We start from the raw sequence: 69,862 nt of genomic DNA on the forward strand, positions 1-69,862 counted from the left end.
CTTTATTTAGTGTGAAATAAAAGTTCATTCGTGTCCTTGCCAGCAACAACACCACTGTTATTCCCCACACTTACATGAATGTATTATTCCACTTCTTCACAATATTGCCAGTGTCTGATATGTCTACTTGTGTCTTTGAAAATGAATTATATGAGGTGAAGTCTTTTTGCAAGCTATTCATGGACAATGTTCATTAAGTCCTACCAATAAGCATTGGATGGATATGAAGTAGTATAGTGCACATGAAAGGCAGAAATAGTAGAGGGAGACTCCTAAACACGCATCATTTATCTTGTCTATGGAGAGTCAGATGATGGCAAGGATCTTCAAGTAGTAGGCATAAACCCCCTGAATATTGATATTCATTAGATTTTATTTGAAGGTTTGGTGATTGAGAAATGTATTGTTAAAACAAGAACATTTTCAAACACCTAGCACTTAGGAAACATAGATAAGGGGTGGCCAACCCTCCTGGAGAGCAAGCAGGATTTTCTTCCAGCCCTATTTTAAAGAGTTCACCAAAGTTATAAAATACAAAATGTTTGTGTCTTTACCTTGAAAGCAGTATATGGACAAGGAGACTGCAATCTATGATTTGGTTACCCACTGCCACCAACCATTTAATATGAGTATTTCCTGTGCGGAGCATTCCCACTGACCTTCCCACTGTTCCTCACATTTGCCTGTTTTCCCATCTAATTTCATTGCAGTCTGAATAAAGTCTCAAACCACCTAAATAAAATGTTTTTAAAAATATGAGCATACTTCAAATGTCATCCCCCAAAAGTAACAAAGTCGTAGAATTTCGTTTAGAGTGTTCGTTTAATGTTCAAAGCATTCGAAATACAGCTGACCTGTATTTCCCCCCCACCCTGGTCATGGGGCCTAAACCATGTAAAAATCCATAGAATTGCTGGAAATTAGCTTTAAAACAGATGCAGACCACCGTTTAGGCAAAATTTCACGCTAAGCTTTCTTCAAAAGTTGGCAACCCTGCAAATGCATGTTTATTTCAAGCACTATGTTTAGCCTCTTTATATGCACTGTTGCAGCCAACACATTTTACATTTTAACAGACAATCTTATCCAGAGCGATTAAATAAATAAATAAATGGTGTCATTTTTCATACTGGTCCATCGTAGGAATTGAACCCTCAACCCTGGCGTACTGTTACAACACTAAATGGACTGGAGAGAAAAAAGGAACTGCGATTCTGTGTAATCATTGCACTTCCTTCCTACCTCTATGGGGGAAATGTGTCAGTATAAGAAGAGTGATTTCACTTTTCTCTCGTCATATCACTGTAGCTTAGCGCCTCGACTCTATTTGGAACCATGGCATTTGTGAACACTCTCAAACAGTGGGATGAGGCAGTGGCCTGTTTCGAACGCGGGGATTCCGCAGCTGCCCTTGGAACATTTCTGGACATCCAGGAAAAGAACTCCAAAATCTTTTTCAACATTGGCTGCCTACATTTGATCAATAAGAACCTAGATGCAGCTGAAAAGGTATGTCAGTTTTAACCAAATTTCATCATTAATTAAAAGACAATTCTCTCTTTCCCTGTTTTTACCAAATCAATACATCTAAGGGTTAAAGTTACTATCACATTGTAATTCATTGTTATTTTACACTTCAAAAATGCAAGTCACAGAAAAAGGGGAAGTTTAGTTTGAGTACCCAATGCTTGTGGTACCATTTGATTGGAAGGAAGTCACTGAGTTTTTCTGAATATCACACAGGCTTTGGACAGATGTATCGGAAAGGATGAACACTTGGCTGTTGCATTCTTTCAAAGGGGGTTGACATTCTACAAAAAAGAAAGGCAAGACAAATCTATCATATTAGGGATGAGTGATTAGATGCATTATAATTGCTTAAAAATATAATCCCATTCTTTCGAATGGTTTGTTAAAGGGACATTTCACAATTGTTCATATCCATCATCAGGACCACCCCAACATCAGCATGTGAAAACAGTGAGTTTCTATGATTTTATAGAGGATAAGTGTTTCCGATGACTTCATCTGGAAACATTTGACATCATCTGGTGTGAAGTTAAATTGTGAAATGTCTCTTAAAATTGATAATCGTTTTGTACAATTAAACGTAGCATATTTATTCTACATTATTCAGCTGTATATGTGTTTTACCTATAGCCGGATAGTGAATTACTTGGATACCTCCTCACTTTGCCTGCAGGTTTGAGGAGTCTTTTGCTGATTTCCAACATGCCTTCAAGGAGTTGAGGGGGAACCAGCTGATCGACTACCAACCTCTTGGTCTGAGATACAAATTATATGCTTGTGAGGTGAGATATGATGAATGTCTTGCCTTTGTAACAATGATTGGATATCGAATATGTTACGTGTATTTTAGCAACCTATCAACAGCAACATATCCCCAAAAACATCACAGTATGTATACACAGCAAAAAAAGTGCATAGGTGGATGCTACAATGTAAAGCACTTTGAGACCTGGGCAGGAAGTGCTGTATAGCTGTAATTTTACATCAACAAATGTCTGAGTGGTATCACTCCCACAGGTACTGCACAACATGGCGCTGGCCCATGCTCAGCTGGGTCAGTGGGAGAAAGCCAAGGAGAACCTCCTGACTGCTCTGAATCTCAGGACTGAGGCCAAACTCAGCCACATCGACAGAGGTCTGGAGTGCATCCTGGTCAGTGGCCCTTCTCTCTCTCAAGCCTTTTTCACACTATCATGTCGACCTCAACCATACTGTGCTGGCTTAGTAATGTACTTTTTATTATTATTATTTTTTTGACATGGTTTGTTCCAGCAGCTATAGTGGATGAGTAACCAGGCCAGGCGGCTCATCTCAGTAGTGTGAGAAGTGTTTTAATGTGTATTTATTATGCATTTTCATGGCGTCTGACTGTTCAACAAAGTTGGAGATGTAAGTCCTCTGTTAATCCTTATAGAAGCAGAAGCTGTTTGAGCCAGTTAAGGTCCCGGCGAAAGTGCTGTTCAAGCCAAACAAGAACTATGTGGCTGAACTGGAGAAGAAGGACTACCTGGGCAAGGCTAAGGTATCCCTATCATCTCTCTCTAAACCAGCCAAAATGTTGCGACTTTTTAAATGTGTTTACAACATGCATGTCTAGTACCTACTTTGTTTGAGATGTGCAATTTAAATGAGTTGTGAATAGCCTTGGGTCTTTCTTTAGGATAGCTATTTGGCAAGTTATTAGTAAGTAGGCATGTCATAAAGTATTGTTTCATGTTGAACCAGTTTTATTCTCTATCCTCAGGTTGTTTCTTCCATCGTCTTCCAGGATGAGTTCTCTGGCTTTGCTCCGTTACAGCCACAGGTGAAGTGTCATATGATTTCATGTTTTAATAGTACCTTTAAAAACAGTCAACAATTAAAATAAGAAATTGATTGAGGAGGAATATTCAGTGTAATGTGATGTGCCATTTTTTTGACGGTAAGAGTAGGTTGAAGATATTCCTACCAGACCAAAAGCACCTGAAGTTCTGAGGTAAAGTTCATGTGATCTCAATGTTAATTGTAGGGGACACTGGGGGTGGTTTGACACTTAAAGTAACTGTCCAGTGTTTCCAGATTTCTATGAAATATGACCTATATTTAATTACAATATAAGTGAGAATTTTCCTTCCAATATCTGGTTTGGCCATACCCCAAAAACAGAATGGTTTGGGCTTATACTAGTCATTACAAATATTAATTCACACAAGTAGACCACTGATTGGCCAGCTTAGCCAGTGTGCCAACATGACATCATGTTCTATGAGGAAATAGCAAGCATTTTTAAAACTGTCTATTTGAGATACAAGTTTGAGGTGGGGTTTTTGTTCCTACAATTTATGCTTTGGCCACATACTAGCATAGAATGATTCAACAGCATTATTTGGGTATGAGTTAAAGTAGGATATCTCTGTCGCCCCCCACAGGGCTCTGGAGGGAGAGCCTCATACTGTCCTCTTTGAGTTTGTCCCTGAGACAAGTGATGAGTTAGCTGTGGTGCCTGGCAACATTGTCTTTGTGCTGAACAAAGGATCTGACAACTGGGCCTCTGTCATCTTCAATGAGCGAGTATGAGTACAAACATTACACTGAAAAATGCTTTATGCATGAAAAATGTGGATCTATTGTACTCATTATGCTCAAACATACTTGGTTGATTATGAGCATCTGTATTAAACAAATTATGTGTGTGCAGTGAATTAATTTAAACTTTACATTTTTAGAGGGGGCTTGTTCCTTATAATTTCCTGGAGCGTTTGGAAATAACCTTATCATCTAAGCAAGATCAGGTACATTTCTACTGTCAATATAGTGTTTATTCCTCATGACAAGATGGCATTGACTCTAACGTGTGTCAATGCTGAGCTATAACAAATTGGACATCTTTAAAGGTTGAATCCCCAAAATACTGGTAAATATAGTTTACCCCTCAATTGCTATGTTAATTTATTCCCCCTACATGGGTTGATTGCTTTCTTGTAGGATGGGACAGACAAGGATGACATCCCAGGGCCACCTAGACGAGAACCACCGAATAGACCTCAGAGAAATTCTGGTAAAGATATTTTATGTAAAAATGGAATGGAAGTTGTATAGTAAACATTTAAATTATTGGCAATGCAACATCACCTATTACAAATTACGTAACTTTTGGGGTATTATTGCAGCAGCTTCTGCTACTGAAAATCAGAGCATTGGGGACACAAAAACAGAGGTATGAGAATAATTGAAAATCAAGTTCAAGACATGTTTCACAGCATGCAATATCCAAAGCAATTGTTTATCAGTACTCTACGCTTATACATTTTAAATATCATTGTACGTTTATTTCATTCCCTAGTCTTGCCAGAGTGAAGAGTTTAGTGACCCTTCACTCTGTGTAGTGAAAGTGCACTTCACATACACCATAGCAATCTGCATGGTGCCTGGACTTCCCTACACAACAACTCTGGAGAAAATCGGTAACAAACTGGGCCTCCCTGCCACAGCAATCACCTTGAGGTATGGCACTGTTTAAACATTAGCGTCAATTTATTTCAACAATCATATCCATATCTCAAAACTAAGCTCAGCGTTTTTGTGTTTTTTCTCAAGCTATGCCCAAATAGATTCGGGTAAAAAAGTGATTGATGAGAACACAAGGATGGAAGATGTTTGGAGCTGTGTCCACAATGGTCGTTTAACACTGTGGTGTGATCTCAAAGAGGTAATATGGTCATGTACTGTATACAGTATTTGATGTCATAATAGTCTTTTGCTATGTGGATTTTTAATTTACAAATGTAATAGTCAACAAAACTTTGTTCTGACAGATGTCATCATGTGTGTACTAATGTCCCTTGTTTTATGTAATCTACACTACAGGGAGTGAGTGAGCAGCTACAAAGCCAGACTCACCTGATGGCGCTTCATTCCTATGAGTCTTCAACTCCAGAGGATCTTGAGTTCCATCAAGGAGATACCATCTTACTTCTCTCCAAAGGTGAGCGACCCGTTTCTCCCATGCGGGGCACCATTTCCACAATGCAGAAATTGGTTGTGTCAGTGTTTTATTCTGTTATATGATATCCTGGAAGAGATGGAAACCTGCTGTTGTCTTACAGAACACAGAATTAGGGTTACAGAAGCAATAGTACATTCCCATTTTCATTATTTTCTCATGTAGGCCCCCATTTCGACATTGGGAAAATAATTTGTGTCAAGAGAGTAACTGTATCTTCTCTAATAGCTGTAGAGGCGTACATTGACTTAATGGTTATTTGAACCCCCCCCCCCCCCCCCACACACACACACAAAACAACATTTTGGTATTTATTTAATTTGTTGTCTGTTGATATAGTCCCAAAATGTTTTGCATGTCAGCAGTCAAGTTTTGAAGATATAGTATTTTCAAGAAGCAAAGTGTCACTTGTCACATCACAATGATGCGTTTTTAATCCCTTGATGCAATTGGCATCATCATGATGATGTGGCAAGTTATATCTCGAAAACTTGACTGCTGACATGCAAAATATTGTTGGGACTGTAAAACAGTGAGAGAAAAAAATCATGAAACAGTTTTGGAGTGGATGTTTTTCCTTTCAAATAAAGAAGCAAAAGTCAATTCCCATTTTCATTACTTTCTTTTCAGTCAATGAAGACTGGTTTGAGGGACAGTGCAACGGAAAGATTGGCATATTTCCGGCATCCTTTGTGGAAGAAGTTCCTATGAAAGATTAATAATGTAAAAGGACTCCCAGGATAAGGAACAATGACTTCATAGAGATTGTGGGATTTGTTATTTCTACCTTGAGCATGAGGTCCGGGATTCTATCCGATCACGCTTTGGCGGCTATGCACCTTTTAAAGGCAATGTTCCCACATTCGTGGAAACTACATTTATGGTCCACACTGCATATGTTGGCTGACTCAGCTCAATATGGGATTGAATCCTGGCCTTTGTCTTCTAATCTGGAAACCACCAAACAAACATTAGCAAAGAAAAACAGTCAGATTTCAATATTTATGTTGAGGGGAAGGCATTTAGGTCCGAAACGTCATTACCTAAGCAAGGACTTTTCTTCATTGGGCTGATATTTATCAATTTATTTCATGTTATTGTTAAAGTGTGTTTTAAGTTTTAATAACCTTTTTGGCCAGCACAAATCAAGCATGCCCAGGTTTTCTACATATTTGAATAGAAATGCATTATTTTGTTTTACCTTCTTTTTACAGTTGAATTCACATACACTGAGTTTACATACACTTAGGTTGGAGTCATTAACTCGTTTTTCAACCACTCCACATATTTCTTGTTCACAAACTATAGTTTTAGCAATTGGGTTAGGACATCTACTTTGTGCATGACACAAGTAATTTTTTCCAACAATTGTTTACAGACAGATTATTTAACTTATAATTCACTGTATCACAATTCCAGTGGGTCAGAAGTGTACATACACTAAGTTGACTGTGCCTTTAAACAGCTTGGAAAATTCAAGAAAATGTCAAAGCTTTAAAAGCTTCTGATAGGCTAATTGACATCATTTGAGTCAATTGGAGGCGTACCTCTGGATGTATTTCAAGGCCTACCTTCAAACTCCATGCATCTTTCCTTGACATCATGGGAAAATCAAAAGAAATCAGCCAAGACCCCAGAAAAAAAATTGTAGACCTCCACAAGTCTGGTTCATCATTGGGAGAAATTTTCAAACACCTGAAGTTACGACGTTTAGCTGTACAAACAATAGTACGCAAGTATAAACACCATGGGATCACGCAGCCGTCATACCGCTCAGGAAGGAGATGCGTTCTGTCTCCTAGAGATGAACGTACTTTGGTTCGAAAAGTGCTAAATCAATTCCAGAACAACAGCAAAGGACCTTGTGAAGATGCTGGAGGAAACAGGTACAAAAGTATTTATATCCACAGTAAAACAAGTCCTATATCGACATAACCTGAAAGCCCGCCCAGCAAGGAAGAAGCCACTGCTCCAAAACCGCCATAAAAAAGCCAGACTATGGTTTGCAACTGCACATGGGGACAAAGATGGTACTTTTTGGAGAATTGTCCTCTGGTCTAATGAAACAAAAATAGAACTGTTTAGCCATAATGACCATCGTTATGTTTGGAGGAAAAAGGGGAAGGCTTGCAAGCCGAAGAACAACGTCCCAACCACGAAGCACGGGGGTGGCAGCATCATGTTGTGTGGGTGCTTTGCTGCAGGATGGCATCATGATTTTTACTAGGATTAAATGTCAGGAATTGTAAAAAACTGAGTTTAAATGTATTTGTCTAAGGTGTATTTAAACTTCTGACTTCAACTGTATGTGCTTGTATGTATCTGACACCACAAATGGTTCCCTCAGGAACAATCTGCTATACCTAAGTTATTTTTATGTAATTGTTAAACAAATTAAACATTGGGTATAGCATGGACACAGACTATTCTGAATTGCAGTTTCAGGACCTTTTGGTGTGTGTGTGTGTGTGTGTGTGTATATGAAAATAGCTTTCATAGCACATTTAATGTCTGCAAATATGACTGATCCAGCAGCCTATATTAAAGATTTTGAATGACAAAATCATACATAACTTTTTTCATATCTCAATTGTGATTTACAGTACATGGAGCAAACTGTTGGTGATTAAATAATAACAACAGCGATGAGTGCATTTAAGGAAAACTCCCCCCCAAAATAATGATTTGTTATCAGTTTCATGAATCCATTGTTGATATAGTCCCAAAATGTTTTGCCTGTCAGAAATCAAGTTTTCAAGATATTTAACTTTTAAAATACAGCCAGTATGAGACCTTAAACTTTTGGGTGGAATTTTCCTTTAAGTCCAAGTATATGGTCTCGCATTTTCAAAGTTTCATCTGTTACATTTGAACAGTTCTGGTTCTGTTCTTTTTGAAGACTCATATACAGTGCATTTGGAAAGTATTCAGACCTCTTTTGTAACATAACAAAACGTGGAAGAACTGTATAAACCTTTATATATGCACACTTCTTACAAAGAGATGTGGAAACACTTGAGTAAATGTGTGAGTTAAAGACATTTTCTGGTACTTCTGTTTACTTTTTAGCCAGTAATTCTGAAAGTAGCGCTCACGAGCTAAAAGTGTTCCCCAAAAATTGCATCCTACGTGCACCACGTCATTCTCGTTCACGTCTCTCTCGCACTCTGCTGTGTGTGCATGTTGCTAGCTGTCACTGAAATGGCGATGGGCTGTAAACAGTCGCTTTTAAAACTTGGTATTTCATGGCTAATTGAGGTAAGAGCATTATTCTGCTCATAGATTATGTATGAACTAAATCAAATCAAATGTATTTATATAGCCCTTCTCACATCAGCTGATATCTCAAAGTGCTGTACAGAAACCCAGCCTAAAACCCCAAACAGCAAGCAATGCAGGTGTAGAAGCACGGTGGCTAGGAAAAACTCCCTAGAAAGGCCGAAACCTAGAGGAACTAGGCTATGAGGGGTGGCCAGTTCTCTTCTGGCTGTGCCGGGTGGAGATTATAACAGAACATGGTCAAGATGTTCAAATGTTCAAAATAAATAACCATCATGGTCAAATAATAATAATCACAGTAGTTGTCGAGGGTGCAACAGGTCAGCACCTCAGGAGTAAATGTCAGTTGACTTTTCATAGCCAATCATTGAGTATCTCTACCGCTCCTGCTGTCTTTGGAGAGTTGAAAACAGCAGGTCTGGGACAGGTAGCACGTCCGGTGAACAGGTCAGGGTTCCATAGCTGCAGGCAGAACAGTTGAAACTGGAGCAGCCGCTACACATTGTCACATCCAGCCCAAAGCGGGAGGTTTAAAAAATACTTACTAGTCGCCAAAGCTCCGGATCATGTCTTTAGTTAAGCAATTAACATCCCATCATGCTTAGCCATGTATAAAAATGCCCAGTTCCCCATTAATTTGGCTACCATGGCTAGAAGAGTTTTCATTGACTTTGAAAGAGGGGTCCCAAAAGAGCATCAGTCACCAGATCTCAACCCAATTGAACATGCATGAGACAGCATTTTCCACCACCAAAACACCAAATTATGGAATTTCTCATGGAAGAATGGTGTCGCATCCATCCAATAGAGTTCCAGACAGTTGTAGAATCTATGCGGCTTATGTTGGTGTTTCCTTTATTTTGTCAGTTAGCTTAGTTATGCTATAATACTGGCCTTAAATGTCTCAGAAGATTGATTTCTTGAATTGGAATCTGTTGAGCTATGAGTCCAAGTCATCATGAAGTTTGTCATCGTTGCACCTTCGTGCCCAATAACGAACACACTCTTATCCTCAATGTTCTGTCCACATTTCAAAACAAACTGCCTACCAAACTGATAAACGGCTTGATCACCGTTTTTACACGGAGAACTGCTGTCATTGTGTTGTCTGTGTGACTGTAGCAAAGTTCTCCGTCCACATGAAGGGTTGAGGCGGCAATGTTCGGATACTCAGAGGAAAGATGTTCCAGAGGACAGACATTATCATGCTTTAAACCAGTATTAATTAAATACATTGCTAAAAGGTGTTGAAAATGGCCTATCTTGTTTTAATACATTTATAAAACTGTCACTAAAATAGTATTAATCGCTCACATTTCTTTTTGAAGTATATCAAACTGAAAGTTTCAGAGTCCTAAAAGAAGTTCAGACAATGGGACATAAGTCAGTGTGAAACATTACCAATAATGTGAGCATAGTTGACTTTGTACAGGATGATGTGACTCTGTCTGTCGGGGTACAGCTTTCTGGAGGAGGCACACGTCTCCTCTCAAACACGTACATCACAGGGAGTCTTCTGGACTGGCTGAGGCAAGCCCTCCCGTAGTGCATGATGCAGTCCGCTCCTACATGCTCCGCTGCAACTTCATCTACACAACAACTGGAAATATCTGGAGTATTGACAATAAGGTTATAGTGATAAATCTCTTCAGATTATTACAGGCCCAGTGCAGTCAACAACTAGATTTCTGTATTTTATATATATTTTCACACTGAGGTTGGAATAATTCTGCTAATAATAATTGTGAAAATTAATATAATGCCCTTTTTAGTGTAAGAGCTGTTTGACATTTCAGCCTGTTTTTTGTAGGATGGAGTTTTGTCCTGCCCGGTAACACAGTTAATAGTCCAATGACAAAGAGTCAAGACCACTCCTGGACAGTTGTAGCAAAATTCATGCTAAAAATGTTTTCTTTTGTTTGACAATTTAAAATGGTCAAAAAAATAGTCACAGTAGTGTACTGCATTGTTACTCAGAAATTATTTGATATCAAGATTTAAAAGGGCTTTGGACCTTTTTTTAAATGGTAAACTAATGCTTACAAATTCACTAGTCTCATTCAATAACAAATACGGAAATCATAATTGGCCTACACTCTCACAAACTGTTATTCAAGTGACAATTTGTGTAGCTAGCTTGTTAGCAACTGCTTTAAGGAATAACAATCCTTATACATTTTTGAACTGATGATCATTGATGAAGTGGGTGCACCTCAGCCACGCTCAAGGTACTAAACAATATAATAACCGCCATCGATAAAAGACAGTACTGTGCAGCCATCTTCATCGACTTGGCCAAGGTATTCGACTCTGTCAATCACCATATTCTTATCGGCAGACTCAGACTCAACAGCCTTGGTTTCTCAAATGACTGCCTCGCCTGGTTCACCAACTAATTCTCAGAGTTCAGTGTGTCAAATCGGAGGGCCTGTTGTCTGGACCTCTGGCAGTCTCTATGGGGGTACCACATCGTTCAATTCTCGGGCCGTTCAATTTCTCTGTATATATCAACGATGTCGCTCTTGCTGCGGGTGATTCCCTGATCCACCTCTACGCAGATGACACCATTCACCATTCGCAGATGACACTACATCTGGCCCTTCTTTGGGCACTGTGTTAACTAACCTCCAAATGAGCTTCAATACCATACACCACTCTTTCCGTGGCCTACAACTGCTCTTAAACGCTTGTAAAACTAAATGCATGCTTTTCAGCCATTCGCTGCTCGCACCGGCCCGCCCGACTAGCATCACTACTCTGGACGGTTCTGACTTAGAATATGTGGACAACTACAAATACCTAGGTGTCTGGCTAGGCTGTAAACTCTTCTTCTAGACTCATATTAAACATCTCCAATCCAAAATGAAATCTAGAATTGGCTTCCTATTTCGCAACAAAGCCTCCTTCACTCACGCCGCCAAACATATCTTCGTAAAACTGACAATCCTACCGATTGTCATTTACAAAATAGCTTCCAATACTCTGCATCCAGTTTGCTGCGTAGTCTATCACAGTGCCATCCATTCAGTAACCAAAGCCCCTTATACCACCCACCACTGCGACCTGTATACTCTAGTTGGCTGGCCCTCGCTACATATTCATCGCCAGACCCACTGGCACTAGGTCATCTATAAGTCTATGCTAGGTAAAGCTCCGCCTTATCTCAGCTCACTGGTCACGATAACACCCACCCATAGCACGCACTCCAGCAGGTATATCTCACTGGTCATCCCCAAAGCCAACGCCTACTTTTCCGCCTTTCCTTCCAGTTCTCTGCTGCCAATGACTGGAACGAATTGCAAAGATCGCTGGAGACTTAAATTTCCCTCACTAACTTTAAACATCAGCTATGTGAGCAGCTAACTGATCGCTGCAGCTGTAAATAGCCCACCCAATCTACCTACCTCATCCCCATGTTGTTTTTATTTAATTTTCTGCACACCAGTATTTCTACTTGCTCATCTATCACTCCAGTGTTTATTTGCTAAAATGTAATTACTTCGCTACTCTTGGCCTATTTATTACCTTACCACCTCACGCCATTTGCACACACTTTATATAGACTTTTCCCCCCCTATTGTGTTGACTGTACACTTGTTTATTCCATGTGTAACACTGTTGTTTATGTTGCACTGCTTTGCTTTATCTTGGCCAGGTCGCAGTTGTAAATAAGAACTTGTTCTCAACTAGCTTACCTGGTTAAATAAAGGTGAAATAAATGTTGTTTTTTAAGTGGCATGTCTCAATGATCTGATTGCTCACACTGGGAATCTAGAAGAGCTCTTTCTGTTGCTGCTGAATGCTTCAGTCATTGTAATATATATTAATAGAAAATAGTTGAAATAGTGTTTCATCCCAAGGACCCAGCACCACAATCAAATGTAGCAAGTTGATAATGAAGGCTCACTGTTCTATTCCTCGCCTATGATAAATACTGCTCCTACAGAACATGGAGTTTCTGCTGGGTATCTGCAATGTATCATGTCAATATAGACTACAGTACAGCTAGATATCTAGCTCGTAAATGACGACCCAACTTGATGTCAAATCAAATAATTTAGAGGTGACCCAGGCATAGATGGTATCGAAAGCAAGTTTCTCATCAAAACACGACCACCAGTATAAATAATTCAAACATGATAAATTGCATTATTTCTAACAGGGGAAGTTTACAAATGTAAACACGTGTACGACCACGGGAAATAACTTCTGGGTTGTTTCCTTCACAATAAAGGTATCCTATGCAAATGTTATTAGGGTCTAGTAAATATAAAAAACATTATGGTCAAATTATCCTATATTATAGCTTTGTTTAGTCATACATACAGTATGACTGTTTGTGTTTAGTAATTTGATAACCTGCAAAATCAGCAGTGTTTCCTACTTACAAAGCATGTAGAGGTCTGTCATTTTTTATCATAGGTACACTTCAACTGTGAGAGACGGAATCTAAAACAAAAATCCAGAAAATGACATTGTATGATTTTTAAGTAATTCATTTGCATTTTATTCCATGACATAAGTATTTGATCACCTACCAACCAGTAAGAATTCCGGCTCTCACAGACCTGTTAGTTTTTCTTTAAGAAGCCCTCCTGTTCTCCACTCTTTACCTGTATTAACTGCACCTGTTTGAACTCGTTACCTGTATAAAAGACACCTGTCCACACACTCAATCAAACAGACTCCAACCTCTCCACAATGGACAAGACCAGAGAGGGTGCAAGGACATCAGAGATAAAATTGTAGACCTGCACAAGGCTGGGCTACAGGACAATAGGCAAGCAGCTTGGTGAGAAGGCAACAACTGTTGGCGCAATTATTAGAAAATGGGAGAAGTTCAAGATGACGGTCAATCACCCTCAGTCTGGGGCTCCATGCAAGATCTCACCTTGTGGGGCATCAATGATCATGAGGAAGGTGAGGGATCAGCCCAGAACTACACGGCAGGACCTGGTTAATGACCTGAAAAGAGCTGGGACCACAGTCTCAAAGAAAACCATTAGTAACACACTATGCCGTCATGGATTAAAATCCTGCAGCGCACGCAAGTTCCCCCTGCTCAAGCCAGCGCATGTCCAGGCCCGTCTGAAGTTCCTCCAAACACTCGCCATGCAAAGGGGACAGGACGACTGCACCGTATTGAGGATGGATGGGGGCCATGTATCGCAAGATCTTGGCCAACAATCTCCTTCCCTCAGTAAGAGCATTGAAGATGGGTCGTGGCTGGGTCTTCCTGCATGACAACGACCCGAAACACACAGCCAGGGCAACTAAGGAGTGGCTCCGTAAGAAGCATCTCAAGGTCCTGGAGTGGCCTAGCCAGTCTCCAGACCTGAACCCAATAGAAAATCTTTGGAGAGAGCTGAAAGTCCGTATTGCCCAGCGACAGCCCTGAAGGATCTGGAGAAGGTCTGTATGGAGGAGTGGGCCAAAATCCCTGCTGCAATGTATGCAAACCTGGTCAAGAACTACAGGAAACGTATGATCTCTGTAATTGCAAACAAAGGTTTCTATACCAAATATTAAGTTCTGCTTTTCTGATGTATCAAATACTTATGTCATGCAATAAAATGCAAATTAATTACTTAAAAATCATGTGATTTTTCTGGATTTTTGTTTTAGATTCCGTCTCTCACAGTTGAAGTACCTATGATAAAAATTACAGACCTCTACATGCTTTGCACGTAGGAAACACTGCCGATTTTGCAAGTTATCAAATACTTGTTCTGCCCACTGTATGTGTTGCTTTCCTTTTATACAGTTTTACAATATCTACTATGGTCATAAAAAATTGTTCATTGGACTGATGGAATGTGTGTTCCAATGACTCACGAGTCCCTAGTGTCTACTACAGTTAAAATATACAGAGCTGCATCTTACTGGCTACATAACCGGAAATGCACTTTGGACAGCATGGCAATTACAGTATTTATCGCTGCATTTTTACAACATACTCCTCAAACACAACATACACAGGTTCCTTGCTTAACAGTGCATGTACAAACAAATACATATGTCAGGATTCTATCTTTACATGTCATTTATTGTGTAGGGTACACTATGAAAACACAACCAATTAAAAATCCTATAAAAAATGTTGGATAGTGGTTTACAAGTGCAGACTTTCGCATTTCATGGTTTGCTGGGTTCATCTTCTAAATCATAAGTCATTGGTCCTCAGAAATATCAATGTCAATCAACACCAAAGCATTTGATCTGTCTTCATGACATCAGTCAGTGGTTGTTTGTTCCTATAGCGATTGACTATTTATCAAACACAAAATGGTGGCAGTTCAAATGGGTTATTTTTGAGCTACAGTGGTCCAGATGACCAGCTCTTCCTGTACTCCCCGGAGTCACATCCAGATGCGATAGAATCCGAGAACCACAGTGAGACAAGTGAAGACTGAACCTGAAAGACATGAGGAGTCCGTCAGTCAGAACTTGTTTATGGACAAAAGTGACGTTTCGTTGACCAGAACCAGAGATACTAATTGTGTATCTATTTCATTCGATGAACATAATGTTATCCATCATTTATAGTATTTTTATTGAGCAAATAATCTTTACGTATTGGCCTCGAGGCATTCGTCAGAGATTTCCTCAGTCAGAAAAAGCTCTGACGAAGGCCTTGAGGCCAATGCAAAGCTTAATAAAGAGCAGTGATACTAGCAAGAGCAGTGTGCGGGTTTCCTCTTTTTTCTCATCTTATTCATCTTGCCATGCACCTGCAACAAAGATAGCTCAGATGTGCGAGTGCCTTTTAAATATTGAACAAATAAGACTAATGCATGGATACATGAATGACACTCTTCTTACCTGCAAGGTATTTGATAGTATCAAGTTTGTGAGCTTCCAACATGGTTTTCAATCCTGCCACTTCCGTGTCGATTTTCATATTGGACCGAGTCAAATGACAATTTTGCTCAGCATTCTACAGCAGACAGATTTGGCTATTATTCACAAACCACAGATAATATTCTCATCATAACAACTAAATAACAAATACAAGGTGAAAAGACATCATTGAGATGGGTGTTACACATGCAAGGTGAATGAAGTAACCCGGTAAGAGCTCTAAAGTAGAATGGTTTAATCATAATGTACAGTATACAGACCATTTCCATTATCTCGGTCCAACTTTCCATGAGTCTCTTCTCATGCTCTGATTTCTGAAAGTCAAATAGTCTATCAGAGTCGAAACTGTGCTGTCAAATTTGCATTAAATATTGATAAGAGCAAGATATACTGTACGTAATAAGAAAAGCATCACACCTTCATCCTATGAATACTACTGTAAAAAACATCACTGTAATACTAAGACATTTACCATTTCTTTCATGCTGCTTTTTTCCGAATTCATATCCAAGATATTGTCAAAGCGGACTTTATTCATCACATCCTGCGACAGAGAAAAAGGAGGCATTCCGTCATTCAAACACTCTCAATGGTTCTGAAGTGCTGTTAAAGGCTGCAATCCAAACTGATCATCGCTCTGTTTCACAAAGAGTCATACTTTGTAAAGTTTTCTATATCTATACACGGTGTACACGCAAAATCATCACAAACAGATGAAATGTTAGCAGCAACATGTGGGTGATCTGCAGACATTTTCACAGAAATTAAACCATAAGCTAAAAAATATATTATAATTTATTTGGTAAATAATTGCGGCATCACTGTGCCATCAGGGTTATAGTTTATTCGCCGTTAGTCAGCCCCTGCTCGTGATTTGTATTCGACACAGAAATTAAACCACCTTAAAACAACTTACAGCCAGTTGCACCTTCAGTTGCAGTAGCTCTACCTTGACTTTCTGTAAGAAAAGATGAATCAATTCATTGATCTACTTCAAATGCCTGACTTTAAGGAAATAACATGGCCCCCCAAACAATTCCATCCACTGTATCAGTCATGTGACCACAGAGGGAGCAATCCTATGTTTTCAGTTCAGATCAAGTGAAAGAAAAGATGCAAGGTGAAGAGACAACTTTAAACTATTGACATGCAACCAGTATGACCTGGGACACCACATGTGTGGACTCTCCATAGGATGTACTTGATGTCAGTGATTGGCCAGAGTCCACACACCGTCACTGTTCAAATGACAAGGAAGAACACTGACTCCCACTGGAAAATAAGTAACAAGGAATATATATAAGGTAATCCTAACCCTCATGTGTCACGTCACGGGACCCTCTTCCCACTGGGCACACACTGGTTGAATAAATGTTTCATCATCAATTTACTTAATTTATGTTGAACCAGCGTTGAATAGAAGTTGAAATGACATCTGTAAAGGAGTAGACATAAAAGGCTCCCTGATGTGATGATAGGATTAGAGCACAGGAGGTTGGTGGCACCTTAATTGGAGAGGACAGGCTCGTGGTAATGGCTGGAAGGGAGTCAGTGGAATGGTATCAAATACATGGTTCCAGGTATTTGATGCAATTCCATTTGCACCGTTCCGGCCATTATTACGAGCCCGTCCTCCCCTCAGCAGCCTCCTGTGGATTAGAGAACTCCTACAAATTAATACTCACCTCATTCTCTGCCAGCAAAGTAGAGAACTCACTCTTTTCAAGGATAATCATGTCCTTTTTCACCGATGCAATTTGGGAAAACACCCTCTGCAACATGATCTCCTGCAATTCATGGCCACAGCGAGTCAGTCTCATTATTTACTTACATGTATTATCAATATTTGACTAATATATATATATATATACACACACACACACGCAAAAGTATGTGGGACACCCCTTCAAATGAGTGGATTTGGCTATTTCAGCCACACCCGTTGCTGACAAGTGTATAAAATCGAGCACACACACACAGTCATGCAATTTCCATAGACAAACATTGGCAGTAGAATGGCCTTACTGAAGAGCTCACTGACTTTCAGCGTGGCACCGTCATAGGATGCGAACTTTCCAACAAGTCAGTTAATCAAATTTGCCCTGCTAGAGCTGCCTCGGTAAGTGCTGTTATTGTGAAGTGGAAACGTCTAGGAGCAACAACGGCTCAGCCGCAAAGTGGTAAGCCACACAAGCTCACAGAACGGAACCGGCGAGTGCTGAAGCGCATAACAGTCGTCTGTCCTTGGTTGCAACACTTACTACAGAGATCCAAACTGCCTCTGGAAACAACTGTTTGTCGGGAGTTGGGTTTCCATGGACAAGCAGCCACACACAAGCCTAAGATCAACATGCACAATGCCAAGCGTTGACTGGAGTGGTGTAAAGCGTTGCCGCCATTGGGACTGTGAAACAGTAGAAACACCTTCTCTGGAGTGATGAATCACGCTGCACCATCTGGCAGTCCCATGTAAGAATCTGGGTTTGGTGGATGCCAGGAGAACGCTACCTGCTCGAATGCAGAGTGCCAACTATAATGTTTGGTGGAGGTGGAATAATGGTCTGGGGCTGATTTTCATGGTATGGGCTAGGCCCCTTAGTTCCAGTGAAGTCAGATCTTAACACTACAGCATACAATGAGATTCTAGACAATTCTGTGCTTCCAACTTTGTAGCAACAGTTTGGGGAAGGCCTTTCCTGTTTCAGCATGACAATGCCCCTGTGCACAAAGCAAGATCCATACAGAAATGGTTTGTCGAGATTGGTGTGTAAGAACTTGACTGGCCTGCGCAGAGCCCTGACCTCCACCCCATCAAACACCTTTGGGATGAATTGGAACTCCGACTCCGAGCCAGGCCATATCACCCAACATCAGTGCCCGACCTCACTAATGCTCTTGTGGCTGAATGGAAGCAAGTCCCAGCAGCAATGTTCAACCATCTAGTGGAAAGCCTTCCCAAAAGAGTGGAGGCTGTTATAAATGAAATAAAATTGTATTTGTCACATGCGCTGAATACAACCTTACAGTTAAATGCTTACTCACAAGCCCTTACTCAACAATGCAGTTAAGAAAAATACCTAAAATAAATACATAAAGTAACAAATAATTAAAGAGCAGCAGTAAAATGTGGCGAAGCCACATAAAAGTAAAATAACAATAGCAATGCTATATATAGGGGGTACTGGTATAGAGTCAATGTGCGGGGGCACCAGTTGGTTAAGGTAATTGAGGCAATATATACACTACCGTTCAAAAGTTTGGGGTGACTAAGAAATGTCCTTGTTTTGTGTCCATTAAAATAACATGAAATTGATCAGAAATAGAGTGTAGACATTGTTATTGTTGTAAATGACTATTGTAGCTGGAAACGGCTGATTTTTAATGGAATATCTACAGTTGAAGTCGGAATTTTACATACACCTTAGCCAAATACTAGAATACTAGAATGCCAAAGATCTGCAAGGCTCTAATTGCTGCAAATGGAGGATTTATTGACGAAAGCAAAGTTTGAAGGACAATTATTATTTAAATTAAAAATCATTATCGATAACCTTGCCAACATCTTCACTATATTTTATATTCATTTTGCTACTCATTTCATGTATGTTTTCATGAAAAACAAGGACATTTCTAAGTGACCCCAAACTTTTGAACGGTAGTATAAATGTGGGTAGAGTTATTAAAGTGATGTATAGATAATAACAGAGTAGCAGCAGCATGAAGAGGGGGGGGGGGGGGGGGGCAATGCAAGCAGTCTGGGTAGCCATTTGATTAGATGTTCAGTAGTCTTATGGCTTGGGGGTAGAAGCTGTTTAGAAGCCTCTTAGACCTAGACTTGGCGCTCCAGTACCGCTTGCCATGCGGTAGCAGAGAAAACAATCTATGACTAAGGTGGCTGGAGTCTTAAACAGTTTTTGGGGCCTTCCTCTGACACCACCTGGTAAAGAGGTCCTGGATGGCAGGAAGCTTGGCCCCAGTGATGGACAGGGCCGTACGCACTACCCTCTGTAGTGCCTTGCAGTCGGAGGCCGAGCAGTTGCCATACCAGGCAGTGATGCAACCAGGATGCTCTCGATGGTGCAGCTGTAGAATCTTTTGAGGATCAAATTGGAGTGGGTCTAGGGTGTCAGGCAGGGTGGAGGTGATATGGTCCTTGACTAGTCTCTCAAAGCACTTCATGATGACGGAAGTGAGTGCTACGGGGCAGTCGTTTTTAGCTCAGTTACCTTAGCTTTCTTGGGAACAGGAACAATGGTGGCCCTCTTGAAGCATGTGGGAACAGCAGACTGGGATAAGGATTGATTGAATATGTCCGTAAACACACCAGCTAGCTGGTCTGCGCATGCTCTGAGGACACGGCTGGGGATGCCGTCTGGGCCTGCAACCTTGCGAGGGTTAACACGTTTAAATGTTTATTCACGTCGGCTGCAGTGAAGGAGAGTCCGCAGGTTTTGGTAGCGGGCCGTGTCAGTGGCACTGTATTGTCCTCAAAGCGAGCAAAGAAGTTATTTAGTCTGTCTGGGAGCAAGACATCCTGGTCATATCCCAATCCACGTGATCGAAGCAGTCTTGAAGCGTGGAATCAGATTGGTCGGACCAGCGTTGAACAGACCTGAGCGCGGGAGCTTCTTGTTTTAGTTTCTGTCTGTAGGCTGGAAGCACCAAAACGGAGTTGTGGTCAGCTTTTCCGAAAGGAGGGCGGGGGAGGGCCTTATTTTTTTTATCATACTTTTTTATCATACTGACTGATATATATATATATATTTTTTTTTTTAACCTTTATTTAACTAGGCAAGTCAGTTAAGAACAAATTCTTATTTTCAATGACGGCCTAGGAACAGTGGGTTAACTGCCTGTTCAGGGGCAGAACGACAGATTTGTACCTTGTCAGCTCGGGGGTTTGAACTTGCAACCTTCCGGTTACTAGTCCAACGCTCTAACCACTAGGCTACCCTGCCGCCCCATTATATGCGTCGCGGAAGTTAGAATAACAATGATCCAGGGTTTTACCAGCCCTGGTTGCGCAATCGATATTTGGCCGTAGTGGAGTTTGTAGTGTGACTGTTTGAGGTTGTGGACAGGTGTCTTTTATACTGATAACAAGTTCAAACAGGTGCCATTAATATAGGTAACGAGTGGAGGACAGAGGAGACTCTTAAAGAAGAAGTTACAGGTCTGTGAGAGACAGAAATCTTGCTTGTTTGTAGGTGACCAAATACTTATTTTCCACCATAATTTGCAAATAAATTCATTAAAAATCCTACAATGTGATTTTCTGGATTTTTTTTTTCATTTTGTCTGTCATAGTTGAAGTGTACCTATGATGAAAATTACAGGCCTCTCTCATCTTTTTAAGTGGTAGTACTTGCACAATTGGTGGCTGACTAAATACTTTTTTGCCCCACTGTATGCGGTTTCCAGTTTACATAGAGTCAAATAAAGTTTGTTCAGGGCCATCGATGTGTCTGCTTGGGGGGGGAATATACACGGCTGTGATTATATTCGAAGAGAATTCCCTTGGTAGATAATGCGGTCGACATTTGATTGTGAGGAATTCTAAGTCAGGTGAACAGAAGGACTTGAGTTCCTGTATGTTATTATGATCACACCACGTCTCGTTAATCATAAGGCATACCCCCCCGCCCCTCTTCTTACCAGAAAGATGCTTGTTTCTGTCGGTGCGATGCGTGAAGAAACCAGCTGTCTGCACCGACTCTGATAGCGTCTCTCGAGTAAGCCATGTTTCCGTGAAGCAAAGAACGTTACAGTCGCTTATGTCTCTCTGGAATGCTACCCTTGCTCGGATTTCATTTCTATCTCAAGGCCATCAGACTGTTAAACAGCCACCACTAACATTGAGTGGCTGCTGCCAACATACTGACTCAACTCCAGCCACTTTAATAATGGAAATTGATGTAAAAAAATGTATCACTAGCCACTTTAAACTATGCCACTTTTATCTTTACATACCCTACATTTCTCATATGTATATACTGTACTCGATACCATCTACTGCATCTTGCCTATGCCGTTCTGTACCATCACTCATTCATATTTCTTTATGTACATATTCTTTATACACACAAGTGTAAAGGGATAAGGTAGTAGTTGTGGAATTGTTAGGTTATTAGGTTGTTAGGTTATTACTGCATTGTCGGAACTAGAAGCACAAGCATTTCGCTACACTCGCATTAACATCTGCTAACCATGTGTATGTGACAAATAAAATTGTTTGATTTGGATCTGAGGACCCATGTCATATCTTTTCAGTCTCTTTTCAGTTTGAGGGGGAATAGGTTTATAGCAGCAAAGGGGGAACCAACTCCATATTAATGCCCATGACTTTGGAATGAGATGTTCAACGAGCAGGTGTCCCACATACCTTTGGTCATATACTGTATGTTGATATGAAAAAGTCCAGCCTCACCTGCTGCACTTTGGTTACCATGTCATTATAGATTAGATCCATGTTGGAGTGTGTTGTCCTGACCATCATCCTGACAATTACCTCAGCTTGCTGAGTGGTGAAGCCTGTTGATGAAAACAAAACACTAACTGGGTTCAAACCAACCACTGAATTAAATGTATGGGCGTTACTTCAAATTACACAAATAAAAAACATTTTCTAACCATTGTCTTCGAGGAGTCGAACCAATGCATGGGTATCAAAATACAGCCGTCGGTTTCCAGACTTTGTCATATCTGTTTTCAATTCATACTGAAGTATAGAGGTGCTCAGCTCTGATATCCACATAAAAGGAAAAGTTAGATGTAGCGTACAGATCATTACATGACAAATTATTTATTTATAACCACCATAGGATCCTGCATCAAATTAAGAAAATGTTATGCAAATGTACAGCACTCAGAGGGAGATATGAAGAGATACATTTCATGCATTTAATGTATTGTAGTGGCATATCTGTCCTGGTGTTGAATGCATTAACACTGGGCCTTTTTCTTTTTTAAATCTGCTCCGAAATATTCATCCAACCTCACGAGGTCACTCAAACCCCGGTTGCAATCGATTTCTACTAGTCACCACAGCCACAAAGTGCTATATTGTAAAAATTAAAACAAAAATATGCTTTTGGTCTTAATTTAAGGTTATGGTTAGATGTAGGGTTAAATATAGGGTTAGGTTTAAATCACACTTTAAGATAGGAAATTGCAGAAATGGGCGTGGTTTATGACGCTGTGGTAACTAGTGACGACCGTTGCAATCTGAACCCGAGCTGGCAAATTTATTTTTGATAGTGTCGTTTGTTGTCTTCTTTGCTCAGACAGTGTACATACATACCTCTGACAAATAAAAAGCTCCGTTTAAAAACCTTAGTTGCGCTCACTCCCGTAAATAGTCTCATTCTCCATGTTCGTTTGTCAAGGTTGCAAGAGCCCGAATCGGTGTTACATTGTTTACAGCGCGAATGGATGCTGCTCGTCAAAATTGTGTTCAGAGAGGAACTGTTAGGTTGGAGCGCAACTGTAGTGAAACTTGCTCTGTCCCCGCGTGTCCTCTTTTCTTGCTTACTATACCAATAGTCCGAGTTTAAAGTAGATTTATTCAATCGCGAGTGAAATGCAATTCTTTGTTTCAATGACATTGTCAAACCTTTAGTTCACTTTCACTGTACTTTCCTGATCTGGTTCCCATAAATACGTCACCACGTTGACCCTACGTTGACATAACTAGGAGGGTTTTGTTTTAAAGCAACAGTTTACTATATTTTCTTACTACGCTAATCTAGTCCTGATGCGCTTGTCAATCTTTACTCTATTTGTTCAAATTGATATAAAAAATATGCATTGTTTATTCTTGCATATGGATGTTACACATTCTTATTTTACTGTATCAAAAGCATCCTTTTGGGGTGCGGGACTGACAAGGATGAGCAGTGCCTTATGCATGATTTCTAAAGCACCTACAGGCCTAATATTGGGTTTATGAATGCTCTTTAAGCCTTAAAAGTGATGTTTATGTATACATGTATGGATTTACAAACCTTTTTTGGTGTGGGGGAGACAGTTGGAACATGGATTGTGTTAAAGTGAGAGGGTTTCAGCTTGGAACCTGAAACAAGCTGTATGTATATCTTCTCTGATTGCAACAACAAAAAAGTAGCCAGCCCAGTAAAACTTAGCCCCTTATTCTAATACATTGCCACACATAAGTTGTAGGTTGGTTGTTTGACCAACATGATGCTTAAGATTGGCACAGGTATGTAACAGAAACTACTATTAAATACCAGTAAACAATTCACTTCTCCAACTCCCTCCCTCTCTCTCTCCCTCCCTCCTTGAGATTATGCCATACATACACATTTCTCCAACCTTTTCCCCCACCTTCAGAGGCTGGGCTACCGTGTATCTCAAACACAAATTCTGAACTGTGACTTTAAATAAATGATCTAATTTGAATGTATGCTGTCATGTCTGTGATTTCTCCCTGAGCTCCATTAGCACACTTAGGCCAGTAGTAATGCCTGGAACATGATAGTTAATTAGTTGTCCTCGACACAATGTTCCGGTAATTTAGCATATTTGAGAGGACTATGTCAGCAATCATTGGTTCAGCAGCTATTCATCTCCCTCTCAGATGTGTGAAAATAATGTAGCTTAGTGGCCAGGCTACTTTATGTGAGTACCATCATTTATTTTTGGGGCATCAGGAGGTGCAATTTCTCCGCAATTTGCGATAACCAAAGGCTGAACATTTTTTAAATAACAACTACACGCTGAGGTCATTATTAGTTACTTAATGTAACTCTGATAAGAATCAGAATCTCCTAACTAACTTGAAGCCCGACACCAGGTTAGACAGATTGCAACAAATTATGACGCAGTTTCATTGATCCAAATCATGATACGGGTGGTTATTAATAAGGCCTTGGAGCTCAGCCTGGAAGATTATCATGTATTACAGCTATGGCTAATGATCTTATTGCTACAGATCTATTTTTGGATAAGCCTAAGGACCTTGTATAGGGGGCTAGTCTAGTCAGGTAGGTAGAGCGGGACTGGACATTTCACAGGCTGTGGATGGGAGAGTGGCAGGTGTGCAGCAAAGGTAAACCTACTACCGCACTGTGCATTTCTGGCACTCTGTAACTCTTCAATTACACACACACACGTTCTGCTTTAGGTGAATTCGTCAGAGGTGAAAATTGCATTCTCGTACTGTTTAAATGCAAAGACTGAACATGGTAAATTATTTACTGTAATGTTCCAAATAAACAATGAGCATATGCTAAACAAACAAATGTGTATTGTGTTAGTATTTTGTGTTTGTCTGTATCCATATAACAAGGTATTAATGCAATCCCTGTATCACATAACATCCTGAGGTCAATATAATGAGTTCCAAATACACTTTAGATTTTCCATCCTTAGGGTATAGGACAGGTATTCCCAAACTTACCCAGCAAAGCACCGAACAACAGACAGGGACGTTGGACCATCGAAGAGGTGCAAATATGATAAGAACTACATTGATTTGGGGTTCACTTATATTGGGAGTAGTGCCTTTCCTCAGCCACAATGTATTATATGTGCAAAAGTACTCACAACTCGATGAAACCTTCACTCTTGTGCAATTAAGATGACTTTTGAATATAAGATAATGTAATATAATTGCAACAGATACCATTAATAAGAATGCGCTAGAAGCATCTTATATGGTGAGCTACCGAGTGGCTAGGACAGGCAAGCCCCATACTATTGTGGGGGACTTCATTCTTCCTGCTGCCGCGGATATTGCTGGAACAATGCTGGGGGAAAAGGCCCCAAAAACTATACAGACAATGTCTTCATCAAACAACACTGTTTCACGACGCATCAGTGACATGGCAGGAGATGTTTAGAAACAATTACTTCTTCGCATACAAGCCAGTGAATTCTATGCGTTACAGCTGGATGAGTCAACAGAGGTGGCAGGCACAGCTCCTGGTATGTTTGTTACATTTATGGGGGATCAATTAAGGAAGACATCCTCTTCTGGAAACCAGGACAACAGGAGAGGATATTTTTAAAGCACTGGACAGCTTAGTGACATCAAATGGACTTTGGTGGTCAAGATGTGTTGGTATCTGTACTGATGGCGCAAAAGCCATGACAGGGAGACATAGTGGAGTGGTAACGCGCGTGCAAGCAGTTGCTCCCGATGCCTCTTGGGTACACTGCAGCATCCACCGAGAGGCTCTTGCTGCCAAGGGAATGCCTGACAGCTTGAAAGACATTTTGAACACTACAGTGAAAAGGGTTAACTTTGTTAAAACAAGGCCCCTGAACTCTTGTGTATTAACTGTGCTATGCAATGCTATGGGCAGCGACCATATAACGCTTTTACAACATACAGAAATACACTGGTTTTCAAGGGGCAAAGTATTGACACATTTATTTTAAATTGAGAGACGAGCTTAAAGTTTTCTTTACTGACCATAATTTTTACTTGCCGGACCGCTTGCATGATGATGAGTTTCTCACGCGGCTGGCCTATCTGGGTGATGTTTTTTCTCGCCTAAATGATCTGAATCTAGGATTACAGCAACTATATTCAATGTGCGGGACAAAATTGAGGCTATGATTAAGAAGTTGAAGATCTTCTCTTTCTGCATTAACAAGGACAACACACAGGTCTTCCATCATTGTATGATTTTTTGTGCGCATTTGAACTCAAGCTTACAGACAATGTCAAATGTGATATAGCGAAGCACCTGAGTGAGTTGGGTGCGCAATTACGCAGGTGCTTTTCCGAAACAGATGACACAAACAACTGGATTCGTTATCCCTTTCATGCCTCCAGTCTATTTACCGATATCTGAACAAGAGAGCCTCATTGAAATTGCAACAAGAGGTTCTGTGAAAATGTAATTTAATCAGAAGCCACTGCCAGATTTTTAGATTGGGCTGCGCTCAGTGTATCCTGCCTTGGCAAATCGTACTGTTATGCCACCGATGCCCTTTGCAATCACGTACCTATGTGAGAGTGGATTCTCGGCCCTCACTAGCTTGAAAACTAAATACAGGCACAGACTGTGTGGAAAATTATTTAAGACTGAGACTCTCTCCAATACAACCCAACATTGCAGAGTTATGTGCATCCTTTCAAGCACACCCTTCTCATGAACCTGTGGTGAGTTATTCACAATTTTCAATTACCAAATAAGGTTTTATATGCAAGATGGTTAAGTAAAGAGCAAAAATATATATAAAAAATATATATATATAATATATTATTTGTGCGCTGGTCCAAAAAGAGCTCTTTGTCACTTCCTACGAGCCGGATTGTGACAAAAACTCACACTCATTCTTATGTTTAATAAATGTATTGTATAGTGTGTGTGGGGCAGGCTTACAATGATGGTAAAAAACAACATTTGAGAGTGCACTGACCCTGGTGCTAGAGGGGGTACGCAGCTGGAGGTTGAATGTTTGAAGGGGTACGGGAAAATAAAGAGTTTGGGAACCACTGTTATAGGACATATTACCTTTATCACAATAACTTAACATACAGTATTGCTTGGCTAAACTACAATCTTAATCCAGAAAGGTCTTAGCAACCTAAGGAAAGTGCCTAATAATTATCACAACTAATAGAATGAAATAAACATTCTGCAATAATGTTATCATTTGATCTATTTTAAAAAGAAAGGTATCTTGGTTGCTGACCCTCCCAAGCACCATTTTCCTACAAAGTGGCTCTTAGTAGACCAGGTAATGCACTGAAGCTGCTGTTATAGACTAGGTAATGCATTAAATCTGCTGTTATAGAACTAGTAATGCGCTGAACTATAAGAAACATATTTTCAGCGAGTGCTTTTTGACCCACAGGGTGAAAGCAGGTTGTTATGTGTTGGTCATTTGTTTGTAAGTGTCTGACATCTTTACACAAGATGTAAAATAGGACATCCGGCATGGCCCCGGAACTACACACTGATATCCACGCATATATTCTTTAAGTATTTATATATCATGTCATCATTCAAATTGTCAAGATATTGGTAATGATAACGATAAGGGTCATAGTTTAGGAGAATAGATTTCTGCATATTCATGTATGTATGAAGAAATGAAATACTGAATATAAACAGTAAATAGTTGGCTACACAGACTTATGATTTATTTCATATGGGCACAACAGACAAAACTCTTAAACATTTATATTATATGCATTCGTTTTTTCTAAATATTCATTTTCCAGAAGTATAGCCTATCATCACCATTTACTCAGCAGATAAGTAGACTGATCCCTTTGTGTGAAGAGTTAAGGACAGAGTTATTTATAGAAAAAACAATCACTCAACAGTAGACAATACAACCTGATGTTTTGATATTTTATACCAGATAATCCCTTGAGATAAATGAGTTATATATATGATCCTATCAGCCATCTCTCCTTTATGAGTGAGTCGATAAGAGCCTTCCACTCTTCCAGGTTCTTTGAGCTGGTAGTGCCATCGTCACCCACTTTGTTGTTGATGAGTGGAATGAGGGCTGCTGGTCGAGAGCTGCCGACCCCGTCACAGCAGGCGTGCGCAAACCTCACCCGCCCTTCAGTCTGCAGGTCACCCTTTCACTCACTCCCCAGCCAGACACCTCATTCAACACTTTGCACCCTTTCCCAATCCACCTACTTTGCACACTTTCCCCTTTCCCAATCCACCTAATAACAAGTGTGTAGAAAGGTGTAGAAAACTTAAATGAGGTGTAGGAGGATACTGGTCCTTAGCAATAGCAGTGATAATCCAGAGATTGACCCCTTTCTCCTCATCACTCAGCCACATAATGCCAGTGTGTGCTGGTGTGCTTTCTGGAATAAGAGCAAGCGTATATCGTGGTAGACTTGGCAATAGAGGATAAAATGAGTTTCATTCTTTATTTCTCCAAGGTCACAATAGTTACATAGTCTTTCCTCTTCCATTTCACCACATACCGACCTGTTGTTACATCTGCTCCTGCCACGCCCTCTACTTCTCATCCTGTCTCCCTAACCTGCCGCCACTCCCCCAGTGCTCTCTCCCTCTCCCGCTCTCTCTCTGTGTGTGTGTGATTGTGTGGGTGGAGACAGGTGTGCTGGAGGCAGAGCAGATCTCCACCACCTGCAACCTTTTCCATAATCAATACCTCTACAAATACTCAGCCCTGCCACTTTCACACTGCCAGATCGTAACCTCTGCTCAGTCAGTCTGCATTTTTTGCAGTTTGTTCCTGCTTAGATCCTGTTTCGTGTTATGCCTGGTTTCCATTGCCTGATGCTGTTTTCCTCCCCGCTACAGTTCTGCCCGCTCTGACTCTGGCCTCTGTATCCAGTCCCACGTCTCATCAGTCCTGCTACTCTGTCCTGGACCCCCCACTCCACTGCGTCCTTGGATTCCTCTCCGGACCTGCTTACTCAGTCCCAACTCCCCTGGCTCCAGCCTCAGCCTCTGCAACGGGCTTCCTGCAACCCGCCCGAGCTTCTCCTGGCCTGCACCCCATCTTCCCCATGTTTCAATAAATACCTTGGTTACCTCATCTGAGTCTGCTCTTGGGTTCGCCTGTTCTGCTCCACGTGAGACCTGTTTTAATATGCAGAGACAATATCCCTGATCTTACCTGTGCACATAGCGATCTCTTGCTTTTAGGTGTTATTATAGAGAATACTAACTGTACCATGATTTTGTTCACCATTTTGTCACACTTCTGTTCCAAAATATGTAAATGCTATTAACAAAAACTGAGTTAAAATGAAAGACAGCAGAAAGCCACACCAGCTTGGCCAAAACCAATGAATGTTGTTAAAAATGTGGATAGAAGCATAGGCCTACCATTAAGGCCTACCATTAACCATAACATATATTATGAACAAAAGGTCATGGTAGTTCCCCACTGGGCACAGACATCATGTCAATATTTAGTTTTGATTTAAATTTGGTTGAGTCAGGCTTTCTCTGGATGAAGTCATGCTGGATTGACAGCATGCCAATGCATTTAACCTTTTCTGGCCCATGGAGTTGCGTGTGGAGGTTTTTATCCTTTTAAGGGTGGAAAAGTTTCTCTGTGACTCAGCGGCTGTCATCGGAGTGGTGATGATGATTTTGAGAAGAGAGACCGTCTCAGACAAAGCCTCCTGCATGTTGTTATCGTAGAGTGCTGTCTTTCCAGTGTCCAGCTCATAATGCTGGTGGACATATCCGTTTTCAGCTTCTCCTGGTTACCCACAGGCCATAGCTTGGTAGCACACTGGAGTGCTGCGGTCAGAAAGGAATGTACATACTGGGGGGGACATTTTTTATTAAATGTTTTATTTTACCTTTATTTAACTAGGCAAGTCAGTTAAGAACAAATTCTTATTTTCAATGACGGCCTAGGGTAGCCTAGTGGGTACCCAGCTGTCCACCAACTTTGCTGCAATTAAGTGATCACTTTCAGAAAACCTTTCTTGCACATGAGCAGCGATTGTATCGCATGTCTCCTTTATCACGGGTGCAGTGTTAAGTTCTCTCTGCCTTGGTTTAGTGGCATCAACATGTCCTTTGGCCAGTGCATTAGTTTGCTCGCAAATGTTTTGAACGTTTACCTTGAAGTTGTTGATTGCTCCGGTGATTCCTGCTGCATCAATGGTTCATTTCTGCATTATGTTGTACAAAACATCCACCACTTGTAAGGATCGACGCTGGAGACGAAAAGCAGGTACAGGGAGTGAACATTTAATGAAACACAGATATTAAACAGAACAGGAACAGTGTCTGGACAGGGGAAAAATAACGACATCAATGCTGACACAGGGAACAAACTGAGGAGCAGACAGATATAGAGAGGGTAATCAACGAAGTAATGGAGTCCAGTTGAGTCCAGTATTGTGCAGCTGCGCGTAATGATGTTGACAGGTTTGCGTAATGAAGGGCAGCCTGACGTTCTCGATCTCGAGAGAGGGAGAGCGAGATCAGGCATGACACCTCTGCCATGACCAAGGAAAAGAACTCGAGGAGTTGCAGAAATGCTTCCTTCCAAACCTCTCATTGTTGAATAATGTTTATGTTCAATGACCGATAAGCACTGATATGTTTTATCTCTAATTTCTCTTGATATGACAAGGTTTGAAAAGGATTTGCTAGTAGATTGTCGACTTGATTCATGATGATGACTGCTAGCTTGCTAGCTAAGATTTTGAAAGTATGATGTTGACATGATCAGTCCAATCAAAGCTACTGTAGATAGAATGAAATCAAATCACGTTATATCTGTGGCCAATGACCTTGAGCCTGCTTGGATGGGCACTTCTAATGTAACTCTATGGCAGAACACAAAGGGCAAAAAGTTTTCAGCTCTACCAATTAGACTTGGCGGTAAAGTAGTGTCCCCATGAGTGACAGAACACTGAGCCAAACACGGCGCAACGCTCTGTATTTTTTGCTGGCTTGTCCCACCACCACTGAAAGCACTGAGCTAGGCCGAAACACCTACCTTTTGGAGCTGCCTTACCCAAGAAAGCAAAAAAGAGACCATGTTGGTGGTACCTGGCTTTATTAACTCAATGATTAGATTTTTTTTTTTGTTATACATTGTTTGCAAACTGATATGTGACACGTATTAATGCAAAAACAACAAGCAAAACAAGCAACCTAAAAATGTGGGGCTCAAAACAGCTGCCCTGAATGACGGGTCGCCACTGGTCAATACATATAAATAATTTAAATCAGATGTTACTTGATTGGAACTGTCTGGTTACTTATGTTAAGGTCACTGGAGCCGCCTGCTGGTTTAACCTTTTTAGCGCAGGCGTTCCGCTAGCGGAACCCCTCGACAACATTCCGCTGAAAAGGCAGCGCGCGAAATTCAAGTCCAATACAGCAAATGAAAGATAAACTTCTTGTTAATCTCCCCATCGTGTCCGATTTCAAAAATGCTTTACAGCGAAAGCACCACATATGATTATGTTCGATCACCGTCAAGTCAAAAAAAACACAGCCATTTTTCCAGACAAAGATAGGAGTCACAAAAAGCAGAAATATAGATAACATTAATCACTAACCTTTGATGATCTTCATCAGATGACACTCATAGGACATCTTGTTACACAATACATGTATGTTTTGTTCGATAATGTGCGTATTTATATCCCAAAATCTCAGTTTACATTGGCCGCATTACGTGTAGTAATGTTTTGATTCCAAAACATCCGGTGATTTTGCAGAAATACTTATAATAAACATTGATAAAATATACAAGTGTTATTCAAAGAATTAAAGACAGACTTCTCCTTAATGCAACCGCTGTGTCAGATTTTTTTTTTTACTTTATGGAAAAAGCATAATCTGAGAACGGCGCTCAGAGCCCAATCCTGCCAGAGAAATATCCGCCATGTTGGAGTCAACAGAAATTAGAAATAACACTATAAATATTCACTTACCTTTGATGATCTTCATCAGAAGGCACTCCCAGGAATCCCAGTTCGACAATAAATTACTGATTTGTTCTATAAAGTCCATCATTTATGTCCAAATAGCCACTTGTTGTTAGCGTGTTCAGCCCAGTAATCCATCTTCATGAGGCGCGAGCACTTCGTCCAGACAAAAACTCAAAAGGTTCCGTTACAGGTCGTAGAAACAAGTCAAACGATGTATGGAATCAATCTTTAGGATGTTTTTAACATAAAACATCAATAATGTTCCAACCGGAGAATTCCTATGTCTGAAGAAAAGAACTGGAATGAGAGCTAACTCTGTCGGGAGCTAGCGTCACGAGCCTGAGACACTCTGCCAGACCACTGACTCAAACAGGTCTCATGAGCCCCTCCTTTATAGTAGAATCCTCAAACAAGTTTCTAAATACGGTTGACATCTAGTGGAAGCTGTAGGAAGTGCAACTTGACTCCAAACCTCAGATTTCCCACTTCCTGGTTGGATTTGTCTGAGGTTTTCGCCTGCCATATGAGTTATGTTATACTCACAGACATCATTCAAACAGTTTTAGAAACTTCAGAGTGTTTTCTATACAATAATAATAATAATATGCATATATTATAAGGTGACCAGATTTCTGAAATGAAAACCGGGGACATTTCCAGTTCGGCGGCTAATATATAATTAAAATATCCAATGTTATTATCTATTAAATAAAAAAGGGGGACAATTCCGGTTTCATGTATTTAGTCTAACAGGCACATTGTGATAGGCAAAGAAAACAACTATACTACAGAAACACTATAGACAAGACAGAACTGTCCGATCTGAACAGCCATTCAGTGGTCCTGCTACAATAAGAGCAGAAGAGAACATGAGCAAAATTGAAAGAACAGACAATAGTATATGTGAAATATTGAACAACATAATAAAGAAATAAGATGCTGATGAGATTGGTAACTACATAATATACTTATACCAACCTAATCTGTATATTTCTCAGAAGAATGTATTTTCTTCAGGATTGTTCTGTCTTTGGCCAGCTTGAACTGGCATGAACTCCATGAACTCCTGGCAGGGGAGGTTGACGTTTGTCTTCACAATAAGCACAGCCTTGATGGTAGGAACAGTGAACCTATTTCTTGCTGCTGTCCATAGAGCATTAATTTGGGAGAACACTCTCTCGACTGGTGCATTACCTCCAGGTAAGCACATGACAACAGAAGCTAATCTAGCCAGGTTAGTGTGTGGGATGTCATTCTCTTTGAAGTGGGTAACCACCGTGCTCCATCTCTGACTAAGCATTGTCTCCAGATGTTTTCCATTCTTCAAGCGATCCCCCCCTTAGGAACTCTTGCAGGCCAGTAACCTCGTCACACAATGCATCTTAATTGATGGTCACATTGGGGCATTTTTCCTGCAGTGTGACTGCTGCCTTCTGGATCTCTTCACGTAGAGGTTGCCTTTTTAAAAGGAGACAATGTAAATATTTTAGATTATCTGTGCTTTCTCCATGCTTGCAAGTAGTTCACAGCCGTAGTGAAGAATGATTGGGATGTTTTGAGAAAGCTCTCTTTAGACATGTCTCCAGCTCTCTCAGAAGTCCTCTGACCAAAACTGGAAGGAAGTTGTCATCACGTCTTGCAGTCAATTTTGCCTCAACGTTTCTCAGAATTGCAGCGGACTCCACAGCACAGCGGTCCTGGCCTCCAAGCATCTTGATCGTGTCACTGAATACAGTCAGGTTTCCATGGACAAAGTCCAGCCAAAGTTCAGTCAGTGGATCTTCGAACATTGTTCACAGGACAACAGGGCATTTGTCTTCAGAAATAAAAAAGGATTTCAATGGCACATACATTTTCAGCACTCTTTCTAGAACAGGGAGCATGGACATCCAGCGAACATTGCTGTGTCCTAAAATGTTATGGTACTCCTGACCAACAACTCACAAAAGCCCTTCAGTCTTTCTACTCTGACAGTGAAAATATGAACATATCCAAATATCTTTGTGAGCAGGTACACAACATTATATCCAAAGCTGTTCTGGCCGTGTTATGAATGATGTGGGCAGGACAACCTCAGCCAATCACCTCCCGCTGCAGAGCCTGTTTAACTTTGGTATGGACATTGACCCTCCCCAGCCTATTCAGTCCTCCTAAGTTGGTATTTGTTGTCGGCAGAGAATGTTTTCCAGGTTACATTTTTGGATGACCACCAGGACCTCAGCTGCAATTTCCTCTTCTGTTTTCCCATTCAATTCAACAAAATCAAGCAGTTTTGTTTCCACAGATGTGTTGCCACCATATATCTTACAATATCTGACTACTATTGACAGCAACTTTACATGTCCATGATTGAATGCATCAATGGACAGGGACACAAATTCAACCTGGTCTAGGTCCTGTGTTACCAAAGTAGTTGCCCATGTTACTAACACATTACTCACTATGGCGTCACATTTTGTCCTAGCACATGTAAACTTTGGCTCATAAACCTTCCGTGTGAGTTGTGCTGGGCAGTCCATAGATCTGTAACTATGATTGTGTTGCATAGTGTGGTATGCAAAGACACCCTCCTGCACAGCTAAACCATATTCTTCTTGGGAAGGCTCTACCTTGTTGAAGAATGTGGTAACAGAGGGCAAACCAACACGGCCAGTCAGAGGCTTTATGCTTTTTCGTCTGTTGATGTTCTACCACTGCCGTTCTTCCCCCGCTGCCAATTGGAAAAAGAGGAATTGCTAAGGTTGCTGTGAACCATTCTATCGTCTTGACCTGAGCGTATAAGCGGAAATTCTCTCATCATGTTTTTCATAAAAAGTGCATTTCCGTTTCTTGGAAAGAGTCATTGTATCTCCTCTGTCTGTTCTTCACTCTCCTTGAGTGACTCTTCTTACTCTCTTAACTTTTTCTTCTCCTCCAATCTTTCTCCTCTTTTCTTAACTCGTCTTCCTTTCCTTCACCTTTCCACCTCACTCTTCGACACTCTCCTTGCTTCACTCTTTTTACTCCCTTAATTTTTAATTCTCCTTCCTCTCCAATCTGTATTAATAAATAGCATACTATTAGATAAAATACTTTGGTTAACATATTCCCATTGCTTGCCTCATTTCTGTATTTTATCTCAAAAACATTGTTTGGAATAATAAATTGGCAGGCTCTGTAACCATATCTTTACTTTTCCTCCTCCTTCACTCTTCTTCCTATCCAGTCTTCCTCCTCTCCTTCCTCTCCACTGCTAATGTTATCCATGAACATTTCTAAATATATTTTCACACTACTTATAATGCCAAACCATTAAAATTGTAATCTACAAAAATATTATCCAAATTAATTGTGCATTAATTTAATTTAATCTTAATATATTTTCAAAATAGCCCGTCCACTGCATGTTTACATGTGAACGTTTTTTAACCTAGCTACCATAACAGTAGTTAGCTAACTTAGCTAGCTAACTTAACCTATTTAAAACCTTATAGAGCAGATCATCTATCTATATAATATATTGTGACATTATAACATCACTAGCTAGTATCTCAAACTATTGTATTTTACCTGACTTGAAAAGATGTTTGAGGTGATGTTGTGGATTCACTTGACACTTGCTAGCTTCTGGCCGAGTTTTCCACTGCAGTTTTCTCTAAAACTATCGCGAGCAAGTAGTTAGTAGAAGAAGAAGAGTGAATGAAGCTGCTATAGCGAGCAGCCCCCTCTGTTGGCCTAAACAAGCACAGCGCGATTGAGACGTCAACCGGTAGGCTCTGCTGCCCGGTCTTTCTTGCCAAGTAAAATATTTCACTTTGCGATCTGTTTTTAACGCACAGTTATAAATGGGGACATTTCCGGGGACAGGCCACCAAAAACGGGGACTGTCCCCGGAAAACGGGGACGTCTGGTCACCCTAATATATTAGCATCTGGGACAGAGTAGGAGGCAGTTCACTCTTGGCACTCTATTCATCCAAAAGTGAAAATGCTGCCCCCTATCCCAAAAAGGTTTAATAACAGGTTTAATAACAGGCCAACGTTTTGTGACTGACAACGCCAATTGGTAACACATCGGCGAATGATGGATGCATAAACACTGACCAGGCTCACATAGCATGATATCAGAGTATTATCAACCAATTATTTCCCAATAAATAACTTTGTTATTCCAAACATAGCCCAATATGATCAACGACCGACCCACAGAGTTTCTAGTCGACCCTTTCGGGCGCCGAATAGGTACAGTACACTATACACACGTACTTGTAAGGCAGAGATGGCTGTTCCAAACGTATATTTCTTACTAGCTAGCTACATTTTAATTTATCAAAGCAAGGTGTGGCCAATGACATATTTCTAGCTAGTTATGAAGTCCTAAGTCATAGCAATTGCATCCTTTCAAACGGAAAGAATGTTTGAAAGAGTGACTCTGTTGTTACGGTAACGTTAACAGTATTATTGCTGCCAGCTGTTTAGCCTTCTGCTTACAGTATCACTGGCAACTTTTGACGGTTTAACTGGCTAGCAATCTAACGTTCGCCCGTTGCTTTTTCCCCCACAAGTTGTGATAACAAAAACAGCCATGTGAATGAATCAATCATTATTTTAATATATTAACATTTAGAAAATGTCAAGGAAAAAGGACGTCCAAATTCAAGTAAGTTTGTCTACAACTAGCTAACGTTAACTCCCAACACATATTTATTGTTGTTCATCAGCAGTACAGTAACAGTAGCCGCAAGTCATTCTTTGAAATAAATTAATGTGTCTAAAGTACTTTACATTGTCCTTTTTAAATATCATTTTACAGATTGAAATATCTTCGGAAGAACAATGGGAGGAAGCATTGTCAGGCCCAGGACTTCTTGGTAGGCAGCTTTCAAAAGTTGTCACGTAGTAAATATGAGTTGGCTGAGTTTTCTTTAATGAGTGGTCATGCTGTCAGATAATGAACTAAGAAGCTGTCAGACTGCAGTAGTTTTGATATGAGGAGTAATATGCTGATATCCATGATTGTAGTAATAGAAGTATACCAGAGATGGTGTGGCCCATGCAAGGCTGTGCAGAACATCTTCAGAAAATTGAGGAGTGAATATGGAGATGACCTGTTGCGCTTAGCTGTGGTAAGTTAAGGCGTTTTCAGCTATCATCATGTCAGATTCTGATCCTGGTACACTTCTGGTAACCCTGCGCATTAAAACCTAGCCAAACCAATTCCGGTACCTGTCTGTGTGTGGGAGGTCCATGATCCAGACCCTACCAGACCAGTAGCCTGGGTGGAGGTCCAATGTCAACACCTGGGTTGTGTTTATTAAGGCATGCAACAGAAAATGTTCTAGAAAGTTTTGCAACAGGTCCCTTCAGTCTTTTTTCTTCTTTTTGTTGTGAATTGAACACAACTTCCATCTGGGCCTCTGGAAATCCATACCCTTTTTGAAAAAGAAACTGCTGTAAATTGTCATAAGTGCTCTGTTTAACTCACTTTCAGGGGGAGGCCAGCAGTTTACTTGAGTTAAGTTCACTTAAAGGGAAATGTCAACCAGTCTTCCTTTTCTACTCTGTAAGTAGTGAGCTTATAACAGCACCATAATATTGTCATGATCTTATATCACTGAATGTCAAGTGACAGACAGTGTAATTTTTTATGCATCAGAATAGTTTGACAGGTGTTATGACATATGATATGTAACTTACCCACTAACACAAGGCTGTGTTAGCACACCTATGGTAATTGTGTCGTAACCATGAGAATTGTCCAAAAATATACTGTTTTTAGTTGGTGTAATAAACTATTTTGACATTTGTGCTAAGAGTAAACCTTTCATTTGGCATCGTGGTGTGCTCTGCTGTTTCAGGGTGGTACATTGGTGTCAATAGTAAGAGGAGTCAATGGACCTCTTCTACAAAAAACTATGTTGGAACTGGTGGATCAAGAGAAGAAGAAGCAAGAACTGGGCTCAAAATATGTACCTGAAGTAAGAGGTTCCTAACATTGTCACCTGTAAGGGGTCTACAGACTGGTATACTGATTAGCATTTTGAACCCACCGTCAAACTTTCAAATAGGTCCACGAGCTTTTCTTAGAGGACAATCATCAAGCAAGAAAAAAGCCTCCGACGACCCAAAATGCCGACATAGAAATTGGCGGTATGTCACCAATTTCACTGCTAGAATACTGCTACATCGTTTCTTACTGTATGCATATATTTTCGTTTAACATTTTGTTGATGTTAATTATTTATTTTTATTTTTTATTTAACCTTTATTTAACCAGGTAGGCAAGTTGAGAACAAGTTCTCATTTACAATTGCGACCTGGCTAAGATAAAGCAAAGCAGTTTGACACATACAACGACACAGAGTTACACATGGAGTAAAACAAACATACAGTCAATAATACAGTATAAACAAGTCTATATACGATGTGAGCAAATGAGGTGAGATAAGGGAGGCAAAGGCAAAAAAAGGCCATGGTGGCGAAGTGAATACAATATAGCAAGTAAAACACTGGAATGGTAGATTTGCAATGGAAGAATGTGCAAAGTAGAAATAAAAATAATGGGGTGCAAAGGAGCAAAATAAATAAATAAATAAAATACAGTAGGGAAAGAGGTAGTTGTTTGGGCTAAATTATAGGTGGGCTATGTACAGGTGCAATAATCTGTGAGCTGCTCTGACAGTTGGTGCTTGAAGCTAGTGAGGGTTTGGGTAATGGTTTGGGTAAGTTTGAATGGAGGGGATTTGAGGAAGTCTTGTGTGTGCCATTAGATCATGGAACATACCATGTGGTCATCATAAAGCCAGATGCTGTAGTAGGAGGTCAAGTGGAAGGAATCATACAAAAAGTAAGGCTTTACTGTAAGTGCTTCACATTAAATTCTTATAGTCTATCCTTGTTCATGTTATTGCATTTTACTTGAATATAATGGCTGCATTTAACTCACAAATGTATTGTGCATAGGCTTTAGATGCTGGTTTTTCAATTGTTGCGGAGGAGGAGAGGGTGTTGGATGAAGAGCAAATTCATGCTTTTTATAAGGAGAAAGCCAAAGAGGTGGGTGAAAGCAAGACAGAAGAACATTACTTCTTACTATGCTGCACTTGTGACAAGGAGGGTTCAGTAACACAATTGTATCAGTATCACCCAATTGCATCCAGATACCTTAGAGCAGGAGTTTTCGTTTAGCAACATGAATTTTTTTATTTTTTTATTAAAAAATAAAATATATACATGACAATTTTCTCAATTTGACTAGAGTGATTTTTTATTTTCTAGCCAGCGTTTGTGAAGGCCATGTCTAGTGGGCCTGTCCACGCCTTGATTCTGTCTAAGGGAGATGAGGTGGGTGAAGGAGAGTCTCATTCATTGACAGCCATCATAGATCCTGAACACGCTGAGCTCATCCAACCAAAGAAAAGGTTTGGGTCCTTAGTGCAGTTTGCTGAGTAGATTAAACACACATGCCTGATGCACAATCGTACCACATCATGCAACCGATTGCAGATTTGAGAGGTTTGATCAAACGTACCAGAAATCAGTTAACATTTCCTTGTTTCTTTCTCTTAAACCTGAATATTGTTTTTGTAAAATCTTACAACAACAAAAGTTGCAAGCAAAATTAATACAAAGTATGTGTGTTTTGGGTGATCTCTCTTAGGTCAAAGGTTGTACAGGACGTGGATCTGGGCATGTCAGAAAGCAGCACTGAGGTGGCTAGCAGGCAACTGGCATACTTCTTTCCCACCTTTGATTTTTCTTTAGAGATGCATGCTGGATCCAATGCAAGGATTGAAAAGACTCTTGCTCTTATTCGTCCAAGTCTTCTCAGGGAGAAAAAAGGTATCTTCTACTTTTATGTTTTACATTTTATGCCAGAAGTAAGTCCTAGCTCCTTTTATGAGTGGTTCAAAGTGGTTCAAATCTTCTTAGAGTTGCATTTTTCAGTGAACATGTTCTAAAGTCAAAACCATAAATATGCATGTCTTATTTTTATTGTTTAGTAATACTAGTCATGCCAATGTGTACCTTGTTGCTCCACCTGTTCATTTCTGTACTTACTGACTGAGATTCTGGTTTGCTTTTCAACATGACAAGATGAGATCTTGAAGACTATCCATGACTCTGGCTTCCAGATAGCGATGCAGAGGGAGGTAACCCTCACAGAGGACCAGGCCAAAGAGTTCTACAAGGAGCATGAGGGCACTGACTTTTTCCCATGTCTAATTAACCATATGACCAGGTGACAAACTCCCACAATAATTTGCTTAGTAGTGATGTGGCGTGCTGAATGACAAAATAAGATTGATAGATGATCTAATATGCACAGTTTACAGTGACCAAATGTAAATGATTGGCTACTGATTGTGGCGAATCGACAGCTTGAACTTTCTGACAGAAGTGTTTTGTTTCCCTTGTTGTATCGCAGTGGCCCCGTGTTGGCTTTGGCTTTGACTCGAGATGATGCAATCCAACACTGGAGAGGTTTACTGGGTCCAAAAGTCTTGGATGAGGCCAAAGAAAGATTCCCTGAAAGGTAGCAACTGGGGAACACTTCATTTGCATAGTCCTAGTTCATTTCATATTATTTATGTATGTTCAATGAACTGTCTCATCTCGCCACTGTAATTGTGCTTCATTCCTAGTCTGCGTGCCCAGTTTGCAATCGACAATGTGACCATCAACCAGATTCATGGCAGCTCTAATCTCGAGGAGGCTCAGAGAGATCTCAACCGCTTTTTCCCCACAGAGCACACACTGGCCGTGATCAAACCTGACTCTACACAAGAACACAAAGGTACAGTACCTGGGTCTCTGTCCTAACTTCATGGTTATTTAACCAGGCAATGTTAATATGTTTGCCTCATTATGGATAGATGGTTGTTATAGGTTGTTTCAGTTTTTATGTATTTAAAGCACTCTTACACAAATAAACTTGCAAATTGTTGTTTTAAAGAGACAAGTATTGTTTCTGTCATGACATTGAATGTCAATGAAAATTGTGGTTGTTGATCCTTATTTCAGATACCATTATGAATCAAATTAAAGAGGCTGGGTTTAGTATTTCACAAGTGAAAGAAACCAAACTGACACGAGAGATGGCAGAGGAGTTCTACAAAGATCACAAAGGGAAGGACTTCTTTAATAACCTGGTTGACTACATGTCACAGTGAGTTGACATGTTCTTTAACATTCAAGACCTGCAATCATTTGAGTTTATAGTTTGCTAGAATGAAACGTAAGTCTTGACCAGGGTTTGGATTTATTCTATTCCATTTCAGGAGATTTATACAAATACTTATTCAACAATTGAAAAGTGCAATTTCTTTTAAATGAGAAATTGGAATTTTGATTAACTTCCTAAATGTATCAGATTTAAATTGAACTGACCCCAACCCAGGTCTTGATATTGCATCAGCTTTAACGGCCGATTTGATTTATCTTTTGTAGAGGTCCATCTATCATGATGATCCTGAGCAAAGAAAACGCTATCGCAGAATGGAGAGAGATGATGGGGCCTGCCGATCCTGAACAGGCCATGCAAGTCAAACCCGACTCTCTACGTGCACAGTTTGCCAAAAGCATCTTGGAGAACGCCGTGCACGGCTCGTCCAATGTCCAGCACGCCATGGACAATATCAAGTTCATTTTTGGGGATATACCGTCATAAACACTGGAAAACCGATAACCCCACACATAGGTTTAATAATGCCTACATGTGAGTAGACTTGAAGATTGTATTGAATGGGGAGTTGGAGGGAACCTACTGTATAGGTACACTATTGTTTTAGATGTTTCCAATAATAAAATACAAATTGAATTTACTACATATTTGAGCAGTCATGTTTTCCCCCATGGACATTTTTATGTGTTTTCATGTACTACAGATTTTGTGTCACGGTAGACTTTTAATCTGTATTTCCATCATGAGCTTTATGTATCCTGCTCTACGCACCTCTAGGAAATGAACACCTGGGGGCACCAAATACTTGTCCGACAAACCCTTCTGATATTTTCATACAGTATATATGCAGTGTACAAAACATGGGGAATCAGGGGAATCCAGGTGAAAGCTATGATCCCTTATTGATGTCACTTGTTAAATCTACTTCAGTCAGTGTAGATGAAGGGGAGGAGACAGGTTAAATAAAGATTTTTAAGCCTTGAGACAATTGAGACATGGCTTGTTTATGGGTGCCATTCAAAGGGTAAATGGGCAAGGCAAAAGATTGAAGTGCCTTTGAACGGGGTATGGTAGTAGGTGCCAGGTGCACCGGTTTGAGTGTCAAGAACTGCAACGCTGCTGGGTATTTCACGCTCAACAGTTTCCAGTGTGTATCAAGAATGGTCCACCACCCAAAAGGCATTCAGCAAACTTGACAACTGAGGGAAATAATTGGAGTTAACATGGGCAAGCATCCCTATGCCAGACGAATACTGCGGCACATAAAACCTAGCGGTAAAACCTGGTAATGGTTCAAATATTTTTTGCACCATTCATTTTTGCGTCTGGAATTGAAGAACTACTTCATTTAAGGCCTGTGTTTTGAAACTTTGGAGTCAACATGGGACAGCATCCCTGTGGAACATCTTGTAGAGTCCATGTCCGGACGAATTGAGACTGTTCTGAGGGCAAAAGGGGGGTGCAACTCAATAGTAGGAAGGTGTTCCTAATGTTTTGTACAGTCAGTGAATGTTAATGGATGAGGAATGGATGAATTAATCTAATCCCTCTCAGCATTGTGGATGTATGCATGCAAAAAAGTTTTATTTCCTTTATGTTCCTCATATCATGTTGGACGCCGGTCTGCATTGTACATTGTACTTTGTACATGCATTGTACAGAAAGAGAGGACATGAAACAGTGTACCTGCCACCATTTAAAGTTAAACTTGCAGCTATTCAAATGGCATAGCAGGCCTTCATATTAGAAATACTGTATCTGATACATACAGTCCAACATAAAGTCCTTGTAAAGTAGTTTTGGTGGTCATATCTGAATTTTTTATTAACCAAAAAATGTTAGCTATTTAGAACAATATCACTTGCTATCACATAAAATATATGGTTATTTTAAAATGTTATTTACATTTCAATAGGGTCAAGGTTCAGGACTTTTATCAAAGATATTATAGAAAAACAAAAAACCTTTCCTCTACAATTTGTACTTTTATTTTGAAGGCTAAAAACCGGATGTGCCATTCACGCATTTAGTAAAAACAGGTTAGCCACAAGTTATAAACTTCGCCTATTTCTATGTGATTTTAAACCTAACCTCAACACACTGCTAACCTTATGCCTAACCCCAAATTAAGACCATAAAGAATTTTTGTTTTCATACATTTTTACGATATGCCAATTTTGACTTTGTGCCTTTGCTATTTAGTGGAAATGTTAAACAAAAAATGAAACTATGCAACCGACTCTTCAACCGCAACCTATATCCTTGTTTGCACTGTCACCATCGAGACCTCTTTAGACGGAGATAATCCAATTTTTAAGAAGAAATATTTGATCCAGGCATTGCGGAAACACGTTTAGAGAATGAGCAATTTCGCCCTACTGTTTTGTTTCGCCTTTTCAATTTTGTCCTCCTGGTGCACAGTGCCGAAGAAGAGGAACGACATGCCGATAATCGGTAAATTTGCTGCATCACATGACTGATTGCATGAAACTAGTGTTACATCATGTATACTGAACAAAAATATAAACGCAACAATTTCAAAGAGTTTACTGTGTTACAGTTCATATAAGGAAATCAGTCAATGGCAATACATTCATTAGGCTGTAATCTATGAATTCCACATGATGGATGGGAATGGGACTTGGAGGGTATAGGTCCACCCACTTGGCACTTGAGGAAGCCAGATCCAGCCAATCGGAATACATTTTTTCCCCACAAAAGGGCTTTTTAACAGAAATAAATACTCCTCAACACCCCCCCAACACTTTACACGTTGCATTTATGTTTTTGTTCAGTGTATATTTATTATAAAATGTACCCTATACCAATAAAGATCTAGCTAACACATATTAACACTTCCTTCTAAACAATAGATGATTATGTGTGAATTGAACATTTGCATTGTAGCCCTTTTCAAATTCCTCTTTGACAACCAAAACAAACCACGGTGAAGCTATAGTCAGTCCTTAGAATGATACTATTCTCTATTATTAATGTATCCCATGCAGAGTAGGCCTACAGCACAGGCTATTCTTCAAAATCAAGGGGTATTTAATTACTTGAAATAATTGGAAATCTTACGGATTGTGGCTTTACTGAAAATACATTAACTTTAAACTCGCTGTAATTCACTTTCTAAAATGTATCTGTGATTTCCTAGGTGTCTTGGCTCAGGAGGTAGACTCACCTCAACCACAGAAGGCCTCTTATATAGCAGCATCGTATGTCAAGTTCCTGGAGTCTGCAGGAGCTAGAGTCGTCCCTGTGATGTAAGGTGTATGTATTAGATTGGTAATGTAGTTGAGGACTCAACAGCCTTTCATATGTGGTTATGAATTACCATATCTATTAAAAGTGGATTGAATATTCTCTTAGATAGGCCTAATATTCATTTTCCATGTACGTTATATATACCTCGTTCCTGTGATTTCTACAGGATAAATCAGACACTGGAAGAGTACAAAACACTGTTTAACTCCATTAATGGGTAGGTGTCAACTATGCTATTTGCTGTACAAGACCCACTGTCATGTTGTTTTTGTCTTCTATAAAATGATCTATATACCCCCCACCCGCCTCTAGAATACTCTATCCTGGTGGTGATGCTAGCATCGTTTCATCTGGGTATGCGAACGCTGCTAGAATCTTTTACGAGCTTGCCATAGAGGTATGCCATGTTCCTTTTGATACTTTCACATAGTCTATGCTTCATCGATATGTGGGAGAAAAACCTGTTCTAAATGGAAAAGGTGATATATAAATCTGGACTTTTTAGGCCAACTCGAGGGGGGACTATTTCCCTGTATGGGGTACCTGTCTTGGATTTGAGGAATTGACATACCTGACCAGCGGAAAGAAGCTTCTATCCAAAACCAACACCAGTGGTGTGATGTTGCCACTGGTTTTCACTAACGGTATGTTGTACCTGTTCACATACAGATATGAGAAAAACATAACTCATCAGATTGTACCAGAATCGCATTTTCCAATTGATCACAAATGGAACATGTACATTTATCTAAATGCTGAACGAATGCACTCACAGTCACACCAAAACAACAATCTCTAACTTGGAGTAATGTGAAGTTATTACACTTTCAGGATCCAGAGAGAGTAAGCTGTTCAAGGGCTTTCCAGCAGAGGTCCTGGATGCCTTGGCCTCTGAGCCAATCACTGAAAACTCTCATGAATTGAGTCTCACTCTGGAGGTATGACCATGTGCAGTGTCTGAACAATCACCAAATGTCACAAGTCATAGGCTTTTCTGTATCCTCTGTAGCATTAATTGTGAACTAGTCATTCAACATTGCATTCCAGAGTTATAACAACAATACAGACCTTAGGAAGTTCTACAAAGTCTTGACTACAAACAGTGATGGGAAAACAGAGTTTGTGTCAACTATGGAAGGTAAAGCACATTCATTGTTTTAACTTAGCAAACACTAGAGTATATACAGTAACTTAAACTGGAACATGTACTTACATAAGATGACATTGATAGGTTCAATGTTTCTTCTGTAGCATACGGTTTCCCTATCTATGGAACCCAGTGGCACCCTGAAAAGAATGCATTTGAATGGACAAGGCCATACATTCCACACTCGCCATCGGCTGTTAAGACCACTTTCTTTTTGGCTGATTTCGTGGTCAATGAAGGTAGCTATTACAGTACTGTGTGGCAAAATATCACTGAATCTATTATATTCATCTCAATATGTAGCGTGACGTTATTGTAATGGGGAGAGTTATTGAATGCACCCCCCTTGGCTGTGCCATGAAGGGTGCGTTCAAGATCAAACTCCACATGTTAATGTTTTAATCACTCGAATCTATGCCGATCATTTTTTTCATTAACAGCTAGAAAGAATTTTCACAAATTTGAGGATGAAGAGGTGGAGAAGAGAGCACTGATATACAACTACAATCCTGTGTACACTGGAAACATTTTTGCCTTTGAACAAACATATTACTTTTGAGTATTGTTTTTGAATGGAGTGAGTGTCATTCAACAAATTTCTTTCAATCAATGTAAGCAACACTTATTGCTGTACATTTCTGTAAATTAAAAGTTTGATTTGTATGTTTTGGTAATGGTTTTACAAAGATTAAAGTAACTGATGACAATTAAGTTGTTCGAATGACTATGTACCACGTCTATGTTTTTGAACAAACCTAAAAGCATTTCACAATCTATCCAGACTGGCAAGGTAATGAGGACCTACATGAACTAAATGCACTTTCAATGGAGATTTTTAATCCAGGACTAGCCTTAATCTGTGTACAGGAAACCGGCCAACATATTCAGTATTTGTGACTTGTTCAGTAATAGAACCCACAAGCTTTGTTTTGGCAGCTTGATTTCTCATCTTATTGTTTTATTATACAACAAGACATTTGGTTGATTTGAGTAAACGCTTGAGGATGCATTTTTTTTTGTCTTTTACAATAAAGTGGATAAATTAAGTAGAGAACATTCACAATTTTGCAATAACAACCAAAATAGATAAACTACAGAGTACAATGATAAAATACGTTTTATTCTAACATTTACCCCCATGCCACATACTGCCACGCTGTCTCTTGTACTATTTTGGATTACTTGACAAAAGTCCATCTTCACGTTCAATCGCAGTGTCAGAAATGTCACCATCGCAAAGTCCACTTTAAACTCAACCCAAGGACTGAAACAGAAGGGGGGAAAATGTATATTCAAATGTAACTTTCAAAATGCATTTATGCACAAATAACACTCAGCTATTAAAAGACAAATGATATTTGAGTAACATTTACACATCAAGCTGAAGAGACTGGGATCTCAATCATGATACTACTGTAAATGTAATTCAACCCAGTACGGAACATTCAAGATGTAAAAAATACTATTTTGAAACAGCTATCACAGATCGCATTGAGTTGCAAATAACTTGATAACATGCATTGACAAAGTAACAGAATGATCATTCAGATAAAATGCAGACTTGTGCCTCAAGAATTAACGTTTTTAGATAGCAGTCCAACCTAAAAAAAATAAAAAATAATCCTTTGTATTTCATCCTGTGAAGATTGAGATAATGATTCTAAGCTATTAATTACCTTATAGACAAATGTATTACTTTTTGCCATAAAACAACACCAATTCTACAGTGGCACCTCAAACCCACCAATTGACTTAATACTGAGAGCGGTTGTAATGGCACTTCAATAGCCATTTACTAAAACATCATTTTATGTGGTCGTTAGCTTGACAAACCATTTCATTACCATTTGAACATCTGTAAAATAATGTGCAGATACATGCAGCTACTGTTAACATCTATTTTGGCAATTGGGTATATTTGGAACTGAAGAAGACCATTTCTTACTTGACTGTTGATATAATGCCATACCTACTCTATGACTACATTACAAAGTGTTCACAGATTAGAGTGAAGGTTTAACCAACAGTAGTTAGTGCCAAGATCAGCAGAACATTTATTTACAATGAGCCATGTTGTATTTAGTTTTCACAAAAGGAGTCCATAAAAAGGACTGCTCACTCCCAAAGTAAGGCACAGTGACTAAAATATAATATATATGCTTACATTTCCAAAGGACTGGTGGGAGTATTATACAATAAGCAAAGAATGAGGAGAACATTTTGTAACAAAACAAACCGGTGATTCTGTTCACATCCTTCTCTTCTTTTCATGACATGGAGTCTACACCATTTAAATACGTACTTGCGGCTACAAGAAGATTCCAAGATCAGGACAAACTTGAACACTGAGTATCAAGTATCAATACCCAAAGAAGGGAATGTTTTTCATGTGCTACTTTACAGAGGAATAACATACACAAGCACAGTTCAACATGAAAATGTTTTTTCACGATTTTAAAAATAGGAGCAGACACCCTACCCTCGACCCACAGACACTGGGCTGGAACCAGTTTGACCCATAAAATCCCATGTGGCACCTGTAACTTTGACCCCAAAGTTTGTGCTATAAGTCTTTCCTCTCCTCACTGACTGGTAAAGTTTGGGTGTGGAGTTTGATGTTCCCTCCCAGTCAAGAACTGCAACGCTGCTGGGTATTTCACGCTCAACAGTTTCCAGTGTGTATCAAGAATGGTCCACCACCCAAAAGGCATTCAGCAAACTTGACAACTGAGGGAAATAATTGGAGTTAACATGGGCAAGCATCCCTATGCCAGACGAATACTGCGGCACATAAAACCTAGCGGTAAAACCTGGTAATGGTTCAAATATTTTTTGCACCATTCATTTTTGCGTCTGGAATTGAAGAACTACTTCATTTAAGGCCTGTGTTTTGAAACTTTGGAGTCAACATGGGACAGCATCCCTGTGGAACATCTTGTAGAGTCCATGTCCGGACGAATTGAGACTGTTCTGAGGGCAAAAGGGGGGTGCAACTCAATAGTAGGAAGGTGTTCCTAATGTTTTGTACAGTCAGTGAATGTTAATGGATGAGGAATGGATGAATTAATCTAATCCCTCTCAGCATTGTGGATGTATGCATGCAAAAAAGTTTTATTTCCTTTATGTTCCTCATATCATGTTGGACGCCGGTCTGCATTGTACATTGTACTTTGTACATGCATTGTACAGAAAGAGAGGACATGAAACAGTGTACCTGCCACCATTTAAAGTTAAACTTGCAGCTATTCAAATGGCATAGCAGGCCTTCATATTAGAAATACTGTATCTGATACATACAGTCCAACATAAAGTCCTTGTAAAGTAGTTTTGGTGGTCATATCTGAATTTTTTATTAACCAAAAAATGTTAGCTATTTAGAACAATATCACTTGCTATCACATAAAATATATGGTTATTTTAAAATGTTATTTACATTTCAATAGGGTCAAGGTTCAGGACTTTTATCAAAGATATTATAGAAAAACAAAAAACCTTTCCTCTACAATTTGTACTTTTATTTTGAAGGCTAAAAACCGGATGTGCCATTCACGCATTTAGTAAAAACAGGTTAGCCACAAGTTATAAACTTCGCCTATTTCTATGTGATTTTAAACCTAACCTCAACACACTGCTAACCTTATGCCTAACCCCAAATTAAGACCATAAATAATTTTTGTTTTCATACATTTTTACGATATGCCAATTTTGACTTTGTGCCTGTGCTATTTAGTGGAAATGTTAAACAAAAAATGAAACTATGCAACCGACTCTTCAACCGCAACCTATATCCTTGTTTGCACTGTCACCATCGAGACCTCTTTAGACGGAGATAATCCAATTTTTAAGAAGAAATATTTGATCCAGGCATTGCGGAAACACGTTTAGAGAATGAGCAATTTCGCCCTACTGTTTTGTTTCGCCTTTTCAATTTTGTCCTCCTCGTGCACAGTGCCGAAGAAGAGGAACGACATGCCGATAATCGGTAAATTTGCTGCATCACATGACTGATTGCATGAAACTAGTGTTACATCATGTATACTGAACAAAAATATAAACGCAACAATTTCAAAGAGTTTACTGTGTTACAGTTCATATAAGGAAATCAGTCAATGGCAATACATTCATTAGGCTGTAATCTATGAATTCCACATGATGGATGGGAATGGGACTTGGAGGGTATAGGTCCACCCACTTGGCACTTGGGGAGCCAGATCCAGCCAATCGGAATACATTTTTTCCCCACAAAAGGGCTTTTTAACAGAAATAAATACTCCTCAACACCCCCCCAACACTTTACACGTTGCATTTATGTTTTTGTTCAGTGTATATTTATTATAAAATGTACCCTATACCAATAAAGATCTAGCTAACACATATTAACACTTCCTTCTAAACAATAGATGATTATGTGTGAATTGAACATTTGCATTGTAGCCCTTTTCAAATTCCTCTTTGACAACCAAAACAAACCACGGTGAAGCTATAGTCAGTCCTTAGAATGATACTATTCTCTATTATTAAAGTATCCCATGCAGAGTAGGCCTACAGCACAGGCTATTCTTCAAAATCAAGGGGTATTTAATTACTTGAAATAATTGGAAATCTTACGGATTGTGGCTTTACTGAAAATACATTAACTTTAAACTCGCTGTAATTCACTTTCTAAAATGTATCTGTGATTTCCTAGGTGTCTTGGCTCAGGAGGTAGACTCACCTCAACCACAGAAGGCCTCTTATATAGCAGCATCGTATGTCAAGTTCCTGGAGTCTGCAGGAGCTAGAGTCGTCCCTGTGATGTAAGGTGTATGTATTAGATTGGTAATGTAGTTGAGGACTCAACAGCCTTTCATATGTGGTTATGAATTACCATATCTATTAAAAGTGGATTGAATATTCTCTTAGATAGGCCTAATATTCATTTTCCATGTACGTTATATATACCTCGTTCCTGTGATTTCTACAGGATAAATCAGACACTGGAAGAGTACAAAACACTGTTTAACTCCATTAATGGGTAGGTGTCAACTATGCTATTTGCTGTACAAGACCCACTGTCATGTTGTTTTTGTCTTCTATAAAATGATCTATATACCCCCCACCCGCCTCTAGAATACTCTATCCTGGTGGTGATGCTAGCATCGTTTCATCTGGGTATGCGAACGCTGCTAGAATCTTTTACGAGCTTGCCATAGAGGTATGCCATGTTCCTTTTGATACTTTCACATAGTCTATGCTTCATCGATATGTGGGAGAAAAACCTGTTCTAAATGGAAAAGGTGATATATAAATCTGGACTTTTTAGGCCAACTCGAGGGGGGACTATTTCCCTGTATGGGGTACCTGTCTTGGATTTGAGGAATTGACATACCTGACCAGCGGAAAGAAGCTTCTATCCAAAACCAACACCAGTGGTGTGATGTTGCCACTGGTTTTCACTAACGGTATGTTGTACCTGTTCACATACAGATATGAGAAAAACATAACTCATCAGATTGTACCAGAATCGCATTTTCCAATTGATCACAAATGGAACATGTACATTTATCTAAATGCTGAACGAATGCACTCACAGTCACACCAAAACAACAATCTCTAACTTGGAGTAATGTGAAGTTATTACACTTTCAGGATCCAGAGAGAGTAAGCTGTTCAAGGGCTTTCCAGCAGAGGTCCTGGATGCCTTGGCCTCTGAGCCAATCACTGAAAACTCTCATGAATTGAGTCTCACTCTGGAGGTATGACCATGTGCAGTGTCTGAACAATCACCAAATGTCACAAGTCATAGGCTTTTCTGTATCCTCTGTAGCATTAATTGTGAACTAGTCATTCAACATTGCATTCCAGAGTTATAACAACAATACAGACCTTAGGAAGTTCTACAAAGTCTTGACTACAAACAGTGATGGGAAAACAGAGTTTGTGTCAACTATGGAAGGTAAAGCACATTCATTGTTTTAACTTAGCAAACACTAGAGTATATACAGTAACTTAAACTGGAACATGTACTTACATAAGATGACATTGATAGGTTCAATGTTTCTTCTGTAGCATACGGTTTCCCTATCTATGGAACCCAGTGGCACCCTGAAAAGAATGCATTTGAATGGACAAGGCCATACATTCCACACTCGCCATCGGCTGTTAAGACCACTTTCTTTTTGGCTGATTTCGTGGTCAATGAAGGTAGCTATTACAGTACTGTGTGGCAAAATATCACTGAATCTATTATATTCATCTCAATATGTAGCGTGACGTTATTGTAATGGGGAGAGTTATTGAATGCACCCCCCTTGGCTGTGCCATGAAGGGTGCGTTCAAGATCAAACTCCACATGTTAATGTTTTAATCACTCGAATCTATGCCGATCATTTTTTTCATTAACAGCTAGAAAGAATTTTCACAAATTTGAGGATGAAGAGGTGGAGAAGAGAGCACTGATATACAACTACAATCCTGTGTACACTGGAAACATTTTTGCCTTTGAACAAACATATTACTTTTGAGTATTGTTTTTGAATGGAGTGAGTGTCATTCAACAAATTTCTTTCAATCAATGTAAGCAACACTTATTGCTGTACATTTCTGTAAATTAAAAGTTTGATTTGTATGTTTTGGTAATGGTTTTACAAAGATTAAAGTAACTGATGACAATTAAGTTGTTCGAATGACTATGTACCACGTCTATGTTTTTGAACAAACCTAAAAGCATTTCACAATCTATCCAGACTGGCAAGGTAATGAGGACCTACATGAACTAAATGCACTTTCAATGGAGATTTTTAATCCAGGACTAGCCTTAATCTGTGTACAGGAAACCGGCCAACATATTCAGTATTTGTGACTTGTTCAGTAATAGAACCCACAAGCTTTGTTTTGGCAGCTTGATTTCTCATCTTATTGTTTTATTATACAACAAGACATTTGGTTGATTTGAGTAAACGCTTGAGGATGCATTTTTTTTTGTCTTTTACAATAAAGTGGATAAATTAAGTAGAGAACATTCACAATTTTGCAATAACAACCAAAATAGATAAACTACAGAGTACAATGATAAAATACGTTTTATTCTAACATTTACCCCCATGCCACATACTGCCACGCTGTCTCTTGTACTATTTTGGATTACTTGACAAAAGTCCATCTTCACGTTCAATCGCAGTGTCAGAAATGTCACCATCGCAAAGTCCACTTTAAACTCAACCCAAGGACTGAAACAGAAGGGGGGAAAATGTATATTCAAATGTAACTTTCAAAATGCATTTATGCACAAATAACACTCAGCTATTAAAAGACAAATGATATTTGAGTAACATTTACACATCAAGCTGAAGAGACTGGGATCTCAATCATGATACTACTGTAAATGTAATTCAACCCAGTACGGAACATTCAAGATGTAAAAAATACTATTTTGAAACAGCTATCACAGATCGCATTGAGTTGCAAATAACTTGATAACATGCATTGACAAAGTAACAGAATGATCATTCAGATAAAATGCAGACTTGTGCCTCAAGAATTAACGTTTTTAGATAGCAGTCCAACCTAAAAAAAATAAAAAATAATCCTTTGTATTTCATCCTGTGAAGATTGAGATAATGATTCTAAGCTATTAATTACCTTATAGACAAATGTATTACTTTTTGCCATAAAACAACACCAATTCTACAGTGGCACCTCAAACCCACCAATTGACTTAATACTGAGAGCGGTTGTAATGGCACTTCAATAGCCATTTACTAAAACATCATTTTATGTGGTCGTTAGCTTGACAAACCATTTCATTACCATTTGAACATCTGTAAAATAATGTGCAGATACATGCAGCTACTGTTAACATCTATTTTGGCAATTGGGTATATTTGGAACTGAAGAAGACCATTTCTTACTTGACTGTTGATATAATGCCATACCTACTCTATGACTACATTACAAAGTGTTCACAGATTAGAGTGAAGGTTTAACCAACAGTAGTTAGTGCCAAGATCAGCAGAACATTTATTTACAATGAGCCATGTTGTATTTAGTTTTCACAAAAGGAGTCCATAAAAAGGACTGCTCACTCCCAAAGTAAGGCACAGTGACTAAAATATAATATATATGCTTACATTTCCAAAGGACTGGTGGGAGTATTATACAATAAGCAAAGAATGAGGAGAACATTTTGTAACAAAACAAACCGGTGATTCTGTTCACATCCTTCTCTTCTTTTCATGACATGGAGTCTACACCATTTAAATACGTACTTGCGGCTACAAGAAGATTCCAAGATCAGGACAAACTTGAACACTGAGTATCAAGTATCAATACCCAAAGAAGGGAATGTTTTTCATGTGCTACTTTACAGAGGAATAACATACACAAGCACAGTTCAACATGAAAATGTTTTTTCACGATTTTAAAAATAGGAGCAGACACCCTACCCTCGACCCACAGACACTGGGCTGGAACCAGTTTGACCCATAAAATCCCATGTGGCACCTGTAACTTTGACCCCAAAGTTTGTGCTATAAGTCTTTCCTCTCCTCACTGACTGGTAAAGTTTGGGTGTGGAGTTTGATGTTCCCTCCCAGTCAAGAACTGCAACGCTGCTGGGTATTTCACGCTCAACAGTTTCCAGTGTGTATCAAGAATGGTCCACCACCCAAAAGGCATTCAGCAAACTTGACAACTGAGGGAAATAATTGGAGTTAACATGGGCAAGCATCCCTATGCCAGACGAATACTGCGGCACATAAAACCTAGCGGTAAAACCTGGTAATGGTTCAAATATTTTTTGCACCATTCATTTTTGCGTCTGGAATTGAAGAACTACTTCATTTAAGGCCTGTGTTTTGAAACTTTGGAGTCAACATGGGACAGCATCCCTGTGGAACATCTTGTAGAGTCCATGTCCGGACGAATTGAGACTGTTCTGAGGGCAAAAGGGGGGTGCAACTCAATAGTAGGAAGGTGTTCCTAATGTTTTGTACAGTCAGTGAATGTTAATGGATGAGGAATGGATGAATTAATCTAATCCCTCTCAGCATTGTGGATGTATGCATGCAAAAAAGTTTTATTTCCTTTATGTTCCTCATATCATGTTGGACGCCGGTCTGCATTGTACATTGTACTTTGTACATGCATTGTACAGAAAGAGAGGACATGAAACAGTGTACCTGCCACCATTTAAAGTTAAACTTGCAGCTATTCAAATGGCATAGCAGGCCTTCATATTAGAAATACTGTATCTGATACATACAGTCCAACATAAAGTCCTTGTAAAGTAGTTTTGGTGGTCATATCTGAATTTTTTATTAACCAAAAAATGTTAGCTATTTAGAACAATATCACTTGCTATCACATAAAATATATGGTTATTTTAAAATGTTATTTACATTTCAATAGGGTCAAGGTTCAGGACTTTTATCAAAGATATTATAGAAAAACAAAAAACCTTTCCTCTACAATTTGTACTTTTATTTTGAAGGCTAAAAACCGGATGTGCCATTCACGCATTTAGTAAAAACAGGTTAGCCACAAGTTATAAACTTCGCCTATTTCTATGTGATTTTAAACCTAACCTCAACACACTGCTAACCTTATGCCTAACCCCAAATTAAGACCATAAATAATTTTTGTTTTCATACATTTTTACGATATGCCAATTTTGACTTTGTGCCTGTGCTATTTAGTGGAAATGTTAAACAAAAAATGAAACTATGCAACCGACTCTTCAACCGCAACCTATATCCTTGTTTGCACTGTCACCATCGAGACCTCTTTAGACGGAGATAATCCAATTTTTAAGAAGAAATATTTGATCCAGGCATTGCGGAAACACGTTTAGAGAATGAGCAATTTCGCCCTACTGTTTTGTTTCGCCTTTTCAATTTTGTCCTCCTCGTGCACAGTGCCGAAGAAGAGGAACGACATGCCGATAATCGGTAAATTTGCTGCATCACATGACTGATTGCATGAAACTAGTGTTACATCATGTATACTGAACAAAAATATAAACGCAACAATTTCAAAGAGTTTACTGTGTTACAGTTCATATAAGGAAATCAGTCAATGGCAATACATTCATTAGGCTGTAATCTATGAATTCCACATGATGGATGGGAATGGGACTTGGAGGGTATAGGTCCACCCACTTGGCACTTGGGGAGCCAGATCCAGCCAATCGGAATACATTTTTTCCCCACAAAAGGGCTTTTTAACAGAAATAAATACTCCTCAACACCCCCCCAACACTTTACACGTTGCATTTATGTTTTTGTTCAGTGTATATTTATTATAAAATGTACCCTATACCAATAAAGATCTAGCTAACACATATTAACACTTCCTTCTAAACAATAGATGATTATGTGTGAATTGAACATTTGCATTGTAGCCCTTTTCAAATTCCTCTTTGACAACCAAAACAAACCACGGTGAAGCTATAGTCAGTCCTTAGAATGATACTATTCTCTATTATTAATGTATCCCATGCAGAGTAGGCCTACAGCACAGGCTATTCTTCAAAATCAAGGGGTATTTAATTACTTGAAATAATTGGAAATCTTACGGATTGTGGCTTTACTGAAAATACATTAACTTTAAACTCGCTGTAATTCACTTTCTAAAATGTATCTGTGATTTCCTAGGTGTCTTGGCTCAGGAGGTAGACTCACCTCAACCACAGAAGGCCTCTTATATAGCAGCATCGTATGTCAAGTTCCTGGAGTCTGCAGGAGCTAGAGTCGTCCCTGTGATGTAAGGTGTATGTATTAGATTGGTAATGTAGTTGAGGACTCAACAGCCTTTCATATGTGGTTATGAATTACCATATCTATTAAAAGTGGATTGAATATTCTCTTAGATAGGCCTAATATTCATTTTCCATGTACGTTATATATACCTCGTTCCTGTGATTTCTACAGGATAAATCAGACACTGGAAGAGTACAAAACACTGTTTAACTCCATTAATGGGTAGGTGTCAACTATGCTATTTGCTGTACAAGACCCACTGTCATGTTGTTTTTGTCTTCTATAAAATGATCTATATACCCCCCACCCGCCTCTAGAATACTCTATCCTGGTGGTGATGCTAGCATCGTTTCATCTGGGTATGCGAACGCTGCTAGAATCTTTTACGAGCTTGCCATAGAGGTATGCCATGTTCCTTTTGATACTTTCACATAGTCTATGCTTCATCGATATGTGGGAGAAAAACCTGTTCTAAATGGAAAAGGTGATATATAAATCTGGACTTTTTAGGCCAACTCGAGGGGGGACTATTTCCCTGTATGGGGTACCTGTCTTGGATTTGAGGAATTGACATACCTGACCAGCGGAAAGAAGCTTCTATCCAAAACCAACACCAGTGGTGTGATGTTGCCACTGGTTTTCACTAACGGTATGTTGTACCTGTTCACATACAGATATGAGAAAAACATAACTCATCAGATTGTACCAGAATCGCATTTTCCAATTGATCACAAATGGAACATGTACATTTATCTAAATGCTGAACGAATGCACTCACAGTCACACCAGAACAACAATCTCTAACTTGGAGTAATGTGAAGTTATTACACTTTCAGGATCCAGAGAGAGTAAGCTGTTCAAGGGCTTTCCAGCAGAGGTCCTGGATGCCTTGGCCTCTGAGCCAATCACTGAAAACTCTCATGAATTGAGTCTCACTCTGGAGGTATGACCATGTGCAGTGTCTGAACAATCACCAAATGTCACAAGTCATAGGCTTTTCTGTATCCTCTGTAGCATTAATTGTGAACTAGTCATTCAACATTGCATTCCAGAGTTATAACAACAATACAGACCTTAGGAAGTTCTACAAAGTCTTGACTACAAACAGTGATGGGAAAACAGAGTTTGTGTCAACTATGGAAGGTAAAGCACATTCATTGTTTTAACTTAGCAAACACTAGAGTATATACAGTAACTTAAACTGGAACATGTACTTACATAAGATGACATTGATAGGTTCAATGTTTCTTCTGTAGCATACGGTTTCCCTATCTATGGAACCCAGTGGCACCCTGAAAAGAATGCATTTGAATGGACAAGGCCATACATTCCACACTCGCCATCGGCTGTTAAGACCACTTTCTTTTTGGCTGATTTCGTGGTCAATGAAGGTAGCTATTACAGTACTGTGTGGCAAAATATCACTGAATCTATTGTATTCATCTCAATATGTAGCGTGACGTTATTGTAATGGGGAGAGTTATTGAATGCACCCCCCTTGGCTGTGCCATGAAGGGTGCGTTCAAGATCAAACTCCACATGTTAATGTTTTAATCACTCGAATCTATGCCGATCATTTTTTTCATTAACAGCTAGAAAGAATTTTCACAAATTTGAGGATGAAGAGGTGGAGAAGAGAGCACTGATATACAACTACAATCCTGTGTACACTGGAAACATTTTTGCCTTTGAACAAACATATTACTTTTGAGTATTGTTTTTGAATGGAGTGAGTGTCATTCAACAAATTTCTTTCAATCAATGTAAGCAACACTTATTGCTGTACATTTCTGTAAATTAAAAGTTTGATTTGTATGTTTTGGTAATGGTTTTACAAAGATTAAAGTAACTGATGACAATTAAGTTGTTCGAATGACTATGTACCACGTCTATGTTTTTGAACAAACCTAAAAGCATTTCACAATCTATCCAGACTGGCAAGGTAATGAGGACCTACATGAACTAAATGCACTTTCAATGGAGATTTTTAATCCAGGACTAGCCTTAATCTGTGTACAGGAAACCGGCCAACATATTCAGTATTTGTGACTTGTTCAGTAATAGAACCCACAAGCTTTGTTTTGGCAGCTTGATTTCTCATCTTATTGTTTTATTATACAACAAGACATTTGGTTGATTTGAGTAAACGCTTGAGGATGCATTTTTTTTTGTCTTTTACAATAAAGTGGATAAATTAAGTAGAGAACATTCACAATTTTGCAATAACAACCAAAATAGATAAACTACAGAGTACAATGATAAAATACGTTTTATTCTAACATTTACCCCCATGCCACATACTGCCACGCTGTCTCTTGTACTATTTTGGATTACTTGACAAAAGTCCATCTTCACGTTCAATCGCAGTGTCAGAAATGTCACCATCGCAAAGTCCACTTTAAACTCAACCCAAGGACTGAAACAGAAGGGGGGAAAATGTATATTCAAATGTAACTTTCAAAATGCATTTATGCACAAATAACACTCAGCTATTAAAAGACAAATGATATTTGAGTAACATTTACACATCAAGCTGAAGAGACTGGGATCTCAATCATGATACTACTGTAAATGTAATTCAACCCAGTACGGAACATTCAAGATGTAAAAAATACTATTTTGAAACAGCTATCACAGATCGCATTGAGTTGCAAATAACTTGATAACATGCATTGACAAAGTAACAGAATGATCATTCAGATAAAATGCAGACTTGTGCCTCAAGAATTAACGTTTTTAGATAGCAGTCCAACCTAAAAAAAATAAAAAATAATCCTTTGTATTTCATCCTGTGAAGATTGAGATAATGATTCTAAGCTATTAATTACCTTATAGACAAATGTATTACTTTTTGCCATAAAACAACACCAATTCTACAGTGGCACCTCAAACCCACCAATTGACTTAATACTGAGAGCGGTTGTAATGGCACTTCAATAGCCATTTACTAAAACATCATTTTATGTGGTCGTTAGCTTGACAAACCATTTCATTACCATTTGAACATCTGTAAAATAATGTGCAGATACATGCAGCTACTGTTAACATCTATTTTGGCAATTGGGTATATTTGGAACTGAAGAAGACCATTTCTTACTTGACTGTTGATATAATGCCATACCTACTCTATGACTACATTACAAAGTGTTCACAGATTAGAGTGAAGGTTTAACCAACAGTAGTTAGTGCCATGATCAGCAGAACATTTATTTACAATGAGCCATGTTGTATTTAGTTTTCACAAAAGGAGTCCATAAAAAGGACTGCTCACTCCCAAAGTAAGGCACAGTGACTAAAATATAATATATATGCTTACATTTCCAAAGGACTGGTGGGAGTATTATACAATAAGCAAAGAATGAGGAGAACATTTTGTAACAAAACAAACCGGTGATTCTGTTCACATCCTTCTCTTCTTTTCATGACATGGAGTCTACACCATTTAAATACGTACTTGCGGCTACAAGAAGATTCCAAGATCAGGACAAACTTGAACACTGAGTATCAAGTATCAATACCCAAAGAAGGGAATGTTTTTCATGTGCTACTTTACAGAGGAATAACATACACAAGCACAGTTCAACATGAAAATGTTTTTTCACGATTTTAAAAATAGGAGCAGACACCCTACCCTCGACCCACAGACACTGGGCTGGAACCAGTTTGACCCATAAAATCCCATGTGGCACCTGTAACTTTGACCCCAAAGTTTGTGCTATAAGTCTTTCCTCTCCTCACTGACTGGTAAAGTTTGGGTGTGGAGTTTGATGTTCCCTCCCTCTCACCAGTCATTTGGAATCCGAGGAGCACGCCTATTCCTGACCGCTGTTCCAGATATGACGTCAGCTAATGATCCCTCCATCATAAAGTTGTATTCATTGTGTCGATGTCAACAAAATGGCTGCAGATGGTCTCTGGTGGAGTCGTGGTGACTCAAAAGGTGAAGAAGAGGAGGAGTAGGAGGACAAAAACGGGATGAGGAGATAAGCAAGCATCTGCAACACGGCAGTCTCAGGAATGTTATGCAACACAAGTCTCAGGGTTGATCTGCAACGCAGCAGTCTCAGGGATGATCTGCAATGCGGCAGTCTCAGGGATGATCTGCAACGCGGCAGTCTCTGGGATGCTCTGCAACGCGGCAGTCTCTGGGATGCTCTGCAACGCGGCAGTCTCTGGGATGCTCTGCAACGCGGCAGTCTCTGGGATGCTCTGCAACGCGGCAGTCCCAGGGATGATCTGCAACACGGCAGTCTCAGGGATGATCTGCAACGCGGCAGTCTCAGGGATGATCTGCAATGTGGCAGTCTCAGGGATGATCATGCTGAAATGCAGGAGAATCACATAAGGTGAAAACAAAACAAAAAAAGGGCCAAAGAAAGTTTAAACCAAGAGGAGCTTGCATATCATGTGGATTGTGGAAACCAGGTATGGGGGCTGGCATTGTGCTTGGGCGCGGACTGGAGCTCTGGTTTGGGGGGATTGGTTTTGCCCAGGCTAACCCTCTTCTTCGATCTCCTCCTCCAGTATCTCCTCGAACACGTTGTCCGGTAGCCGGAAACACTCCTCGAAGAAGTTGACCAGTGACTGGCTGAGGTGCTGCCGCGTGGCCTCGGTGTGGATGAAGTGGCCCTCGTCTGGGTAGATCTGAAGGGGAACACAGCACACTGGTCACCACACATCCAATCACATTTCTCTGGATGCACATCTAGGCCATATAAACATATTATTATTAACATCATCAATCAAGCCCCTTAATTTAAAGTATCAGACAACTCCCAGTGGCTGAATTACTGATGAGGCTTAGTCAGTCAACACACAGCGGGGCATATAAGGGGACCTATGGGGCAGCGATAAACTAAACACTGACTTCTAAATGCTCCATATCTTAATGGGATTAGATCACCCTGTGAAAGCAAGCATCATAAGAGGGGAATATAATCCCATTAAGTGAGATGGGGGGGGGGGGGGAATTGTGTGGTGTAATCCCTCTGATGGCGTGGGATTACAGAACTCCTCAGCGGTCTGGCGTGGGATTACAGAACTCCTCAGTGGTTTCTCTGTACAACAGCTCCAGCCCGAAAGATACCTCCATAGAAATCGAACAGGACAAATCACTGTGAAGAATTTTGATTTAGCATATGAGCAATGTCTCTGCTTCCCATGACACATTGTCTTGAGAGTTACAGTTAAATTGGTGCACCTTATTGATGGTAGCCATTCTATACATCTAATGTATATGTGTGTAATTCTGGGAAGTAGCCCCCACCTGCAGAGTGTAGTTGGCGTTTTCATTGATCAGCTGGGCGATGAATTTCGCTGTGTGCTGGAAATGCACTTTTTCTGGTGAGAGAAAAGGAAACCAACACATATCATCTTGTTGTTAAAAACACAAATTATTTTATTGGGCTAGAAATGTTTGATTTCAAGGTTCTCGTACCATCTGCTGTTGGGTGAACAATCAGAAACTTCTTGTCCAAGAACTGAGATGCCCTGTGTGCTAGATTGGCCATCTGTGGATAAATGCCAATGATATTATTTAACAACCCAATAGAAAAACACAGAGGTCATACACATGGAGTCCAAGTGAAGGCTGAATAAAGAAGGCATACCGTATATGCTCTTGGGTCAGGCTTGGGCTGTCCCAGGTATCTCTCTGAAAACGCTGATGCTGGAAGAGAGGTCGTCAAAAGGAATGAATTCAATAGCTCACACCAAGGGATGTAGTGGTAAAAGATAGCTCTAACAACACCATATAGCGTGTTATACCTCATATACCTAAATACATCATAAACAGCAGAAAAGACTACAGATGATGTCATGTGTAGCTGTTCTTATTTTAAGAACTTCTTAGTGACGAGTATTCATTCATGACAGGTGAGCACTCAAACACATCCAGCACCAGACACTACCTTTCACTCTCTCTAGCAGCTTTTCAGATAGAAACCACAGTCTGACACCCACACCTGCTTTAATTCACACTTCCCTCCCAAGTCTCTCTTTCTCATACACATGCTGTCACACACACACACACACACACACACACACACACACACACACACACACACACACACACACACACACACACACACACACACACACACACACACACACACACACACACACACACACATCTCTCTTCCTCTTTTAGGTGAGGTGATGCTGATACCATGGCAGGATGGTGCTGGTGTGATTAACACTGACAGCATCTGTCTGGCACCATAGTGGCACACAAATCTTACCATATAGGTCAAAGTCCGTGATGGGTGAGAGAGCCGCACCACATTTCACCAGGGAATCCTCGGCGCTGAGTAACAGGCTGGTCACGTAGCCTCCATACACCTGACAGACAGGCAGATAGAAACAGAGATCCTCCATCAACATCAAGCTTCTCCACAGGCTACTGTAACTGATGCTTATAGACAGATAACCTTTGGGTTTATTTCAAGCTCAGTTTGAAGATTGAGTCTGGAGACCCAAGAGCAGTAGATCATTAGCCTGGTCCCAGATCTGTTTGTGACATCTTCCTATGGTCTTTGTCATGCTATACAGCACATTGAGCACAAACAGATCTGGGACCAGGCTAGTAGCTCATGAATAATGCAAAATGTCCCAAGACCATTACTGCAAGTTGCAGCTTCCTCCATAGTTTAGGTTCCTCATTGTGGATGATTAGTTCAGTATGAAGCTAAGCCTATGTGGACATGCTCTAATACATCAGCTGTCTTTTTCCCAGTAAGACACATGGACTTGGCCAGAGGTAACATAATTATACTTCCCTCTATGAACATCCTGCAGAGGTGTCAGAATCTACCAACACTACATCTATTTCAGAGGTGTCCGAATCTATCAATACTACATCTATTTCAGGTTTCAGAATCTATCAACACTACATCTATTTCAGGTGTCAGAATCTACCAACACTACATCTATTTCAGAGGTGTCAGAATCTATCAACACTACATCTATTTCAGAGGTGTCAGAATCTACCAACACTACATCTATTTCAGATGTGTCAGAATCTACCAACACTACATCTATTTCAGAGGTGTCAGAATCTACCAACACTACATCTATTTCAGAGGTGTCAGAATCTACCAACACTACATCTATTTCATGTGTCAAAATCTATCAACGCTACATTTGTATTTTTTATTTCACCTTTATTTAATCAGGTAGGCCAGTTGAGAACAAGTTCTCATTTACAACTGCGACCTGGCCAAGATAAAGCAAAGCAGTGCGACAAAACAGCATTACACATAAACAAACGTACAGTCAATAACACAATAGAAAAATCTATGTACAGTGTGTGCAAATGTAGAAGAGTAGGGAGGTAAAGCAATAAATAGGCCATAGTGGCGAAATAATTACAATTTACCATTAACAGTGGTGTGATAGATGTGCCGATGATGATGCGTAAGTAAAGATACTTGGGTGCAAAAGAGCAGAGCATAAATAACAATATGGGGATGAGGTAGTTGGGTGTGCTATTCACAGATTGGCTGTGTACAGGTACAGTGATCGGAAAGCTGCTCTGACAGCGGATGCTTAAAGTTAGAGAGGGAGAAATAAGACTCCAGCTTCAGTGATCTTTGCAATTCGTTGCAGTCGTTGGCAACAGAGAATTGGAAGGAAAGGTGGCCAAAGGAAGTGTTGGCTTTGGGGATGACCAGTGAAATATACCTCCTGGAGCGTGTGCAACGGGTGGGTGTTGCTATGGTGACCAGTGAGCTGAGATAAGGAGGGGCTTTACCTAGCAAAGACTTATAGATGACCTGGAGCCAGTGGGTATGGCGACGAATATGTAGTGCGGGCCAGCCAACGAGGGCATACAGGTCGCAGTGGTGGGTAGTATATGGGGCTTTGGTGACAAAACGGATGGCACTTTGATAGACTACATCCAGTTTGCTGAGTTGAGTGTTGGAGGCTATTTTGTAAATGACATTGCCGAAGTCAAGGATCGGTAGGATAGTCAGTTTTACAAGGGAATGTTTGGCAGCATGAGTGAAGGATGATTTATTGCGAAATAGGAAGCCAATTCTAGATTTAATTTTGGATTGGAGATGCTTAATGTGAGTCTGGAAGGAGAGTTTACAGTATAACCAGACACCTGGGTATTTGTAGTTGTCCACATAGTCTAAGTCAGAACCGTCCAGAGTAGTGATGCTATTCGGGAAGGAGGGTGCAGGCAACAATCAGTTGAAGAGCATGCATTTATTTTTACTAGCATTTAAAAGCAGTTGGAGGCCACGGAAGGAGTATCGTATGGCATTGAAGCTCGTTTGGAGGTTTGTTAACAAAGTGTCCAAAGAAGGGCCAGATGTATACAGAATGGTGTCGTTTGCGTAGAGGTGGACCAGAGAATCACCAGCAGCAAGAGCGACATCAATGATATATACAGAGAAAAGAGTCGGCCCGAGAATTGTACTCTGTGGCACCCCCATAGAGACTTCCAGAGGTCCGGTCAACAGGCCCTCCGATTTTACACACTGAACTCTATCTGAGAAGTAGTTGGTGAACCAGGCGAGGCAGTCATTTGAGAAACCAAGGCTATTGAGTCTGCCGATAAGAATGTGGTGATTGACAGAGTCAAAAGCCTTGGCCAGGTCGATGAAGACGGCTGCACAGTACTGTCTTTTATCGATGGCGGTTGTGATATCGTTTAGGACCTTGAGCGTGGCTGAGCTGCACCCATGACCAGCTCGGATTCCAGATTACATAGTGGAGAAGGTATGGTGGTATTCAAAATGGTCTGTGATCTGTTTGTTAACGTGGCTTTCAAAGATTTTAGAAAGGCACGCCAGGATGGATATAGGTCTATAACAGTTTGGGTCTAGAGTTGCTGCAGGGGGTGCAGAGCTGTTGGCCGGGGTAATGGTAGCCAGGTGGAAAGCATGGCCAGCCGTTGGAAAATGCTTATTGAAATGATTGATTATCGTAGATTTATCGGTGGTGACAGTGTTTCCTAGCCTCAGTGCAGTAGGCAGCTGGGAGGAGGTGCTCTTATTCTCCATGAACTTTACAGTGTCACAAAACCTTTTGGAATTAGTGCTACAGGATGCAAATTTCTGTTTGAAAAAGCTAGCCTTAGCTTTCCTAACTGACTGAGTATATTGGTTCCTGACTTTCCTGAAAAGTTGCATATTGCGGGGGCTATTCGATGCTAATGCAATACGCCACAGGATGTTTTTGTGCTAGTCAAGGGCAGTCAAGTCTGGAGTGAACCAAGGGCTATATCTGTTCTTGCTTCTCCATTTTTTGAATTGGGTATGCTTATTTAAGATGGAAAGGAAAGCACTTTTTAAGAGCAACCAGGCATCCTCTACTGACGGCATGAGGTCAATATCTTTCCAGGTCGATTAGAAAGGCCTGCTCGCTGAAGTGTTTTAGGGAGCGTTTGACAGTGATGAGGGGTGGTCGTTTGACCGCGGAACCATCACGCATGCAGGCAATGAGGCAGTGATCGCTGAGATCCTGGTTGAAGACAGCAGAGGTGTATTTAGAGGGAAAGTTGGTCAGGATGATATCTAAGTGGGTGCCCATGGTTATGGATTTAGGGTTGTACCTGGTAGGTTCCTTAATAATTTGTGTGAGATTGAGGGCATCTAGTTTAGACTATAGGACGGTCGGGGTGTTAAGCATATCCCAGTTTAGGTCACCCACAGTACGAACTCTGAAGATAGATCGGGGGCAATCAATTCACGTGGTGAATGGTGTCCAGGGCACAGCTGGGGGCTGAAGGGGTCTATAACAAGCGGCAACGGTGAGAGACTTGTTTCTGGAGAGGTGGATTTTTAAAAGTAGAAGCTCAAATTGTTTGGGCACAGACCTGGATAGTATGACAGAACTCTGCAGGCTATCTCTGCAGTAGATTGCAACTCCTCCCCCTTTGGCAGTTCTGTCATGTCGGAAGATGTTATAGTTAGGTATGGACATTTCTGGATTTTTGGTGGCCTTCCTAAGCCATGATTCAGACACAGCTAGGATATTAGGGTTGGTGGAGTGTGCTAAAGCAGTGAATAAAACACATTTGGGGAGGAGGCCTCTAATGTTAACATGCATGAAACCAAGGCTTTTACGGTTACAGAAGTCAACAAATGAGAGCACATGGGGAATGGGAGTGGTGCTGGGGGCTGCAGGGCCTGGGTTAACCTCTACATCACCAGAGGAACAGAGGAGGAGTAGGATTAGGGTACAGCTAAAGGCTATAAGAACTGGTCGTCTAGTGCGTTCGGAACAGAGAGTAAAAGGAGCAGATTTCTGTGCACGGAAGAATAGATTCAAGGCATAATGTACAGACAAGGGTGTGGTAAGATGTGAGCACGGTGGAGGTAAACCTAGGCATTGAGTAACGATGAGAGAGGTTTTGTCTCTAGAGGCACCAGTTAAGCCAGGTGAGATGTGAGGGGTGGAACAAAAGGGCTATTTAAGGCATATTGGGGGCTCTACAGTGAAATAAGACAATAATCACTAACCAAAACAGCAATAGACAAGGCATATTGACATTAGGGAGAGGCATGTGTAGCCGAGTGATCATAGGGTCCAATGAGTAGCACTAGATGAGTCAGGTAGCTAATTCCTTAGTCGCTGCTACGCTAGGTGAGCTGGAGTCACAGTGATTCAGACAGCTTGTGGGCCAGGGCAAGTAGATGGGCTTCCGGCGACGTCGCAATGGAAGAGCATGTTGAAATCGTCGTGATGGATCGGCGGGGCTCCGTGTCAGCAGTAAAGTGACCAGGTCAATTTGCAAAAGAGGTATTGTAGCCCAAGAATTGGCTGGTGGACCTCTTTGGCTAGCATCACGACGATTTCAACATGCTCTTCCATTGCGATGTCGCAGGAAGCCCAGGCTAACTGGTGCTTGCTTCAGGACAGAGACGTTAGGCAGGGGTGGGCACTCGGATAGCAGCTAGCTAGCTGCGATGATCCGGTATTAAGGTTCAGAGCTTGCGGTAGGAATCCGGAGATGTGGTGGAGATAAAGCAGTCCGATATGCTCTGGGTTGATATCGCGCAGTGCAGACTGGCAGGAATTGACCGGGTTGGGGCTGGCTGATGTCCAAGTTAACGGTGAAGACCGCTAGCAGTGGCTAACTGACTACTAGCTAGCTTCCGATGGGGGTTCCGGTTCTAGAGTATAAAAATAGTAGATCCGTACCACATTGGGTGAGGCGGGTTGCAGGAGAGTATATTCAGTCCGTAGATGGAAAGTTAAAATATATACTAAATATTTACGAAGAAAATGATATATACACGGGACAGGACAAGACAAAAACACACGTCCGACTGCTACGTCATCTTGGATTTAGAAAAATGTGTATTTCAGAGGTGTCAAAATCTATGAACACTATCTATTTCAGAGGTGTCAGAATCTATCAATACTACATCTATTTCAAGTGTCAAAATCTACCAACACTACATCTATTTCAGAGGTGTCAGAATCTATCAACACTACATCTATTTGATCCAAAGGTAACTGATAAACTAGCAGCACACATCTAATGTGTCTATTTTAAATTGACTTGCAACACCTAATTCCAGCATTGGAAAGAACACAGGTCAGCATGAACACTGACAGCTTGCACTGAAATTGAAGAGTGCAGCTAGCTAATTTAAAATAACCCTCAAATTCCATTGAGAAAGCAGAGATTCAAAGAGCCTCCGTTGTGATTTCAATATTGAAATGCAAGGTGATTAGCACATCAAGTCAGTATGCAGAATGATAATGCAGAATACAAGGGGTTCAAGGGAATTCCATCCAATTCAGATACTACTACATTCAAAAAGACGGCTCTTACCTTGCCATAAACTCCAATCCTGGTCTTGTCAACATATGGCTCTTTAGATATAATACTGAAATGGAAGAGATTAGATTTAGATGAGTTAATCTCAGAATGAAGACTTCCTGGTTTTGACGACCCCTTTCAAGTGTGTCTTCTCAGTTATTTAGCTAGCTGTCCATGTCATAGCTGGTTAGCTTGCTGGCCATGTCATAGCTCGTTAGCTAGCTGGCCATGTCATAGCTCATTAGCTAGCTGCCCATGTCATAGCTCGTTAGCTAGCTGGCCACGCCATAGCTCGTTAGCTAGCTGGCCATGTCACAGCTCGTTAACTAGCTGGCCATGTCATAGCTCGTTAGTTAGCTGGCCATGTCATAGCTCGTTAACTAGTTGGCCATGTTATAGCTCGTTAGCTAGCTGGCCATGTCATAGCTCGTTAGCTAGCTATCCATGTCATAGCTCATTAACTAGCTGGCCATGTCATAGCTCGTTAACTAGTTGGCCATGTCATAGCTCATTAGCTAGCTGGCCATGTCATAGCTCGTTAGCTAGCTATCCATGTCATAGCTCATTAACTAGCTGGCCATGTCATAGCTCGTTAGCTAGCTATCCATGACATAGCTCATTAATTAGCTGGCATGTCATAGCTCGTTAGCACCTGGCTGGAACACAGCATGACCATGTCAAATCACTAGCAGAAAGGAGAAAAATAATGTAGCCCCACTATATAGCTACAGCTGCCTAAACAATAGTTCGCTAATAAATTGGAGATGTAAACTGTGCGAATAAATTATTTTCCTTTCTACATGTTAAATCACTAAACATATCCAGACCTCCGTTTTTTGTCTGCTCTTCAGTTCATATGACAGTGTTAGGACAGTCTTGTGAAAGAAGTCTAAGGTTGTGTCCCGATTCTCTACCCTTTTCCCAAAGTGTGCACATGGATTAAAGAATGGTGAAAACTCCCTCCAGCCAATTATTACACCATTCCAATGCTTTTAAATCCATGACTGGAAGTGTGCAAGTGCACAGTTTAGTAGAAGGGTGGAGAATCAGGACACAACCAAGGTTGAAGGTACCTACCTGAGGGCCTCCAGCTGGTCCTTCTCCTCAAACACGCCCAGCTTCCTCTGGACGCGGTGCAGCAGGTTGGTCCCCTGGAAGCCACTGCCCCGCCCGTCAAAGCGAACCACCATTGCCCCGAAGCTGCTCACCAGCACCGTGGCCCAGTCTATGTGGAATTGCTCTGACACCATCTGGCCACCGGGGGTGCCATCGCTGGATACGAGAAGGCATGTTTACTCGAGAAGGCATGTTTACTCGTTAATCTATGGCTCTATGGCTCTCTCTCTCTCTTATTTAGCAAGACCTAAATATGGTTCAGATTGAATTATGGCGTTAGACGCTAAGTTTACAGTATCATTGTGTTATACATAGATTTTTTTTTGTGCCACTTATTGTCTTTATAGTAGTGCCACTCATTGTCTTTATAGTACTGCCACTCCATCCAGAGATAAACCAGGGTGAAAAAACTACAAGTTATAGTCTAGTGTATGTTTCTCCAACCTGCAGGCAAGGGCATGGAGAGATGGTGTGATAGTGGAGGATAGGAGGGTTAATTCAAGGGGGATGGAGACCTCATTTGCAGTGTAATTACCGGTAGTGCGGAGGAGAACGAGTTGCCACTTCTCTGCCTTAGATTAATAGCCCTGATTAAAGCTCAGAGTTGGAG

General features: G+C 40.2%; 7 protein-coding genes across 12 annotated transcripts in view; 5 read left to right on the plus strand and 2 right to left on the minus strand.

Moving 5' to 3' along the window:
* The first annotated feature begins 1,281 nt into the window (after positions 1–1,281).
* LOC109909849 (neutrophil cytosol factor 2-like) lies at positions 1,282–29,164 on the plus strand. 4 transcript variants are annotated; one of them, XM_031796709.1, is made up of 15 exons: positions 1,282–1,509; positions 1,744–1,826; positions 2,204–2,312; positions 2,548–2,682; positions 2,945–3,052; positions 3,275–3,334; positions 3,462–3,505; positions 3,939–4,080; positions 4,236–4,301; positions 4,495–4,567; positions 4,683–4,726; positions 4,853–5,013; positions 5,107–5,218; positions 5,377–5,494; positions 28,927–29,164. In XM_031796709.1, the coding sequence occupies exons 1-15, from the start codon at positions 1,336–1,338 to the stop codon at positions 29,145–29,147; spliced, it is 1,650 nt and encodes a 549-aa protein (XP_031652569.1). In that variant the 5' UTR covers positions 1,282–1,335; the 3' UTR covers positions 29,148–29,164. The 4 variants fall into 4 exon arrangements, with proteins under 4 accessions (XP_031652569.1, XP_031652567.1, XP_020364497.1 ...); XM_031796707.1 differs by having other exon boundaries at positions 1,283–1,509; positions 4,680–4,726; XM_020508908.2 differs by lacking the exon at positions 28,927–29,164 and adding an exon at positions 6,143–8,080 and having other exon boundaries at positions 1,285–1,509.
* On the minus strand, positions 14,709–23,329 carry mcur1 (mitochondrial calcium uniporter regulator 1). 2 transcript variants are annotated; one of them, XM_020508919.2, is made up of 9 exons: positions 22,953–23,329; positions 22,283–22,393; positions 22,080–22,183; positions 17,338–17,439; positions 16,569–16,610; positions 16,125–16,196; positions 15,913–15,966; positions 15,614–15,728; positions 14,817–15,206 (listed from the first exon to the last, which is right to left on the minus strand). In XM_020508919.2, the coding sequence occupies exons 1-9, from the start codon at positions 23,254–23,256 to the stop codon at positions 15,151–15,153; spliced, it is 960 nt and encodes a 319-aa protein (XP_020364508.1). In that variant the 5' UTR covers positions 23,257–23,329; the 3' UTR covers positions 14,817–15,150. The 2 variants fall into 2 exon arrangements, with proteins under 2 accessions (XP_020364509.1, XP_020364508.1); XM_020508920.2 differs by lacking the exon at positions 15,913–15,966 and having other exon boundaries at positions 14,709–15,206; positions 22,953–23,327.
* A 7,166-nt stretch (positions 29,165–36,330) lies between the features above and the next one.
* Positions 36,331–41,841, plus strand: LOC109909842 (thioredoxin domain-containing protein 3 homolog). Its single transcript, XM_031795253.1, has 15 exons — positions 36,331–36,677; positions 36,831–36,888; positions 37,040–37,143; positions 37,509–37,580; positions 37,876–37,995; positions 38,086–38,167; positions 38,788–38,864; positions 38,981–39,073; positions 39,296–39,438; positions 39,678–39,859; positions 40,115–40,259; positions 40,446–40,553; positions 40,663–40,814; positions 41,042–41,186; positions 41,468–41,841. Exons 1-15 carry the CDS (start codon positions 36,648–36,650, stop codon positions 41,685–41,687), a joined length of 1,731 nt encoding a protein of 576 aa, XP_031651113.1. The 5' UTR covers positions 36,331–36,647; the 3' UTR covers positions 41,688–41,841.
* A 1,378-nt stretch (positions 41,842–43,219) lies between these two features.
* On the plus strand, positions 43,220–46,342 carry LOC109909857 (gamma-glutamyl hydrolase). The gene is made up of 9 exons (XM_020508921.2): positions 43,220–43,655; positions 44,362–44,470; positions 44,638–44,688; positions 44,784–44,868; positions 44,977–45,115; positions 45,303–45,409; positions 45,519–45,609; positions 45,723–45,857; positions 46,059–46,342. Exons 1-9 carry the CDS (start codon positions 43,562–43,564, stop codon positions 46,175–46,177), a joined length of 930 nt encoding a protein of 309 aa, XP_020364510.2. The 5' UTR covers positions 43,220–43,561; the 3' UTR covers positions 46,178–46,342.
* A 2,822-nt stretch (positions 46,343–49,164) lies between these two features.
* On the plus strand, positions 49,165–52,286 carry LOC109909641 (gamma-glutamyl hydrolase-like). The gene is made up of 9 exons (XM_031796714.1): positions 49,165–49,600; positions 50,306–50,414; positions 50,582–50,632; positions 50,728–50,812; positions 50,921–51,059; positions 51,247–51,353; positions 51,463–51,553; positions 51,667–51,801; positions 52,003–52,286. Exons 1-9 carry the CDS (start codon positions 49,507–49,509, stop codon positions 52,119–52,121), a joined length of 930 nt encoding a protein of 309 aa, XP_031652574.1. The 5' UTR covers positions 49,165–49,506; the 3' UTR covers positions 52,122–52,286.
* A 2,802-nt stretch (positions 52,287–55,088) lies between these two features.
* On the plus strand, positions 55,089–58,230 carry LOC109909859 (gamma-glutamyl hydrolase-like). The gene is made up of 9 exons (XM_031796712.1): positions 55,089–55,544; positions 56,250–56,358; positions 56,526–56,576; positions 56,672–56,756; positions 56,865–57,003; positions 57,191–57,297; positions 57,407–57,497; positions 57,611–57,745; positions 57,947–58,230. Exons 1-9 carry the CDS (start codon positions 55,451–55,453, stop codon positions 58,063–58,065), a joined length of 930 nt encoding a protein of 309 aa, XP_031652572.1. The 5' UTR covers positions 55,089–55,450; the 3' UTR covers positions 58,066–58,230.
* A 213-nt stretch (positions 58,231–58,443) lies between these two features.
* LOC109909867 (dipeptidyl aminopeptidase-like protein 6) overlaps positions 58,444–69,862 on the minus strand; it is a 155,250-nt gene continuing 143,831 nt past the window's right edge. The window contains exons 20-26 of one of the 2 annotated variants that reach the window (XM_031796710.1): positions 69,214–69,408; positions 68,149–68,203; positions 62,594–62,693; positions 61,964–62,022; positions 61,792–61,864; positions 61,621–61,694; positions 58,444–60,998 (exon numbers count right to left, since the gene is read on the minus strand). In XM_031796710.1, the coding sequence (XP_031652570.1) occupies positions 60,849–60,998; positions 61,621–61,694; positions 61,792–61,864; positions 61,964–62,022; positions 62,594–62,693; positions 68,149–68,203; positions 69,214–69,408 (706 nt within the window). In that variant the 3' untranslated portion in view covers positions 58,444–60,848. Of the gene's footprint in view, positions 61,469–61,620; positions 61,695–61,791; positions 61,865–61,963; positions 62,023–62,593; positions 62,694–68,148; positions 68,204–69,213; positions 69,409–69,862 lie in introns of both variants that reach the window. The other variant, XM_031796711.1, reaches the window with a different exon arrangement.

Source organism: Oncorhynchus kisutch, linkage group LG18 (genome assembly GCF_002021735.2).
Source record: "Oncorhynchus kisutch isolate 150728-3 linkage group LG18, Okis_V2, whole genome shotgun sequence".
NCBI lineage: Eukaryota > Metazoa > Chordata > Actinopteri > Salmoniformes > Salmonidae > Oncorhynchus > Oncorhynchus kisutch.

Excerpts from the sequence above, each read along its gene's own strand:
- LOC109909842 (XM_031795253.1), top strand. The coding sequence starts at position 36,648 with ATGTCAAGGAAAAAGGACGTCCAAATTCAA. Across the intron at positions 36,889-37,039 it reads GTCAGGCCCAGGACTTCTTG|TAATAGAAGTATACCAGAGA; the intron begins GTAGGCAGCTTT and ends CCATGATTGTAG. Across the intron at positions 40,260-40,445 it reads CTAATTAACCATATGACCAG|TGGCCCCGTGTTGGCTTTGG; the intron begins GTGACAAACTCC and ends GTTGTATCGCAG.
- LOC109909849 (XM_031796707.1), top strand. The coding sequence starts at position 1,336 with ATGGCATTTGTGAACACTCTCAAACAGTGGGATGAGGCAGTGGCCTGT. Across the intron at positions 3,053-3,274 it reads ACTACCTGGGCAAGGCTAAG|GTTGTTTCTTCCATCGTCTT; the intron begins GTATCCCTATCA and ends CTCTATCCTCAG. Across the intron at positions 4,302-4,494 it reads TATCATCTAAGCAAGATCAG|GATGGGACAGACAAGGATGA; the intron begins GTACATTTCTAC and ends GCTTTCTTGTAG.
- mcur1 (XM_020508919.2), bottom strand. The coding sequence starts at position 23,256 with ATGTCATTGAAACAAAGAATTGCATTTCACTCGCGATTGAATAAATCT. Across the intron at positions 22,184-22,282 it reads TCGACTCCTCGAAGACAATG|GCTTCACCACTCAGCAAGCT; the intron begins GTTAGAAAATGT and ends TTTCATCAACAG. Across the intron at positions 17,440-22,079 it reads TGGTAACCAAAGTGCAGCAG|GAGATCATGTTGCAGAGGGT; the intron begins GTGAGGCTGGAC and ends CATGAATTGCAG.
- LOC109909859 (XM_031796712.1), top strand. The coding sequence starts at position 55,451 with ATGAGCAATTTCGCCCTACTGTTTTGTTTCGCCTTTTCAATTTTGTCC. Across the intron at positions 57,298-57,406 it reads AATTGAGTCTCACTCTGGAG|AGTTATAACAACAATACAGA; the intron begins GTATGACCATGT and ends ATTGCATTCCAG. Across the intron at positions 57,746-57,946 it reads TGATTTCGTGGTCAATGAAG|CTAGAAAGAATTTTCACAAA; the intron begins GTAGCTATTACA and ends TTTCATTAACAG.
- LOC109909857 (XM_020508921.2), top strand. The coding sequence starts at position 43,562 with ATGAGCAATTTCGCCCTACTGTTTTGTTTCGCCTTTTCAATTTTGTCC. Across the intron at positions 44,471-44,637 it reads GCTAGAGTCGTCCCTGTGAT|GATAAATCAGACACTGGAAG; the intron begins GTAAGGTGTATG and ends TGATTTCTACAG. Across the intron at positions 44,689-44,783 it reads CTGTTTAACTCCATTAATGG|AATACTCTATCCTGGTGGTG; the intron begins GTAGGTGTCAAC and ends ACCCGCCTCTAG.
- LOC109909641 (XM_031796714.1), top strand. The coding sequence starts at position 49,507 with ATGAGCAATTTCGCCCTACTGTTTTGTTTCGCCTTTTCAATTTTGTCC. Across the intron at positions 51,060-51,246 it reads GCCACTGGTTTTCACTAACG|GATCCAGAGAGAGTAAGCTG; the intron begins GTATGTTGTACC and ends TTACACTTTCAG. Across the intron at positions 51,354-51,462 it reads AATTGAGTCTCACTCTGGAG|AGTTATAACAACAATACAGA; the intron begins GTATGACCATGT and ends ATTGCATTCCAG.